The 72,089-nt window shown below is 40.6% G+C and overlaps 2 protein-coding genes across 4 annotated transcripts; one reads left to right on the forward strand and one right to left on the reverse strand.

Annotated features, from left to right (window-relative positions):
• The first annotated feature begins 4,820 nt into the window (after positions 1-4,820).
• On the forward strand, positions 4,821-16,247 carry LOC129855874 (mucin-2-like). 2 transcript variants are annotated; one of them, XM_055923970.1, is made up of 8 exons: positions 4,821-7,948; positions 8,754-8,902; positions 9,536-9,740; positions 9,910-10,069; positions 11,937-13,572; positions 13,992-14,062; positions 14,365-14,396; positions 16,159-16,247. In XM_055923970.1, exons 3-5 carry the CDS (start codon positions 9,660-9,662, stop codon positions 13,151-13,153), a joined length of 1,458 nt encoding a protein of 485 aa, XP_055779945.1. In that variant the 5' UTR covers positions 4,821-7,948; positions 8,754-8,902; positions 9,536-9,659; the 3' UTR covers positions 13,154-13,572; positions 13,992-14,062; positions 14,365-14,396; positions 16,159-16,247. The 2 variants fall into 2 exon arrangements, with proteins under 2 accessions (XP_055779945.1, XP_055779946.1); XM_055923971.1 differs by lacking the exon at positions 4,821-7,948 and having other exon boundaries at positions 7,956-8,902.
• Positions 16,248-38,578: 22,331 nt separating this feature from the next.
• On the reverse strand, positions 38,579-43,006 carry LOC129855875 (uncharacterized). 2 transcript variants are annotated; one of them, XM_055923973.1, is made up of 6 exons: positions 42,879-43,006; positions 42,103-42,423; positions 41,514-41,816; positions 40,782-40,883; positions 40,620-40,670; positions 38,579-39,570 (listed from the first exon to the last, which is right to left on the reverse strand). In XM_055923973.1, exons 1-5 carry the CDS (start codon positions 42,919-42,921, stop codon positions 40,645-40,647), a joined length of 795 nt encoding a protein of 264 aa, XP_055779948.1. In that variant the 5' UTR covers positions 42,922-43,006; the 3' UTR covers positions 38,579-39,570; positions 40,620-40,644. The 2 variants fall into 2 exon arrangements, with proteins under 2 accessions (XP_055779948.1, XP_055779947.1); XM_055923972.1 differs by having other exon boundaries at positions 38,579-39,574.
• Between the last annotated feature and the right edge of the window lie 29,083 nt (positions 43,007-72,089).

Here is a 72,089-nt window from a genome sequence, read left to right on the forward strand (position 1 = left end):
GTGAATGGGGATCCAAGTAAACTAATTAACCAGTCCAATAACAAAGAAAATGTTGCACATTACCATTAATGACATACCTACAAACTGAAGGCAGAGCGTTTCAATGTTGAATTTTGTTGTCTGGTTGCTGACTGGGTTGGCAGCCACACAGCTGTAGATATCTTTGTCCTGTAGCTTTATCTCCACAGGGAGAGACAGGTTGGCGGAGGAGAGGTCGGGGAAGCTAGCCTTGGTCAGTCTCTCCTCTCCTCTGTACCAGGACAGGGTCATGTCTCTCCGGTTCTCCACAGAACACACCACTGAACAGCTCCCCTTCTCTGATGAACTGTCCAGAAAATCCCCTTGAGGGATTTTTTTGGAATTGAGGAAGTGGTACTGGAGCTGGGATATAAAAATACAATGATTCAACACAGATTCATGTCTTTAATATTGGTCCTCTGGGTAGGAGGACAACTCTCACTAGTAACAAAAGTGTGGTGAGCACATTCAGTTTTTTTTATCACTTTTGGGAAATTTTCACAAGTATGTGGTAAATTTTCACAACTCTAAGCACCAAAATCTAAACAGATCAAAACTGATCATTTCATAACTAAGCACATTTTCAATTGACTGAGTGCAACAGACAAAGTCAGTTGTTCACTGCACCAAATCACTCTTTCAATTTAAATTCATATTCAAAGTATTTGCTCGTCACAATGCAATGCTCGGTGTGACGTTGACACAGTGGTAGGATTTTACAGTGAGGAGGCAACAATGCGGATCTAGTTTTTCTTGCCAGAGTGAGACTTTTAATTTAGAAAGTGAAGAACTATGCTGATTGTCCATTATTGTCCATTTCCTGGTCCGAGTTTTGACTGTCAATCAGTGGGTGCATTCGAGTTAATTGTTTATTTAGTGTGTCCTACGGTTATAAATGGAAGTAGTATATACAAGAGGAGTGTCACGTTCCTGACCTATTTCTGTTAGTTTGTTGTATGTGTTAGTTGGTCAGGACGTGAGTTTGGGTTGGCATTCTATGTTTTCTGTTTCTATGTTGGTTTATGGGTTGCCTGGTATGGCTCTTAATTAGAGGCAGGTGTTTGGCGTTCCTCTAATGAAGAGTCATATTTAGGTAGGTGTTTTCACAGTGTTCGTTGTGGGTGATTGTCTCCTGTGTCTGTGTATGTCGTTGCGCCACATGGGACTGTTTTCGGTTTGGTTGTTTTTCGGTTTATGTAGTCTGTTCCTGTTTCATGCGTTCTTCGTTATATGTAAGTTCTTATGTTCAGGTGTGTCTACGTCGTTTGTTGTTTTGTTAGTGTATAGTCGAGTTCGTGTTTTCTTTAATAAATAATGTCTTCAAACTCCGCTGCATATTGGTTCAATCCCTGCTCCTCCTCTTCTGATAAAGAGGAAGAGGAAAGCCGTTACAAGGAGGCTGGTGTGAGGAGCTATTGGAGGACGGGCTCATTGTAATGGTTGGAACTGTATCAAACACGTTAAACATATGGAAACCACATTTAACTGTGTTCCATTAATTTAATTACAGCCATTACTATGAGCTCATGTGATCAAATGTCATGAAGTTTTGACTGCAGTCGACTGCAAGTTTCTGCATTTGCTCTTTACAAACTTCATCCTGCATTGTAGGTGGCTCTATTGTCACCCAATCATTAGGGTGCTTTTATTTGACCCATGCGAAACTTTAAATATACACAAATAAATGTGATTTGAGTCTCCCTCACTAAGTGATTGTACAATGTAGCCTACGCACATTATGATTTTAGTTTGTGGGTGTGTGATATGGGGGTTTAAATGCATGTTTATTTGTACATTTTAAATAACCTTTTATAAACAATACCAACACTGTGATGTTGATCTGAGCCTTGCTGTTTGAAAACTACTTTAATGTCCGGCTGTCGCAGATGCACCTCCCCACTTTTTTTCTATCTATTTAAGTTTACATTTTTATTTATTAACACCAGATACAAACATACACATATGAACAACTTACAGACACACACAAACAATGACTACATTTCATCTGCCCAGACCCGCATGCTCACACCCCCATCCCTAGTGCCTGCATTATTGTTTGCCACATGGCCTGAAAGTGTACAAAAAAAAATCTCAGTCGTCCATGCGCCAATTCTGTTCATGATGGCGGACAGGTTGATTTCCAAGTTTTAGAATAGGTTTTTTCAAGATGGGGGATGAGATAATTATCCAACCCATCGGGTATCTCACTACACCCAAATATGCCAGGTCTAGAAATAGTCAGACAGACGGATTAAAAGTAAGTTTACATTGTAATAGGCTACTTCTGACAGCCAACGTTCTAGCTCCGCCCATAATTTTTAGACTTTATAGCATTCCCAAGAAACATGGATTATTGAGTCACTGTTAGTTTTACACTTAGGATATGTTTCTACCATTGTGCTGTAGAATTAGTGAATTTTGTCTCTTGTATAATAAATTATATACATTGATTTATACTGTAAGCGTAGCCTACATTTTCGTTAACTCATTTTGTTAGTTATGCGCCGACATTCCCTCAATCATGTACCAACATCAGTTATTTTTAAGTCTTGTTTCCAATAGTTTATATTTTTTTAATAAGATTTTCAGTTGGATATGCTCTCTGCAAGGTTTTGTTTATTTTACTTATCGTAATAATATCCCTTTCAGACATAAATATGAATCCCTCAAGTTTACTCTGATTTTCACAAGATTTCAAATTTAAATTTCATGATATGTACCTTTTTAAGTTACATGTATTTGAAAACATCTACATTGGTCAGTCCAAAATGGCTTTTTAATTCTGTCATGGAAATAAATGTATTTTCTGTTAACAAGTCATTTACGGTTTCTATGCCTTAAAAGCTATTTAAGGATTGTTCTATAGGGATGTGTTTTTAAGAAGTTTTATTGGTAGAATACGTTACTGATAGAATACATCCCTAATAGACTTGTAAAATGTAATTAAATAGGCCTAAGCCTCTTGTGTAGGCTAAATAGTGTGTAGGCTAAAATGCACCTAATTTATGAAAGTTGCCAATCGCAATATAAAGTCCAGAGATGAAAAAGCCTGGAATGAGGAGAGATGACTAGAAACTATTCAGTTGACCGTTTTATGTGTGGATTAACTGTCGGAGTAGAGGACCTCGTGGATTTCAGGTAAACAATGTTTATATCCCAGGACAAATTAACTAGCAACAGCAAGCTAGCTAAATAGGACCATTTAGTTAGCAAGTGCAAGCAAACTAGCTAAATTGCCTTAAATGTTTAATGTTTTTTGACCTGTCCCCAAATTATTGTAATTGGTTCAGAGTTTGTTTTGATATTTTAACCTGCGTGTTGTGGACGCGTTTGGTGTGGCGACAAAATAAATGTATGCACGATCGCCTTCGCGCGCAGCCGGTTTGGGCTCCGTGTTAGGTCAAGTTCTCTCAGAAAACGTCTGCGCGTGTCCTCATCAGTTATGCCAAGCACTATCTTATCTCTGATCAGTTCATCTCTTAAAGAACCATAGTCACATGTAGCTAGCTGCCTTTTCCCTTAGCCTAGTGACAAAGTCGAAAAGCCTAGTGACAACCGAAAACATTGCTCTAATTTGCGGAAATCATGGTTAGTTATCCGACTCTGACACCATGTTTGAATGTTAAAATGACAATACACGGGACGTATGTGGCAGGGTCTACAGACAATAACGGATTACAAAGGGAAAACCAGCCACGTCGCGGACACCTACGTATCGCAGGGCTCTCCAGAGGGTGGTACGGTCTGCACACTCCCTGCCCTCCGGGACACCTACAGCACCCGATGTCACAGGAAGGCTAAAAAGATCATCAAAGACATCAACCACCCGCTGTTACCCCGCTGTCATCCAAAAGGCTAGGTCAGTACAGGTTCATCAAAGCTGGGCCCGAGAGACTGAAAAACGGCTTCTTTCTCGAGAGACTGAAAAACAGCTTCTTTCTCAAGGCCATCAGACTGTTAAATTGTCATCACTAGCAGGGTACCACCTGGCTACTCAACCCTGCACTATAGAGGCTGCTACCCCATATATTATAGACAGGGAATCACTGGCCACTTCAAATAATGGAACACTAGTCACTTTAATAATGTTTACATACTGCTTTACTCATCTAATATGTATATACTGTATTTTATTCTACTGTATTTAGTCAATGCCACTGACATTGCTCATCCTAATATTTATATATTTCTTAATTCCATTATTTTACTTTTGGATTTGTGTATTGTTATGAATTGTTAGATACTACTGCGCTGTCAGAGCTAGGAACACCAGCATTTCGCTACACCCGCAATAACATCTGCTAAATACTTGTATGTGACCAATAAAATGTGATTTTGATTTTAATTAAAGGTATACATTAATAATCATAGGTATAAACATTATGATAATACCTGCCTGTATATTACAGCAGTAACAAACACCAATACGAAGTACACCTTCTATAGGAATAGCCTACTTACCGATGATGAAAAGTACTGATATTCCCAAATATTGAAGCGTTGTCATTTTCCAGTTCTCTACTGCTCAGACTTTAAATGTCTCTTCACTTGCTTTACATTTGCGTCTGTCTCAAATTGTCTCAACTAAGTGAAATGAGACGGTCAGCCAATGGGAATGCGAGACAGTCTCAGCTAACCATCCAACCACCAATATGATTGGTTCCAATTATATTCGCCCTCGCCCCAAATCGAATTTACAGAAAACAAACCGAGGACGTGCGAGAACGAAGGTGGGGGATTGAAGGAGGAAATGGCGGAAACTGAGCTTTCGTTTGAAAGCGCTAGGAGTCTAATTGTGACCCCTTTCACAGGAAGTGAGAATGAGTTGGTTACACAAGGGCGAAGAAAAAGGGAAAAGAGAACTCAACTTGTGTTGTAAAATAGGAAACCAGTAGACTCGTTTATCCTGTCCAGTCACGAGATTGGTCCTATTTAGATTTAATCAACAACAAAAAAAATAAAACAAACCTTGTTTTATGTGTCTGCGGAGCAGAAGAAGCGTGTTTTAAAGACTCAAAAAGATCGGAGTGGAATGTTTTCTGCATGGATTTTCGTAGCAGGGCGCCTATCAAGGGGGTTACTTCTGGGTTCGCGTCAGAAATAAAGCCACACGATATAACTGAAGACATCGATGGAGTGGTTGGTGCACGTCGATTGATCTGTATGGTGACGGAGAAAAGTTCATTTCATCCATGCTAGTCTTTGATGAAGAGTCTCTCCCTTCTAATATAACGTTTGGATTCATGAGATACCCTGTAAGAGCTTTTGTGCACAAGCCTCTTCAGTGTCATACTTGTGTCAAGTGTGTGCAGGAAGGAAGAAAATCGACCGAGGTAAAGACAGTTTCAAGTTAGATATTCGACGGATATTCGCACTTTTAAAACTAAACTTTTAAACATCAATAGCTTTCAAACCACTTGAGCCACAGACTCCAAATAAGTGTCATTATGTTGGAAAAAATGCGTACAACACTGCACAGGTCTTATTTTCACGATTTGGACTTTCCAGAGCTTTCCAGAGCTAATAAACATGTGGAAATGTGAGCAGCATGTTTGTATTCCTAGTTGAATTAGTTAGGGAGCGTAAACAAAGTACCAGCGTTTTTTACATTCGAATTTCAATAGCTCATTGGTCATGTGACCTACTTGACTCAAACAAATTATTATATAGCTCCTGCCTCCTCTGGCATAAGCTATTCCCATTATACCCGTAGGCTACACTGAATAAACTATGAGCTCGAACGCACCCACTGTTTGACAGTCAAAACTCGTACCAGGAAATGGACAATAAACAAGGTAATCGTTTAATATTCGTTTTGATATACCTTCACGTTTTAATTGGTTATATGATCACGTTGTAGTTGTAAGTTTCGATAAGTAGGCCTAGGCTAAATACATGATCAGACAGCGCATTTTAGGCTACCGAGCAACGAGCAACAAGAGGTTTTGCGCGCACAATCCAATTGTCTGCGTTCGACCACAAACTCAAAACATGGTTCATTTGATTTGACAGGTGATCAAAAAACAAGACATCGGATAACATGACTAACCCCACATTATTGTAAGAACCTACATGTGATTCGCATAAACGGTTTCCATTCTCAATGTCTGGTTAGGCCTATTCATAATACGGCTTTAGATTAAGTGACTGAGGACATAATAACAATCGTTACAATGGTGTTGTAAATATCAGAATTTAATTGATACACTTTAAGCTGATGATTTATGCTGATGATCCTGTAGCAGTTACAGTAACACGTCACAGAAAAGCTGATATTGGCTGCAACACAGTCTCACATTCAATTCGCGCATATATGTACAAAATGTATTTCAGCAGATGTCGTGCGTTTTTGTGCATTTTTGGGGTGGTTAAATTCGTTTGAAAATACACGAATGTCTGTGCTACTTAATTCGTGCGAAAAGACACGAATTTAACCAGTAGGCGATACAAGCCTTTGCAACAACCATATTGACGCGATAATTTATATTTCATTTTTGTTCTTCTTAATGGCTAATTCAACGTCATGAATATACAGAAATGTTGTCTTTGTTTAACCATGTTTTAAAATGTGTCGTTGTATGCCTATATGTACTGTTTTAGACTTGCTGAACAGAATTTGAGAAAAGACGCACATTTACGTGCGACTTAATTCGTGGGAAATATTGTTTTATTAATGCCAATGCTGTTTTCTGTGCTTGATTTCACTTAAGACTTTGGATACTGGTGCACTTGTAATCAGAACGCCTTTTTTTTCATGTAGGCAACCATACACGATTTTATTCATAACCCATTTCATATTTCGTGGAGCATAAATTACACCATTTTCTTCATAATGCATGTATTACATGTTAAACAGGTTAATGTAAAATAATGAATTATGTTGGCTTACACTTATGGCCTTTCCAATGCCTTTCCATTATGATTATTACGGTCATGTCACTCATGTTATATACTTATGCTACTTTAACGCGATCAACCAGTTAGCATGTCAGAAATGTCAGTTTCCTAGTACCGACTAGCACTTGAATGCAGTATTATGCTGGCTTCACATTCTCCTGGGATACTGGACAATGGGAAGTCGTAACTCCGACATTATTGTTTTCAAGTTCTTTTCAAGTCGGAACAATTCTTAAACCAATAAGATTGGCCACATCATTTTCTAATTTCCCTCTTGTAATTCCTATTTGGAGGGTCATTCAAGTGAAACTTCCCAGTCGGAACTAGGAATCCCCGAGAACTCCGATAGTACCTGAACGAGGCATTAGTATGTGTAATAGCAGCTACATGCATAGCCTACATCTGTCTTCAGATTTATTTTATGGGTGATTTTTCCATTGACAGAAATGTATTTAGTCTTCCACTCCACTCTTCCGATACATTTATTTGCTGCAGACAAGATGATATTCAACAGGTAGGCATTTTGAAACCGTTCAGAGATTACTCCAAGTAATGGCACTCTTTGGGATCTTTGCCAGGGAACATTTAAATACATTATCAATGGCAAATACTGTTTTCTATGCTTGATTTCACTTAATATTTTTGGGTGTTGCGCTCATTGCAGTCAGAAAACATGTTGGCCGATCAAAACCCTTGCGGGTTTCTCTCCCCGAGTCGTACGAGAAAATAACGGAAAACTGACCCAAGATCAGTACTGTACATATGCAACTTCAACCCCATGTAATGCGGAGCGCGTTCCAGCTCGTCAACACAATCGGCTGCAGGGGAGGTTACTTTCTGTGTTGTTCAGTTTATATAATAATATCAAATTAAATGAATCTTAGAAACGCTTTTCCAGGCAGTTTGAATGTATATTCTTATTCTGTGCAGAATCTGTGTAATTTGACCTACAACACAAATGCGCACCATGACTTCAACAAAGAAGACAACTTGGAACCTACCCGATCCTCCCAAGCGATCATTCTCTTTCCCGGTAAGTGAAGTATGCAAATAAACCATGTGGTTGTAATCGATAGTATGTAATGTTATGGAGATTGATTTTTACGACATTTTTCAAACCACTATGCATTTTCACTGATCTGTCAAGGTTTTCAATCAAAATCTTAGCTATAGGCCTACTCAACAGTTCAGCTAGCTAGCTGGCTTTAGCTAGCTAGCGAGCTAGGCTACAGTCTATGGAGTTCAATGGTGGGCGCAGGGTTTTGTTCTGGGCAACATCTACACACCTGATTAAACTAGTTTGAGTGGTTAATTACTTTAATCCACATGTGTCAAACTCCTACCATGGGAGGTCTGAGTGTCTGCAGGTTTTTGCTCCACCCTTGATTGATAAATGAAGGTCACAAATGACTAAGGAACTCCCCTCACCTGGTTAGGTTGTCCAGGTGTTCATTGACATGAAAAACCAAAAACCAGCAGACACTCGGCCCTCTGTGGAATGAGTTTGACACCCCTGCCTATTAGAGCTAGTTCAACTTGTCTTTGCAAAGTCTTTATAAATTAGACAGTTTTAGATCTTGTGGAGAAAACAATTCCAAACAATGGATGAATTGGGACCACCAGACAGCAATGCTCCCATATACAGTGAATGGTCATCTTGTTATCCATCATTCACATTCTTTACATTTTTGTACACCACCTGTATTTTTTGTGATATAATCCACTTACTAATTAAGTACATTTTAATGCTGAGTTACATTTTTTTATTAAAATAAGTATCCTACATATACAGCTGTGAAATACAATTCTAAACTTGTTCTATTCTGTTTACTTTGCAGCTCCAAATAAAGACCCTTCACACCTACCACCCTTCTATTCAGACAACTCAGACCTACGGCTGACACCTTTAGTCTCTCTATCTCTCTCTTTCTTTCTATACATCCTCTTTGTACAGATCTCTTGATCTATCCATCTGGCTGCATTTTAAGTAAGTGGAAACTTTTTCTCTTTTAATTCAGCTTTCTTCCCATTTCTTGTGTTTTCAAAAACAAACCAGGTTGTAGTTTTAAAATGCCAACCAACTGGAGGAGATTATTCAAAAATTGTATCTTAAAATAAGCAACCAAATCCCACTGGCCCAAGTATTGTTTAATCTGTCAACTAACAACACTCATTGCACTGTGCACCTGAGGCTATGGCAGGTAGCCTACATCTAGGTTACAATAGTAGTCAACAGTTAGTATGACACATTACGTTACAGTGTGGCATGTTAAAGCCTCAGGCTTAGTTTTATTACTTGGCGAGGTCCATTATCAGATCTGACCCATATGATTGAGTCATTGAAACCCATGTCACCTTCAAACACACACACAGCACTTCTTTAGTGGGTTTGAGAAGGGTCAGGGCTTGATGTTTAATGTGAACTCAACGTCAGCTCCTTAGTTGGCCAAACTCTCTTTATTAATTGCTATTGTTAGTATAGTTTTTATCTCACAATCTGTAGTTATCCTTGTCAATTCAAGCCCATTGCCAGAGTGGACCTCCCTGGTGCATTCCATCAGTCAAAGTGATGTGTATAGGGCTATTCTTTCTGACACTTTCATATCCACCTTTCATGCAGAATGGCTCCTGGCTCCAGCCGTAAGCTGTGTCCTAGCTGTAAAACATCAATATGAGTAGCCTCAAAGAAGTGCAAGTTCTGTGGCGCAATAATACAGCTGAAGGTGAAGTTAGAGGCCCAGAAAATGAAGGCTACTGATGAATGGGCAACTAAGACTATTAAATATGGAAGATTTGCAACCTTGATTAATGCAGCAAACAAGCTGGTAAGCTTTATTATGTTTTCCTCTAAAAATATTTATGCATTTCTTGCTTAGGGAAATGATAGGCCCTATGCACTTATTTGTTGTTGTCATTTGACTGTAAATCTAAATGTCATTATTTGACTGATATTTGTTGTGTTTCTGGAAGTTATTTTGTTATCAATGATCCCAGGTACATAGGTTCCACAAGTTAGGAGTGTACCCCCTGCTACTCCTCAGCAAGAGGAAGAAGGGTAACATTTTGTCGTCAACTGCACTGTGTCCTCACAGTGGTATGATGAACCAGACCTCAATGGCAGCAATCCAAAGGTTGTATGAGGCAATTGTGAAAGGTATTTGGACAGAAATATGTATGTTTGTCTACTTTAAGACCCTATCCCTCAACCACCACATCCGTCAGACTGTAAAAAACTAATTATTCCACTTAGGCGAATTCGCCATAGTCAGCCCCTCCCTCTCCTGTTCTGCCGACCGAAACTCTCATCCATGCTTTCTTCTTCTCCTGAATAGACTATTGCAACTCACTACTCCCCGGCACTAACACAGACTCCCTCAATAAGCTCCAAATGGTTCAAAACTCAGCAGCCCGTCTTCAAACCCACTAAATCATCCTGGCAGCCTTTCTTCTAACCCACTAAATCATCCTGGCAGCCCATCTTCTAACCCACTAAATCATCCTGGCAACCCATCTTCTAACCCACTAAATTATCCTGGCAGCCCATCTTCTAACCCACTAAATCATCCTGGCAGCATATCACCCCCATCCTCTGTGAACTCCGCTGGCTCCCTGTCTCCCACCGCATTAATTACAAGATCCTCCTGACCTAAAAACATCTCCCCCCACCTTGCTACCCCCATCCTCTCTGACCTTCTTCTCTCCTATCAGCCCTCATGCTCTCTCCCCTCAACCACAGTTGGCCACCTTGTCATCCCCAGGTCCAAGCTCCAGAGTTTCAGTGACAGGGTCTTCTCCAGGGTTGCTCCTAGGCTCTGGAGCTCTGGAAGTCCATCATCATCTTTCAGTCCCGCCTAAAAACCCACCTCTTCACCATGGCCTACCCTTACCTCCCCCTCCACCATTTCCACACACCTCTTCACCATGGCCTACCCTTACCTCCCCCTCCACCATTCCCACACACACTTCTTCTGTTTCACACACTCATACATATGCGCAACACCTGCTCACTCCCTCACCTGCTATCTCACTCACATACTCACACATCACACCCTTTCCTTGAGCCCTTCTTACCTCTATCTAGCCCCGTTTACACCTGGTTCTAACATGCATTATATGTCCTGATCTTGTCCACAGTCTGATTGTTCCCACATTTTCAGACAGGTGTAGACGATTAAAAGAAGCATTGTGATCAGATCTTCCTGACCACGTCTGGAGTTGACAGTAAAACCATTTAAATCATCCTGCCTTCTAAAATCATTGACAGGTGGCACCATTGACTTATGGAATATATATGTGTCTTAAAATAAATAAAACAGTATTATTTTGAAAGAATATTTGTCAAAGAATTAGCATACAAGGCGGGACCAGTATATTTGTTCACAATGCGGACACAGTGGACTGATAAGACCACGTGTAGACGCATTTCTAAAAATGTGGGCACAATCAGAATGTGGACAAGATCAGGACAAAGAATGCATGTTTGCGCCAAAGTATTTTGTTTAATGTTTTTCTTCCTGTTGTTTAGTTAGATTATTGATTGTTTGTTAGTTTCTACAATTGTAAAGCTATGTATGTTTCATGTATAATTATTGTTATTATTAAAGTAGAGGAGTTAGTTCAGGCAAGCAACATTTCAACACATTCTTTTCACATATCCTGTGTAGAAGTTTATTTATAAACTGGGTGGTTCCAGCCCTGAATGCTGATTGTCTGAAAGCCTTGGTATATCAGACCGTATGACAAAAGATTTATTTTTACTGCTCTAATTACATTGGTAACCAGTTTATAATAGCAATAAGGCACCTTGGGGGGTTGTGGTATATGGCCAATATACCACGGTTAAGGGCTGTATCCAGGCACTTTGCATTGCGTCATGCATAAGAACAGCCCTTAGCCGTGGTATATTGCTATATACCACACCTCCTCGGGCCTTATTGCTTAAATATACATGCTCACCTCTGCCAATTGGAAACTGTTGTCCACTTGTCTGTCCCATCTCCTTAATATGTTCTATTTCGCAGTGGCAATCAACACCCATGCCCCCACACTACAACCCTCCAACCCTCCCCCTGTTGCTGCCCAAGAACTGTCTGATACAGTTGCCCCCCAGGAGACCAGCTACACCCTCATCCTCAACCAGGTTGAACCCCTGATATCCCCCACCGCCCAGGAGACCAGCTACACCCCCATCCTCAACCAGGTTGAACCCCTGATATCCCCCACCGCCCAGGAGACCAGCTACACCCTCATCCTCAACCAGGTTGAACCCCTGATATCCCCCACCACCCAGGAGACCAGCTACACCCCCATCCTCAACCAGGTTGAACCCCTGATATCCCCCACCGCCCAGGAGACCAGCTACACCCTCATCCTCAACCAGGTTGAACCCCTGATATCCCCCACCGCCCAGGAGACCAGCTACACCCCCATCCTCAACCAGGTTGAACCCCTGATATCCCCCACCGCCCAGGAGACCAGCTACACCCTCATCCTCAACCAGGTTGAACCCCTGATATCCCCCACCACCCAGGAGACGAGCTACACCCCCATCCTCAACCAGGTTGAACCCCTGATATCTCCCACCGCCCAGGAGACCAGCTACACCCCCATCCTCAACCAGGTTGAACCCCTGATATCCCCCACCGCCCAGGAGACCAGCTACACCCTCATCCTCAACCAGGTTGAACCCCTGATATCCCCCACCGCCCAGGAGACCAGCTACACCCTCATCCTCAACCAGGTTGAACCCCTGATATCCCCCACCACCCAGGAGACCAGCTACACCCCCATCCTCAACCAGGTTGAACCCCTGATATCCCCCACCGCCCAGGAGACCAGCTACACCCTCATCCTCAACCAGGTGGAACCCCTGATATCCCCCACCACCCAGGAGTCCAGCTACACCCCCATCCTCAACCAGGTTGAACCCCTGATATCCCCCACCACCCAGGAGACCAACTCCAACTCGCTGAGCATGACACAGTCAAACCCATCCAATCCCATCCTACCCCATCCAAACCCATCCTACCCCATCCTACCCCATCCAACCGTGTCCTACCCCATCCTACCCCATCCAACCGTATCCTACCTCATCCAACCGTATCCTACCCCATCCAACCCCATCCTACCTCATCCAACCGTGTCCTACCCCATCCAACCCCATCCTACCCCATCCAACCGTGTCCTACCCCATCCAACCCCATCCTACCTCATCCAACCGTGTCCTACCCCATCCTAACCCATCCTTCCCCATCCTACCCCATCCAACCCCATCCAACCGTGTCCTACCCCATCCTACCCCATCCAACCGTATCCTACCCCATCCAACCCCATCCTACCTCATCCAACCGTGTCCTACCCCACACAACACCATCCTACCCCATCCTACCCCATCCAACCCCATCCTACCCCATCCAACCGTGTCCTACCCCATCCTACCCCACACAACCCCATCCTACCCCACCCAACCCCATCCTACCCCATCCAACCGTATCCTACCCCATCCAACCCCATCCTACCTCATCCAACCGTGTCCTACCCCATCCTACCCCACACAACCCCATCCTACCCCATCCAACCGTATCCTACCCCATCCAACTCCATCCTACCCCATCCAACTCCGACCAAGGAAGAGGAAATATGACTACATGCAAAAAGGTAAATTAGTATCTAACTTATATTGTTTATTCATAAATGTTAATGATGTCAATAACTTAAATTATGCTTTTAATAAATGTATAAAACAATTCCAGTTATTGATGGCCTCCTACTTTTCAGGAGGCAGGCATACTGTACACTCTTAGAAAGAAGGGTTACAAAAGGGTTCTTCGGCTGTCCCTAAAGGAGAACCCTTTTTGGTTCTAGGTAGAACTCTATTGGGTTTTACATGGAACCAAAAGGGTTCTACCTGTAACCAAAAAGGGTTCTCCTATGGTGACAGCCAAATAACCATTTGTAAGAGTGCAGTCTAAGGCTAGGCATAGATGTACAATGAATAATGCAATTGACTGTCCTGCTAACTGTATTAATGTTCTGGTGAGTGGTGACTAAATATATTAATGCATTTATTGTTTCAGAGTGTCCAGTGCATCCGGGGCAAACGATTTTCCCTATTCTCAAGATTCTTGCCAATAGAACTTCAAATGAGGTAAATCTGCAGAACATTGGCATTCCTGTGACTGTATTTACAGGCTAATCCTAGTGCAACACCAATTGTAGTTAACTTGCAGCGCATAGACCTGGTAGTTAAAGTGGCAATATGTAACTTTCTGGGTGGACCGACCAAATTCACATAGAAATGTTAGTTACAGATCATCATTCTACTTGAAAGCAAGTCTAAGAAGCGGTAGATCTGTTCTACAGTGTGCGTTATAACTATGCTTTCCCGTTCTTAAGTTTTGTTATTGAGTCTTTTACTTTGGTTTTGTTTCTATTTGTTTCATAATAAAGGGTCAGGAGCAGAAAGTGAGGTGGAAGCCATGGTATGTTTACTTAAACTAATCTCCTAGAATGAATTGAGGATATACTGTACACTCAACACCATATGTATTGAGGATATACTGTACACTCAACATCATATGTATTGAGGATATACTGTACACTCAACACCATATATATTTGGACAGTGAAGTTAAAATGTACAATTTGACTCTAAACTCCAGCATTTTGGATTTGAAATCAAATGTTTCATATGAGGCGGTAGTACAGGTCACCTTTTCACAATTTAGAAAGGATATCACTTTATGTATATAGTCCCCCAATTTGAGGAAGCCATAAGTATTTGGCCAAATTCACTTAAAGTGTATTGAAGTTATAGTAAATGAAACCTTTTATTTACAATACTAAATTCTGGAGTATAGATCCAAATTTCACATTTTACCTTCACTCTCCAAATACATATGGTTTTGGCTGTACCTTGGGATTGGATGTTACAGTGCCTTGCAAAAGTAGTCAGACCCCTTGGAAACGCCTTTGACAGTGATTACAGCTGTGAGTCTTCTGGGTAAGTCTTTTAGAGCTTAACCCACCAGGATTGGGCAAAATTATCACATTATTCTTTATAAGTCTTGAACTCTGTCAATATGTTGGGGATCATGTCTAGACAACAATTTAAAAGTCTTGCAATAGATTTCCAATCAGATTTAAGTCCAAACTTGAACTTGGCAACTCAGGAACATTCACTGTTTTCTTGGTAAGCAACTCCAGTGTTGATTTGTCATTGTGTTGTAGGTTATTGTCCTGCTGAAAGGTGGATTCCTCTCCCAGTGTCTGGTGGAAAACAGGCTTTGCATTTAGGACATGAAGTATATTCCTTTGCAGTGTTTTTCAGTACTAACTCCAGTGCCTTGTTGCTACAAGATGCATGAATAGATGTTTTTTCTCTTCTGTATATTTGTATTCTTCTTTTCCCTGTAGTTTAAGTCATTATTGTGGCGTTACTACAATGATGTTGATCCATCCTCATTGTTTCTACCATGACAGCCTGTAACTGTAAAATCACCAATGGCCTCATGGTAACATCCCTGAGCAGTTGCATTCATGTCCTGCAGCTCAGTTCAGAAGAACGACTATCTTTGATGTGTCTGGGTGGTTTAATACATAATCCACACCATAATTATTAACTTGACCATGCTTAAAGAGATATGCAATGTCTGATTTGTTATTGTGACCCATCTACCAATCAGTGCCCTTTATTAGGCTTTCGAAAAGCTCCCTGGTCTTTGTTGCTTGAAATTCAATACCTGACTAAGGGACCTTCCAGATGTTTTATGTATGGGGTACAGATGTATGGGTAGTTATTCAAAAATAATGTTAACCCCTATTGAGTCCATATAACATTTATGTGATTTGTTAAGCCAAATTTAACTTGTGAACTAATTTAGGCATGTCTTTATAAACAATCTAAATTTTCTTCCACTTTGACATTAGAGTACACCATTTTAAGGTGCTTGTTGACAAAAAATATAAATTAACTCAATTTCAATCCAACATTGTAACACAATAAAATGTGGCGAAATCCAAGGGGTATGAATACTTTTGCAAGGTACTTTATGTAGTTGAAATATTATATTTGAGAGGAGAAGAAGGCACTTGACCAACATCAGATTAGGTTTAACCAAAAATCATAAAACCCTTTTCAAAGGAATAGGTGCAACCCTTGCTCACAATTACATATTGAATGATTTATTATCTATTTCTGCTTAAAAACATGACATTCCTTATGTTTTCTTTCTTGTCTTACAGTGGCAAGAAATGGGACGATGACTGGATCAAGGCCGAGGACCAGGTTTCTCCAGTTTAACCATACTTTATGCACATATGTATTACAAACGTATTGCAACAGTGACACTTTTTTTGTTGGTTTTGGATCTGTACTCCTGAACTGTATTTGAAAGTATACAAACACTGAGGTTAGTGCAGACGATCAGCTTTTATTTGAGTGTATTTTCATCCATATCTGGTGAACCGTTTAGAAATTACAGCACATTTTGTACATAGCCCCCCCATTTTGGGGGAACAAAAGTATTGCGATAAATTCACTTGTGTATTAAAGTAGTCAAGTATTTTTGTCTTTTATGTTTGTATTGATTCATTTCACTATGTTATTAAATATTTATGTTTAATTTCACTCTCATTTTTGACCTTTAGTCTGCCTATTTCTATAACACAATGCACATAGCTGATTATCTTATGGAGTAGATACAATGATATTTACTAAAGACAGTTAATTTGCAAGTTTAATAGTCTTTTTTTCTCCAGATCAAACGTGTTGGTCTTTCAGCCAAAGCACCCCATACAGAAGCAATCAGTTGATATAATAAAGAACAAACACAAAAAAATCAGGCTATATGAATAAGACAGTAGTAGGTCAGATGGTTGAAAATCACAGTCATAATGTGATTTGAAATGCCAATGTTTACAGTAGGCAAAAATCATTTTGTGGTCTTCGTTTTTGTTGTTAGTGACACTCTCCAGTCTCCACTGCCGTGCTTCTGAACTCGCCAGGGTATACCCTGCATTTCTGCCGCACTAGCTAACAGTAGCTGTCCGTAGTCCTGAAATAAAACACAGGCGCACTATTAGAAAAGGAGAAAAAGGTTAACATACACAGTTCTTCATTTTACCTGGGACTTTTCCAATATAGTAAAGCTACAACATTCTGTTTGGAACAAATTAATGCAAATCTGAGATTTAAAGGTCACTTGTTTCCTTCTGTATTTCTACTGGAGGAATGTTAGGTCAATGGATAAAGGTACTGGATCATTTCTTTCCAAATGCCACCCTATTCCCTTGAAAGTGCACTACTTTTGACCAGAGGCCTAGGCACATAGTACAATGTTAGGCCTAGGCACATAGTACAATGTTAGGCCTAGGCACAAAGTACAATGTTGATACATTTGATATGAGCAGTGGATTAGGCTGACTAACTTTAGTACTTAGTGAATGTCTCAGTAATGAGGAAAGAATCATCCAAAGTGATGAGAATGTTGCATTTTGGGACAGCATTTTGGCCGACTGACGATGAACTTCGCAATTCATATCCAAGTTTATTATAGGCCCATAGGCTAGGCGCAGCTAGGCTATGTATTATAATACATAGGCCTACGTGTAAATCAACAGATTACATATATAAAGATCATATATACAGTATATATAATGCTATTACATATATTACTTTACCTGCATTAAATATGTTGGATATAGGCCTACCCCTGAGTGATATTGGCATGCAAAATTTTTAGCCCATAGAGGCAGACCGTCTATCTGCTCGGTCTCTAGGCTAGTTGTCCACGGAAAGTATTTAGTGAAGGTGAAAGCCAACTAATTTCATAACTGCTTTTTTTGAATAGGCAGTGAGAATTAATTTTCAGCATTGTTGCATATCAGGAATATGATGTGTCGAGGACCATGGCAATAGAGGTGCGGTTATGCGGCCATGTGGGTCATGGGTATAGGGGTTGAAAGGCCACATATAGACTGCTGAATGTCTATTTTTGAATTTCTAGAAGCGTCAATATCGATGTTTATATAAGCATTTCTATACATCCACTTTTTCTGCCATGAACCTTTATACCCCCCTAGGAAACCTTTGGAAGAGTTGAACTCTCATCATAGAGTCCCCCACCCCCCAAAAAATATATTTTTTTGTATCTTAGATTTATGGCTTGGCACAAATAATCCTATGCATGAATTAAACATAATTATGCAATCCCATACCCCTGGTGGCCATGGAGTACGTCCACTCAAAGAAGCTTTTTTGAAAAGTGTCCCCACAGATCATTCCGTTCTGGTAAGGGAAAAATACATATAGAAAATATATTAAATAACTTACAACAATAGTATAAACAAAACATACTATAATTCACTATGGCTGACTGGATTTGAGTTAAAGTAGGGCCAGTACATAGTGTTGACAGCAAAGCAGGTGAAAGTCAATGCAAAAGTAAGACGAGTATTTATGTTGTAAAGAGCAGAAATATTGGATGCAAGAGGGGCACAGATAAGGGGCATGGCAGGACAGTAGTGCAGGAGGCTAACACACACTGTAGCAAGAGTGGCACAGATAAGGGGCATGGCAGGACAGTGGTGCAGGAGGCTAACACATACTGTAGCAAGAGACCTGAAGTTTTAACATAGTAGTACTGGAAATAAAGTTATGTTATACAAAGTGTTGTAACAAAATGTAACATAGTTAACCTGAAGTCATACATTGGTAAAGCTGAGTATAATTGATTGTTACCCTGCCAAAGTAGTCAGTTCGCTGCTCCAAAATCCGCATAAACGCCAGACGGGACATTCCTGGGGCTGACACTTTCAGCTCCTCAAAAGAGCTGAACAGATCTACCTGGTATATGGTGTCACAGTTGACAGTGGCAGGTCAGTACCCATTCTTTATCAGATCTGCCAGGTTTGCTGTCCAGGTGCTAAGACAAGTTGTGCAGGTAAGCACAGGCACTGTGACATTGTAGCGACCTTGAGGGAAAAAATGTAGTCTGAATTAATGTTTTTTTACATTGCTACATCACTGTTTGGTTCTTGTAGATATTGCACATACCATTTATTCCTACGAGGATGATATGTTTCCCAGGGCCAACATGGATGGTGCTTGTCAGGCAACCACATATCACCTCTGGTACATCCAATGGTAAGAAACAATCTGGGGACAATATTTATATACAACAATAAACAACAATACATTTGAACTTTGATTTAATACAATCAGCCGCAATTTCTTTTTAAACACACCCTGTTCATGAAGTGCATATTTCCCATCACTGTGGAGGGATATGGCTGTAGTTGGAGGAAGGGGCGTGTAGAACCCCTCGATCATGGACTCTCTGTTGTGCAGGGGGAACTTTGCATGTGTAGAGACATCGCAGTCTTCGCAGTAAAGCTGTTTCGGCAGACAGTCTCTACATCGCAGAATAGCCCTTTTCACATTGCATGACTGACAGATCTTCTGAGAAGCATGCTCTGCAGCCAGCAGAGAATCTACAATCTCAGGCCTGGACTCCCTCCACCTATCCCGTGAGAGTTCCTTCCTCACACTCCAACTGTGTGATGCACCAGGCACAGCAGGATTTGAACACTCAGGGTCTTCTAAGTCAGCTAGGAGGATGTTAATTTCTCTATGAAGTATTGCTTTTTTGAAAACACAAAAATGGGAAAATGATTCAATTAAGAATATGATATAATTAATATATTAAAATGCACATACGGCTGTAAGTGGGTGACAGCAAATATATCTCTGCACAATCTATGGTGTGACAAGCCAAAAACCTCAGCTTTGATTCTACAGTAAATTCAATTACAGGGCAGACCAAAATGTTGAGTAAAATCTAAATTGGAATATCAAACAATAGAACTTGATCCTATCGTCAAATAGAAATTCTGAATGTTCTTAAAACAGCAACAACACACTGAGTACAAAACATTCTCTTTGCCTGACAGACTGACCAGGTGAAAGCTATGATCCCTTATTGATGTCACCTATTAAATCCACTTCAGTGTAGATAAAGGGGAGGAGACAGATTAAAGGAGGATGTTTAAGCCTTGAGACAATTGAGACATGGATTGTGTATGTGTGCCATTCAGAGGGTGACTGGGCAAGACAAAATATTTAAGTGCCTTTGAAAGGGGTATGGTAGTAGGTGCCAGGTCCAACGGTTTGTGTCAAGAACTGCAACGCTGCTGGGTTTTTCACGATCCACATTTACCCGTGTGTATAAAGAATGGTCAACCACCCAAAGGACATCCAGCCAAATTGACACAACTGTGGGAAACATTTGAGTCAACATGGGCCAGCATCCCTGTGGAACGCTTTCGACACCTTGTAGAGTCCATGCCCTGACGAATTGAGGCTGTTCTGAGGGCAAAAGGGAGTGCAACTCAATATTAGGAATACTTTGTACACTCAGTGTATTTTGACTACAGAGTAAACTCTCCTCAAAGGCAAATGCTTCCAGCTTCCACAATTACAGACAGTGGTTACAAAAGGAACGACACTGTGTAAACATTCCAATAGTGGATTTGAATGAATTCAACTAAGAATAATTCCATAATGTGGAATGGCAGATTGCTTCATATTAAAGGAAATGTGGAGGAAAAAGCTCTGCCAGGATGTTGTTATAGCACTCCCCTACAGAAGTATTTGGACAGTGATGCTAAAATGTTGAATTTGTCTCTACACTCCAGCATTTTCATTTGCTTTGTCGAGAAGCTACCTGCAAGTAAGCATTTCGTTGGATTGTGTTACCATCAGTATCCTGTACATACGACCAATAAAACTTGCAACTAGACATATAAAGTGCCTTCATTTCGATACGGAAAATCAGAAAAGTCTAAAAATACCCTGAAATAAAAGGTGACATTCTGTACTGTAACCTCATATCAAACATTTGATCTCAAATCCAAAATTCTGGAGACACATTTAAAAATGTTGCATCACTGTCAAAATAAAGATGTAGTGCAGTATAATTCAGTAACACCAAGATGACCCCAATTTTGAAAGTAAAACAATTTAAACATACATATTTCTTCATCAATGTTTAAAACTGGAGTGGATTCCAATCCACTGGTACTCGTCTCTAAAATAAGATATGCAAAAAAGGAAAGGGTTAGAATTAAAAACATTCAGAAGTTGATAAAGCCATTTTTGGATTTATATTAATGCTATATGGTTAAAACTATTATTTTAATAACATTGATGGTAACTTATTGCAATAATAGCTCTCTCAATAAATTCAAGTGGTTACATTTCGCCAACCCCATCACTCAGCTTTTAACCAAAACAGGGGATGGGGAGTGTGCTTTGTTATTGTTTCAACTACCAATTACAGATTTAATAAAAATACAATAAATTAATTACAAGGCCACTGAATAACAAGGAATTGTATAGATTAATATATTCAATCGCTCATCAATACCTGATTCTTCCTCAGTGACTGGCCCTAAATGTTGCACTAGTCTGGCTCTTGATGTACTGGCCCTTGGAGCTGAAATAATTGGTAATAAAAAGGTTTCAATTCTAAAGATTTGCTGGAATTCTGACTCTCCTTTCGTTAAATATGTATTTTCATCAGAGACAACAGTTAGGGAAAGGGAAAGGTGGGATCAGACCTGCATGTAATATATTATGTGCTGTGGGTAGATGGTATTAGACCGGCCTATGGCACAGCAACAAAAGTTTGATATACTATGATACAGTATGTTTGAAAGGAAAAAGTCAGATCAGGGATCAATAAAATTAAACACCTAGACGGGATGAAACTTACCAAAAGAAGTGGATGTAGTTGCCTTCCTGGTTTGAGAAACAATCTGTCCTCTCTCATCCCTTTGTCTCCATCTGAACCTAATCCCTGGAGGCTTGTTTGTCTTTTTCTTCTTATTTTCCTAAAAAGTGCATTTCAATTATCATGGATGGCCCACTAATAAAATTCTCCCACAAGCATGGCTCGCTTGTGCACATATGGAGCACAAGCAATCATTTTATTTCCACATAAGGTGAAGTGATTTGTCAGCTGAGGAAAGGCACCTGCAGTAGACCCATGTTCTGGCTCACTCACACTGCTAACATGTGTAGAAGTTCACAAGGATGCTAATTAGTGCACCCTTGTGCCTCATGCTCAATGGGCAACATCATTGATGCTCGTGTTCAGATCATATCACGGAGTCTACGTTTAAATTCCCATTTGTGCCATGTGGGTTCTACTTTGACAAACAAAAAGCAATGATAAATCATAACGCTGTGGTGCTGGGGTTGTGTTGGGAATATTTATGCACGTATGGGAGCTGTAGGGGTTACATTACCGGTAATGTAAGACTTGTTACATTACCCGTTCTGGGTTGAGCTCCTCAGGCAGTCTTTTTGCCTCGTTAATGGCCTCGTCCAGTTGGGCTTGTGGGTCCTTCCCTGGGTTGAGCTCCTCAGCCAGTCTTTTTGCCTCGTTAATGGCCTCGTCCAGTTGGGCTTGTGGGTCCTTCTCTGGGTTGAGCTCCTCAGCAAGGCGTTATGCCATTTTAATAGCCTCATCCAGTTGGTCTTGGGGGTCCTCAGAGGCCATACCATCTCAAAAGAAACATAAAGAGAAAACTTCCAATCCTAACACATTCCTTCACATAGTAACCTCCCCCGTCTATGACAAAAGCTGCATGTCATTGATAGCGTGTGTGTTTTACTATGTCCTGCACGTCACTAAAGGTCTTCATCCTTCTCCACACAGACTGACTGATCTACAAATCACTTTGCATAACAAATACATATTTATTATTACTTGCAGATCAGTCAGTCTGTCACCATTTACCAACATTGCACTATTAGTCTGTCACTTCCTTGTTCATGTTGTTCTATGGCATGTGTGCAACTCCAGTCCTTAAAGGCTACAGTGTCTACAAGTTTTGATAAATTTAGATCATTGACTAGTTAGGACCTCTCACCTGATTGTCTGTCTTAACAGGATTTCATCAACTCCTTTACGTACCTCCTAGGGTCCCTCTCTCCTTCTTCGAAGGAAAAGTGACAAGATGAATACAGATTAAGTGGCAATGTGTATTTCTTTGAAGATGCAAAGAGGAAAAAGGGGAATATATAGCCTAATGTATAGGTGGCTAAAATAATAAGTGAGAATGATATCCAAATATACGCAAGTAATGCACCAAAAATATCCACACATTCTATGTTGTGTATGCAACTTTATTCACCTTAGTTACGTAACCTTCCTTACTGGTTTAGCACGTTTTTTAAACCAAACACTTTAACAAACACTAAACAAATGTGTATGCATGCTGTATTTCTGACAACAAGGGACGAGCTGGCGACCTACCTGTTATCTGTCCAGGGTCCAGACATCTGGTGTGGGAGAAAAATCTATAAACAACAAGTGTGACATGACCGGATGAGGTAACTATTCTTGTTCTTCTTGTAACTTTCCGGTAGGCTAGAAGCTTTCCGGTGTTTTGCTGCTCGACACAGGTCGACGCAGGTATTGCACTTGATTTATCGTTATCGTAACAGTAGGTGCAGCCAAGTGGAAATACGAAAGGTTTCTAGCTATTTCGCACTGACGGTAATTTGAACACAAGAACGTTTCTAGCGAAAAGGTGTTTACACTCAGAGCCATGTATTTACATTCAGCCACCCTAGCCTTGTTACGGGTTAACGTTTTGGTAATTTTGGTTGGCCAACAAAATGTAAGACAATGACTGCATACGTTTCCCCAAATGTTATACGAAAAAAAAACGTTTTGTTATTGATGGACAGGGGCAAAGCTGCCATTGTATTTTCAGTTACATTCTGGTCAATAAAAATGGTTTACACGTTTGTTTTTTAAGAAATACATGGAACTACAACCGAATAAAACACCATTAGCCATCATGCATTGCATGATTCATTCTATACTGAAGTCTGTTCAGAAAAATCGAAAACAGTACATATAGGCATAAAACCACAATGTTTTAATAGGGATTAAATAAAGACAATATATATATAACCTCTTATGGTTATATGGTTAAAAAAAAGACAAAATATCTATATATTCATAACGTAAAATAAATAAATACAGGCGATCGCGTCTATGGTTGTTGCAACGGCTTGTGTGTCGCCTACTGGTTAAATTCGTGTCTTTTCGCACGAATTAAGTAGCACAGAAATTCGTGTATTTTCGCACGAATTAAGTAGCACAGAAATTCGTGTATTTTCAAACGAATTGAACCACCCCAAAAGTGCACAAAAACGCACGAAATCTGCTGAAATACATTTTGTACATATATGCGCGAATTGAATGTGAGGCTGGGCTGAACATTGACAGTATCTTCATCATGATACCAATAAAATAAAATGAATCTATATTTTCAATAGCATTTGAGTATCGTGTAAATATTTCACAACCTCCATAGGCTTTTGGAGTTGCCTAAAGCGACCGACTAAAAATAATAGTCCTACTGTTAATTTAGGCTAGATTAGCCTATTGCATGCTAAATGTTTCTGATCAGTGATAGATTAGCAAACGAATTGATGAGCTATATCCTACTTATTTGCCCAGCCAGAGAATTAACCAAATATAGGCTACAGACAGAGATTCAGTGAAACAAAATCATATTGATTGATTAAGACAAGTCACAGATTTTTGATAGGGAGTAGACCTAAACTGCTATGCGACTGCGAGTGAAGAGCAAAATAATGAACTTGTTAATTAAGGTACATAACATGCTGGCAAAATATTCTTAGTCAACTAGACAAGATGATCATGAGCAGCACTCACCTCAACTTAGCTAACGTTAACATTTCCACAGCCTAATTGTAGCCTAACCAATAGGCCTATCCAAACAGAGATTCAGTGAAAAGAAAAATCTGACATTGATTGATTTATCACGCTTTTCTCAGAGCGGCACGAAACGCTGTTGAAATAGTTGACAACACGCAGAAATAAGCTATTGCATCAATCAAATGTAGGCTATTAGCATAATAGCCTAACAATTTGATGACTTTGGGAGTTTCAGTAAACAACAATTTGATGCCAAGATTTGCATTAGCCTACTTTATTCCAATATTTTCATCTTCATGTGATATTTATTACCACATTCATTTTTTTCATGGATCGATCCAGTTGTGGTAAAGAAAACCGTGTATGTGGTGGGCTATGCGAAGAGATGAGTGAAGTGACATGCCTCGCAAAGTTTAGAACAGCCAGGCTAATAGTAACGGCCGCTGCCTAGCAACCATCAATAGTTAATGAGTGCCAATGCCGCATCAGCATGAAAGGCACTACATGGTCAACCCGACGTCTACATTGGCCGTGCATTTACAGTGATATGGCCTCTGCGGAAGTCAGGGCATTCATACTTCTTGTGCTTTGCCAAGCAGAACAGAGGCTCCGGATGTTCCGCTAGGCTCCGGAGGTTCCGCTATAAAATTTGCCCACGAAGGACAGCCGCGCCACCTTCCTGTTCAAGTGAGCACATCACAACAAGGTGAGTCCAAAGGTGTCTTATATGCTGCTGCATAAATTATGTAATATGCCAGGGAGATATGTATACTGTAACTAAGAAAGTACTACTGAATGTGTGTTGTGTAGTAAGATGTTAGTAGCCCTAATAATGTATTGTGTAGTAAGATGCGCCTCACCCTAATAATTTGGTCTATTTTTCACCTCTTAATTTCACCTACTGTTCTGACTTGGTGGTGCAGCCTACAGTATAACCTGTTTTTGAGAAATGGAATCGTCAAATATTGTAAGCGCTTTCATTGTGTGCTTGTATGCCCTCTTAATTTACCCTACGGTTCTGATTTAGTGTACAGGGAAAACACTGTAAGAATGGCCCATGTTCTGAATTCTGCCGCCGTACATTTTAAAAGTGCTGAACAAATAGTTATATTGACTACGTCCGTCCTAGCTTGCTCATTAATGTCTTAATCAAAATTACGGATTGCCTCTTATCCGCTTGTCGTCCCCTTATGCCATAGTTTGTAAATCGCAATTGTCAGTAGAAACCACATTTGTTTAAGAAAGTCAGCCATATCAGCTATGTTTTTTTAAAAGGCAGTAAATGAGGCTGAATGAACTGTTTCGTTGCCAGACAAGGCTCCGCTGATAGTCAGGTGTAGCAGTGGTAAGGTGTTGGGATAGCTTTACGTAGGCCCTAACAGTTTGTGGCCCCCGTTTGTCACCATTATAGTGCAATTAATGTATTGTTTAGTGTTGTGTATTGGCTTTGCTGGCATGCATCCCACAATTTTTTAGTTGCCCCACCAAGAATGACATGCTAAAATCGCCACTGCTCTGACCACATATTCGGATCAAACACACAATTGGCTCTTATTTCATTCTAAGCCGTAGACAGAACTTTACTGCAATCATGACTACGTCAGTTGGCGGAAATAAAAGTATAGGTTTTGTCGCCAGCAATACCTTTCATATAAAAGTCTTGGTTTGAAAGTTTTAGTGTAGACTATTATAGTACCAAGCTCTCGAATTGTCACTTATGCAGGTACTCACACAGGTGCGCACATTAAAATGAGGAAGCACATTGAACAGAAAATATCAGCTGAAACAGAAAAGCGGGAATAGGAACTCTCACAGATATGTGTCATTTCACTTAGTCTTCTGCTTATTTTTGGGGAGGTTTGCATGAAAACACAACTTCTTAGGGCTAGTTGTCGAAAAGCTTGGCCAAAATCTGTCAAAGTTTGTAGTTGGACATCCCACCTCATTATAGGACATCACATGAATCTATAACCAAGACCTTAAAGCTATCAAGCTGCCAAGACCACCTTGCCATGCAAACCGTTGTACCAGCACAAAAGATAAATCGACATAGAGAAAAAGGTCAAGGGCGACTTTTCTTTTAGGCCTATATGTGAAAGGTATTGCAGAAGAACTGCCTGTATGTTATTTCCAGCAATGGCCTAGACCTAGTCATGATTGAGGTAGGCCCAATGTATTTAAAAGTACCTTACATCTTACCAGGGGTGCAACTTTTACTGGGGACTGGGGGGACATGACCCCCCCATATTCTGAAATTGCATTTTTGTTCCCCCGCCCCATTTTATCATTGCACTGTGATACAAAACACGGCCCCAGTGCGCTTTAGGACCATACAGACACCTCTGAGCAGTCGGGTAGGCTGTTTTCCAGTTTCAGCAGGCTTGATTTAGGACTGCGGACAGGCTGTGTGAAGGCAAAGCTTCTGAAAGGCTGGCGTATAGGATAGGACTAGCACGGGGAAGATGAACAGAGGCAGCTGCTGTCTGTGTTGAGCTTTTTCTCCAAGTTGTAAAAGCAAGCAGAGCAGAAACTGGCTACTCTTTAGTTGACTGATCTAGCTGGCAAGGTAACTGTTGTTTGACAGAAAAAAAGTATTTATTCCCAGTGAATTAACTATTAGCAGCTAGTAGCTACCACAGCCAGTTCAGCTCTAGCTATCCTCTAGCTATCTGTCAGGTAGCAGTATCTAACAGCTGTTTTGTGTATGGAATTTTTTTAGCCTTTGTTTTGTCCTGTATCCACAGAAGTACATTTTGTAATGTACCATTGTACCATTAGCTAGAGCTAGCCAAAAGTTGACTAATGTTAACTAGCTAGCTCACTAACTTTATCAATTATTTTTGCCTCAATTACACTAGACCTAAATCAAACAATGAAACCAGCGGCCAAATGATTGAAGACCGATATATTCTGACATTTCTTCATTATAATGTGAGATTTATTAGTCAGTATAGCAATGTAACGTTATTGATCTGTCAGTTTCCCTAGCTAACTCACTACTTTTCACACTGACACGGTATAAACAGCTCTACAGGCTTCACTGTCATGGTACACAGTCTGCACACAACACTATGCTCATCATGTCTTAGGAGAATCAGGACATATTTGCATATGTTATGTTCTTGTAAAGGCTGTCTGAATTCTGTCAAAGAGTATGTTCTTTTATCTGTCTACAGGTTCCCCCTGTTTTTATTTGCTTGACTAACTTTTCAAATCACCTAGCAGTGCTATTTGTAGAGTTAGCTCCAGGAAAATGTCGCAATTCTTCAGCCAAAAACAAGCAACAAGTTGTAAACGATACAGTTGCTGCTTCCTGTTGTCATGTATTTTTTAATTATAGCCGAGTGTCAAAACACCAGTTTTAAATGTCCAAATTCATTGTCAATATGCTGAACTAAGTTGTGATATGTTGAATGACCAAGATATAAAAATAAAGTGCACCTCCTTGCACTAAGGCGGAGGTACCGGTCCTGTTGCTGGGTTGTTGCCCTCCTACGGCCTCCTCCACGTCTCCTGATGTACTGGCCTGTCTCCTGGTAGCGCCTGCATGCTCTGGACACTACGCTGACAGACACAGCAAACCTTTTTGCCACAGTTCGCATTGATGTGCCATCCTGGATTAACTGCACTACCTGAGCCACTTGTGTGGGTTGTAGACTCCGTCTCATGCTACCACTAGAGTGAGAGCACCGCCAGCATTCAAAAGTGACCAAAACATCAGCCAGGAAGCATAGGAACTGAGAAGTGGTCTGTGGTCACCACCTGCAGAATCACTCCTGTTTTGGGGGGTGTCTTGCTAATTGCCTATAATTTCCACCTTTTGTCTATTCCATTTGCACAACAGCATGTGAAATTTATTGTCAATCAGTGTTGCTTCCTAAGTGGGCAGTTTGATTTCACAGAAGTGTGATTGACTTGGAGTTACATTGTGTTGTTTAAGTGTTCCCTTTATTTTTTTGAGCAGTGTACATAATCAGATGCAACTTATCTCCATGAGAATTTTTTCCCAAGTGATCAATATTCATTTTGGGAGATATACTGTACAAAACACATAGACCCCCCCATGATATTCTCCATAAACCCCATCATCATCTACTTTATCTACAGCTCTGACATAGTGAAGTTTCTTGTCACACTGTCCCGGTGCAGACCATGTTTAAATCTCTCCTCCAGATCTGTTTTGCTTTGTCCCAAGAGCACCTATGCAATAGTACCATGTTTACCAGAAAGTAATCTGCCAGACTTCAACACCCTCTCTGGAAAAGAGAAGGACTGTCTCATGATGGATTTTACCTGCTGAATGTCAGATTGGTCTGTTTGCTAGAAATCCCAAAGTACTGTGGAGAGAAGGAGAGACTCGAGATCAACTCACGGTCTTAAATATCACAGTTGTTCTCTGATCACATAGCAATGTAGCAAATGAAAGTCCTGATGTGAAGGTTAGGAAACAAGTGATAGGACTGGTAGCGCTATGAATATGTCTGTATACACACTGAAATTAAGTTCATGTGGTAATAAAGATTATCTGAGCATATTATTATTCCTCTGTTAATTGCACTTTCAATGATAGGGCATTATTGGCAAAAAGCACAATCCTTTAAAGGGACAATCTGCAGTTCAAACAATAACAAAGTGGGTACACCACAACTAGTTTGGTAAACAGGTGAGGCATGGGGCTGGAGAAATGAAACCACTGTCAAATTAGACATTAACATATCAGATAACCACATCATATGACATAGCAATTGATTCTCCTTGCCACGCCACTATCAATTTATTGCAATACTGCCCTAACAAAATGCCCCTTTCAGGTCAAGGGGAATTTAGAGAATAAGGATGATGAGGTCACCTGCATCAGCAGATGTTAACAAGTCGTTTACATCTTAGAGCTCTACAGTAGATGGCGCTAAACTGCCATAAAAGTGTTGGTACAGTCCTGCAGAATCAAAGAAGCTAATGATTCAAAGAATCAAATATGCTGAAAAGCCTCTATATATTTATGACAGTGCTGTGAACAAACCTACCTCCAATGTAGGCCCCATCCTTTTCATTCTACAGAGGAAATATAGAATATCTGTTGTTTGTGTCCCAGTGGGCACTAGTACACATTAAAGTGAACATAGAGAAGACTTGTAGATGAGATAATGTAATTCCGCCTTCCTCTTATACCATACATGCACTATACACTGAGAAGACACAGAATTATTCAGCTTTTGCACCAGTTTTTTTTGTGGGGGAAATTAAAAAGGCCTAGAAGGTAAAGTTACGTTTGAGATAAAGAATATACAGAGGAAATTGAAGACAGTTTCATGTTTGAGCATTTGTTATGTTTTATTTATGTCTTCATGTGAATTAACCAGGTATAACGCCTAATAAATCTGGCTCTGGTAGTCTTGTCATTTTTTGGGACACATCTCTCAGCATCAGAGATCTCACCATTGTCAAGGCTTTGGGTAACTGGTGCAAAGGAGTCAGGTGCAGGAGAGCTGAGATGCATGGACAAGGTTTTTAATACACGGAAAAAACACCAGTATAGAAACAATACAACGGTGCGTTGATACAGCTATCAACATAGAACAAACACGCACAACTACATGTGGGAAACAGAGGGTTAAATAATGAACATGTAATGGGGGGGATTGAAACCAGGTGTGAAAAACCCACAGACTAAACAAATGGAAAACGAAAAGTGGATCGGCGATGGCTAGAAGACCGGTGACGTCGACCGCCGAGCGCCGCCCGAACAAGGAGAGGGACCGTCCTCGGCGGAAGTCGTGACAACCATCAACACCTCTGGATTTTATTGGTTGTATATCTGATTTGCATATAGATCAGTCTTTGCCCACGTTTTCCATTTAGATGTATATGGTGAGTGTGTTATTATTTAAATAGTATATACAACAAAACATCAATTGTGTAGGTTTTAGTACTACACACAACCTTGATGGTCATCCTATTCTGTGGTAGTTTGGTTATTTTTGTATATCTGCTTGTTTCTCCTCTTGTTTTGCAGTTGGAGTCCCAGCTCCCTACATTAGGAGCCCCAGGTCAGCTGTTAGTCCATCAGTTACTGAAAGCTGTTCAGTGGTGTGTTCTGTGGAGAACTGAAAAGACGTTACCCTAGCCTGGTACAGAGGAGAGGGAAGACTGGATAACACAAATAGTCACACACACACCAACTGGTTTCTCCCTCTGGAGAAAAAGGAAGAGGATAATGATACCTACAGTTGTGTGGCTGCTAAACCTGTCAGTAACCAGACAATCAAACTCAGCATTGAGGAGCACTGTCTGCAATGTGCAGGTATAACAATAATCTATTGAATTAACATACTTGATGTGCTTTGAATACCCACAATTTGATTTCTGTACATGTATGCTCTCCATCTTCCTTACTCCCTCTCTACTTCTCTCTTTCCACTGCCATATGTCTCTCTGATTCCCGTGAATCAGCCTGAGTTGGTGGTGCAATGAGTCATCTCTTCTCTGGTGGGTGTGGCCACAATTGTTCTGTTGGTGTCATGCCTGCTCCCGCTCATCCCCGCTGGCGCCCGAGGGCACCAGGCTCCCCAGGGCGCCAGGCTCCCCAGGATTGCGCACTCCTGCCACCATCATTACGCACACCTGCCCCACCTCTCACCTCTGTCATTACCTTCCCTATATCTTTCTGGTTCCCCGCTCTGTTCCCTGCTTCAGCATTGATTGTCATATGTCCTTGTTTATCCGTGTGCTGACGCTGTTCCTGTCTTGTTCTATGTCTGTTCCCAATTAAACGTTTGACTCCCCATACCTGCTTCTCATCTCCGGCGTCATGACTTTTACACAGAAGAGGACCTCAGACCTGACTTTCTGGGACATCACTTTTTTTTGCGTTCTCGTTAGAATTGTATGTTCCCCAAAAAATGACAGTAACAAACTTTATATCTAAGGCTTTAGCAGTCTTCTACATGTCTTCTGTGACACCTCTTCTTCTATGTGCTTTGGTAGTCTGTCCTCTTCAACTGTCTCAGACACTAGAGGGAGCCATTGTATAACACGAGCAACTCTTTAGCAACTCTGAAAGATCTTATGGAGAGACTAGTATTCAATGAATCATGAGTCTGAATTCATTATTAATTATTATTATGCACCACTGTGACATACTAAGCCTAGTCCATGACTACAATGCACGGTCAACGGAGAATCTCCATCGAAATAGCTTTTTACTCCAGGACTAGACGTAATCTGTGTCCAGGAAAACGGCCTTGAATGTCTCCTATCCCGCTTCTTTGCTTTGTATACTTGCATTTGTGCAAATAAATGGCAACAGAATTGTTAACAATTTTTTATTGTTCTTAGTGATGTGTGATGGTTATGGTCAATCCATTTGAAATTAAATAACATTTCAGGCCTGTAGGGGGACCAACTACAACCAACCTGCTGCTGTATTTCACTTGTTATTCACTCAGCCCCCACCATAACTCATCCCTGTCATGTCGCATGACTTGGGACATATTATCCCTCCTCATCTGCTGTTATCTGACAAAGACTTCCTTTGATCTCTCAACAATTTTCCAAAGTGGACAAAGGTTTACCGGTACATTCTTACTTGCCAAACACACATCCTCACACGTAATGTCAACAGAGTGATATGTGTTAGTATTCTGCATCTGGCTGGTATAAGGCTAATCAATGTAATTGCAAAAACAGCCATTATATTAGTCTAATTTCTATATATAATATCCAGTATGTGGTACAAAATAGAAACACTACAGTATGAACAAAGTTTTTGGTAGCCAGTTATCAGAGTCAGTAAGATTTTCAGAGGAATGAGGCAGCAATACTACAAGTCCATACATGCTCATAAGATGAACAGGTTCAGCCAGTCAGTTAAAGTTGATGGCAGCTTTCTTTAAAAAGTAAATAAGCGATCTTGCTTTAGGGTGTGTATGTGTACATATTGTACATGTATAGTAGCTGCGAAATATCCCAAGGTTTAAAGTTCTGTTCCTGAGAAACCTGATTACAAGACAAATTACAAGGCATATGCAAAAAAAAATCAAATATTGGTACACTTAATTGCAGTATGTGCATAATGGGCGGTATTCGGACTTCAGAGCAAAACCTTTTGGTGTTTTGTAACATGTCTCTAACCATTCATCAAATGGCCGCTGCAGAGTTTGGATTGATTGGCTGATTTTATTTGTCATAAAAAATGTTTAAAAACCCTACATGACCAGAAGTATGTGGACAACTGCTTGTCGAACATCTCATTCCAAAATCATGGGCATTAATATGGAGTTGGTCCCCCCTTTGCTGCTATAACAGCCTCCACTCTTATGGGAAGGCTTTCCACGAGATGTTGGAACATTGCTACGGGGATTAGCTTCCATTCAGCCACAACAGCATTGTGTTGGGCGATTAGGCCTGGCTGGCAGTCGACATTCCAATTCATCCCAAAGGTGTTCGATGGGGTTGAGGTCAGGGCTCTGTGCAGGCCAGTCAAGTTCTTCCACACCAATCTTGACAAAACATTTCTATATGGACCTCGCTTGCGTTGCTTACGGGGGCAATGTCATGCTGAAACAGGAAAGGGCCTTCCCTGAACTGTTATCACAAAGTTGGAAGCACAGAATCATCTAGAATGTTATTGTATGCTGTAGCGTTCCCTTCACTGGAACTAAGGGGCCTAGCCCAAACCATGAACAGCTCCAGACCATTATTCCTCCTCCACCAAACTTTACAGTTGGCACTATGCATTCGAGCAGGTAGCGCTCTCCTGGCATCCGCCAAACCCAGGTTCATCCATCGGACTGCCAGATGTTGAAGCGTGATTCATCACTCCAGAGAACACATTTCCACTGCTCTAAAGTTCAATGGGTGGCGAGCTTCACAACACCACAGCCAACACTTGGCATTATTCATGGTGATCTTAGGCTTGTGTGCGGCTGCTCGGCCATGGAAACCCATTTCATGAAGCTCCCAACGAACAGTTCTTATGCTGACATTGTTACCAGAGGCAGTTTGGAACTTGGTACCGAGTGTTGCTACCGAGGACAGGTGATTTTTACGCTTTAACATTTCAGCACTCGGCTGTCCCGTTCTGTGAGCTTTTGTGGCCTACCACTCTCCGGCTGAGCCGTTGTTGCTCCTAGAATTTCCACTTTACAATAAAGCACTTACAGTTGGCCAGGGGCAGCTCTAACAGGGCAGAAATATGAATAACTGACTTGTTGGAAAGGTGGCATCCTATGGCGGTGCCACATTGAAAGTCACCGAGTAAGGTCATTCTACTGCCAATGTTTGTTATGGAGATTGCATGGTAATGTGTTCAATTTTATATACCTGTCAGCAAACGGGTGAGGCTGAAATAGCCAAATACACAATTTTGAAGGTGTGTCCACATACTTTTGTATATATAGTGTACGTAGTGCACTTAAAAATACATTTTGTGGTTAAATTACCATGTACCAAATAAAAAATGGAAGTTAAATGCGTCGCATTTTCAATTCTGGGACTACTTATGGTTTTGTGATGACTTTATTCCCCAAATATTCAACATTTTGTTGGTGGAAAGAATTCTCTATAATAATTTTAGGTGAAAAGCACGAAGTCTTGAATCTTGCGTCGTTTTATATATCAACTCATACACCCGGTACCATGGAATCGGTACATCAAAAATCTCTTACCAACTTTTTTTGCAATCTGTATGGCACAGTTGTCAACATCCTGGTCCTCAAATTAAACTGGTATACTTTCCTAATTATGCTATTTTTATTCCTCTGCCAGATTTGACCCTTTATATTGGACAGACAGACCAGTTCTATACCTCCTCACGCTGGTTCTTGGGGACCTTCAATGCTGCAGAAATAAGTTGGTACCCTTCCCCAGATATGTGCCTCAACACAATCCTGTCTCGGAGCACTATGGAGAATTTCTTCAACCTCATGGCTTGTTTTTTGCTCTGACATACACGGTCAACTCTGGGACCTTATATACAAGTTTGAACAGGTTTGTTCCTTTTCAAATAATGTCTAGTCAATTGAATTTACCACATCTGGACTCCAATCAAATTGTAGAAACGTCTCAAGGATGATCAATGGAAACTGGATGTAACAGAGCAACATTTAGAGTCTCATAGGAAAGGGTCTGAATACTTATGTAAATAAGGTATTTGTTTTTTTATTTTAATAAATTTGCAATCATTTATAAAAACCTGTTTTTGCTTTGTTATTATGGGGTATTGTATGCAGGAAAATGAGGAATGATGAAAAAATGTAATTTAATCTAATTTAGAATAAGGCTGTAACGTAAAAAAATGTGGAAAAAGTTAAGGGGTCTGAATACTTTCCGAAGGCACTATAGGCTTAGCCTCGTATATCCATCCTAATCTCATGAGCTTTAGAATGTGTTTTGCAATTTGTTTAGCGAAACACATTGTAAGATCAGGAGGGTTATAGGAGGCTAGTATAGGCCTGCTTCTTCACATTATGAAATCTAATGTCTGGTATTAACTTACAAGTGGTTTGTTTAAGAACTCCAGTGGTTATGTTGGCAAAGCATGCTTACTGGAGTGAAATTCTGGGTAACACAGTTTACACATATGTATTCTTGCAAATGACAGAAGATAAATGTGTTTGACATCTCGGAATATAGAGTTGATTATAGAACCCATGGGTAGAAGATCACCAAAGGTGGCCAATCCATGCTCTTGCAAGGCTGAAGTTCATGCATGTTTTTGTTCCAGCTCAACCTGAATGAATGAATCATGGTTCTTTTGACTGAAGACCATAATAAGTTAATTAGTTTAAATCAGTTTGTTGTTTTATTAGTGCTTCACTGGAACAAAATCCTGCTGACTTCAGTCTCTGGACTAAGTTTGGCCACCCCTATTACAACCAGTTCATGTTTAATGCTGACATGTCATAACATGATGCAGCCACCCCCATGCTTGAAAATATGAAGTGTTAATCAGTGATGTGTTGTGTTGGATTTGCCCCAAACTTAACACTTTGTATTCAGGACATAGAGTTCATTTCTTTGCCATGTGTTTTGCAATTTGTCTGTAGTGCCATATTTTCAAACAGGATGTATGTTTTGGAATATTTTTATTCTGTACAGGCTTCCTTCTTTTCACTGTGTCATTTAAGTTAGTATTGTGGAGTATCTATAATGTTGTTGATCCATCCTCAGTTTTTCTATTATCACAGCCATTAAGCTCTGTAACTGTTTTAAAGTCACTATTGGCCTCGTGGTTGAAATCCCTGAGTGGTGTCCTTCCTCTCCGGCAACTGAGTTAGGAAGGTTGCATGTATCTTTATAGTAACTGTGTCTATTGATAAATCATCCAAAGTGCAATTAATAATTTCACCGTGCTCAAAGGAATATTTCTAAAAACATAATTACACTTTGACATTATGGGGTATTGTGTGTAGGCCAGTGACACAAAATCCCAATTAAATACATTTTAAATTCAGGCTGTAACACAACAAAATGGGGAAAAAGTAAAAATGTGTGAATACTTTCTCCATGCACTGTAGATCTCAAGTCAGAATACCTACCACCCATTATGCACATACTGGTATTTGAATGTACCATTAAAAAAATGTTTTGCATGTGCCTTGTAATTTACAGTATGTACACTAAAAGGTAATCCACTCTCCCTAAAGCAAACGTTGCTCATTTACTTTCAAAAGACAGCATCCATCAACTGACTGCCTGATCCTGTTCATCTTATGAACAGGTATGGACTTGTTGATTTGTTTCCCCAGTCCTCTGAAAGTCTTACTGAGCCAGTCTGGTAACTGGCTACGAAACGCTTGAGAGAAAGCTTTGTTAATACAGCAGTGTTTCTATTTTGTACCACATACTGGACTGGACAGGATTTCATTATACTTACAAATTAAACTGAGTGGTGTAATGGCTGCATGCTATTAAATAAATTAGCCTTACACCAGGCAGATACAGAATACTAACCAACGAGCTCACAGTCACACGTCAGAATTAGACGTTCATGCATGTTTCTCAAACGTCAAATTTCCAAATGTTTAAGGTTAAGTTTAGGCATTTAACTCTGAATTTCTAAGGTTAGGGTGACGTTTAGGCATTACCTCTGAACTCTTACGTTTAGGCATTAAATCAGAATGCTTAAGGTTAGGGTTGAGGTTTGGGATAGGCTTAAAACAAAAATAACTTTCTATCTCTGGCAGCAACCAAAGCAGCAACCTTTGGAACCAGAGGCAGATGAACCTACTTGAAGTAAACGGTTCTCTCTTTTGTCCCTAGTGGCCGGTTTTTACATAATCTCCCGACATCCTCAAACATGGATGGATTTATGTACAGTACCAGTCAAAAGTTTGGACACACCTACTCATTCCAGGGTTTTTCTTTATTTTTTCTATTTTCTACATTGTTGAATAATATTGAAGACTTCAACATTATGAAATAACATATAAGGAATCATGTAGTAACCCAAAACGTTTTTCTTCAATGTAGCCACCCTTTGTCTTGCTGACAGCTTTGCACACTCTTGGCATTCTCTCAACCAGCTTCATGAGGTAGTCACCTGGAATGCATTTCAATTAACAGGTGTGCCTTGGATAGAAGTTAATACACTTGAGCCAATCTGTTGTGTTGTGATAAGGTAAGGGTGGTATACAGAAGATAGCCCTATTTGGTAAAAGACCATGATGCAACTGGCTCTCATGAGGACCACCACAGGAAAGGAAGACCCAGCCCAAATAAATGCTTCACAGAGTTCAAATAACAGACACATCTCAACAACTGTTCTGAGGAGACTGTGTGAATCAGGCCTTCATGGTCAAATTGCTACAAAGAAACCACTACTAAATGACACCAATAAGATGAATAGACTTGATTGGGCCAAGAAACCACTACTAAATGACACCAATAAGATGAATAGACTTGATTGGGCCAAGAAATAAAAGCAATGGATATTAGACTGGTGGAAATCTAATGAGTCGAAATTTGAGATGTTCAGTTCCAACCGCCGTGTCTTTGTGAGATGCAGAGTAGGTGAACGGATGATCTCCGCATGTGTGGTTCCCACCGTGAAGCACGGAGGAGAAGGTGTGATGGTGTGGGGGTGCTTTGCTGGTGACACTGTCATTGATTTATTTAGAATTCAAAGCACACTTAACCAGCATGGCTACCACAGCATTCTGCAGCAATATGCCATCCCATCTGGTTTGCACTTAGTGGGACTGTCATTTGTTATTCAACAGGACAATGACCCAACACACCTCCAGGTTGTGTAAGGGCTATTTGACCAAGAAGGAGAGTGATGGAGTGCTGCATCAGATGACCTGGCCTCCACAATAACCTAACCTCAATGCAATTGAGGTGGTTTGGGATGAGCTGGACCGCAGAGTGAAGAAAAAGCAGCCAACTAGTGCTCATCGTATATATCGGAACTCCTTCAAGACTGTAGGAAAAGCATTCCAGGTGAAGCTGGTTGAGAGAATGCCAAGAGTGTGCAAAGCTGTCATCAAGGCAAAGGGTGGCTACTTTGAAGAATCTAAAATATATTTTGATTTGTTTAACACTTTGGTTGCTACATGATTCCATGTTATTTCATAGTGTTGATGTCTTTAATATTATTTTACGATGTAGAAAATAGTAAAAATAAAGAAAAACCTTTGAATGAGTAGGTGTCCAAACTTTGGACTGGTACTGTATTTATGCCAACCTATGCCTTTTCCCCTGTCTTATCTTACCTGTTATGTGTACTTTTCCATTGTCTTATCACTACTCGTATCTGCTCATTCCCAAAGAGTTTTCTCTGTACTGCATGGAAATGTACATTCCTCACTGCCAAATCCACATCTTAACCCTGCATTACTTACAGTATGCTGGTAGTAGTATGCTGTATCTGGTTGATATACAATAATGTTAAATACATAAGCTAACTTATTCACTTTTTATTAAGTTAATGACTATGACACTTATGTCCAATGTGGTTAAGAACACGACAGAAACCTTCCTATCAGGCTTTAATGTAGTTTGGTAAATAGTGGAGAACATAACAGAGACTCTCTAGAGTGGAGATAAAGGCAGGACAAACCTACATGAAAACATTCCTCCACAAGTTTAAACATGCCCATGAGATCAGCAGGTTTGGGCAGTCGGTTACAAGCATTTTGAAAATAAATGGTATAAGTGTTTCAGGGAGTGGATGTGGTGCCATGATTTAACTAATTTGCTTGTTGAAATGCTACTAATCCTGGTTTTCAGACAAATGTTATGACCTAAATAACAATATTGTATTTTTATCAAGCACATTTCTAGCAAAGTAACGTACAACACAATGAAAAAGTAAACATCTAAAATTACAGTAAAGACACACACAGCATGCAGCAGACAAATAAATAGCGGTGCTATTTGTATGTGAAATGACATACTCAATAATACAACACAATGAAAGTGGCAATGAAAGGTAGAGATGTGAGATCGGTATAAAATCTTTATGTTTTTTTTTGTGTTTTTGGGGGGGAAATGTAATTTGCTGAGCTGGAACACAAGGACCAGGTCAACCTTGTGGTTGACAAATGTTAAGACTTAAACAACAACAATTCAATTGCATTTTTATCAAGCACATTTCTTGCAAAGTAATGCACAACACCATGAAAAATACACATTTAAAATTACAGTAAAGACACACACAGCATGTAACATTGTCAGAGTGGTATGGTTGCCGACCTATAGCACCATGCCAACGTGAAACACGTAGGACCAATGCTGTCGTTGGTCTGGCCCCTCACCGGAGACCAATCCAGAATGGCTAAACCTACCAGGGGCCAAAGCCCCCTCCGGTGTTGCTCTCAGGGTCATTGAGACACACAAGCCTCTAAACCACGCCAAGGTCACAGCTTTGAGAGAGGAGTGATTGAATCCAGTCCTGTCTGAACAGAAGGTGAGATTCTGACATATGCGTACAAAACAGACTCCTCTGGTAAACAGACTCCTCTGGTGCCAGATACCAGTATATCCCCAACTTGTAAAGTCAGCACTTAAACAAATGGAAACAGAAACCTGTATTCAATAAAATCCAACTATACTGAACAAAAATATCAATGCAACTTGCAACAATTTCAAAGATTTTACTGAGTTACAGTTCATATAAGGAAATCAGTCAGTTGAAATAAATTAATTAGGCCCTAATATATGGATTTCACATGACTGGGCAGGGGCGCAGCCATGGGTGGGGCTGGGAGGGCATAGGCCCACCCACTGGGGAAATTCGCCTCAGTTTCATCAGCTGTCCGGGTGGGTGAAGATGAAGAAGCTGGGTGTGGAGGTCCTGGGCTGGCATGGTTACACGTGGTTTACGGTTGTGAGGCAGGTTGGACGTACTGCCAAATTCTCTAAAACAACGTTTTAGGTGGCTTATGGTAGAGAAGGGAGCATTCAATTCTCTGGCAACAGCTCTGGTGGACATTCCGGCAGTCAGCATCCCAATTGCAATCTCCCTCAACTTGAGACATCTGTGGCATTGTGTTGTGTGAAAAAACTGCACATTTTAGAGTGGCCTTTTATTGTGAACCTGTGTAATGATCATGCTGTTTAATCAGCTTCGAGATATGCGCACCTGTCAGGTGGATAGATTTTTTTTGGCAAAGGAGAAATGCTCACTAGCAGGTATATAAACAAATTTGTGCCAAAAAAATTGGAGAAATAAGCTATTTCTGCGTATTGAAAAATTCTGGGATATTTCAGCTCATGAAACATGGGGCCAACACTTTACGTGTTGCGTTTATATTTTTGTTCAGTATATTTGCATACTATGCTTGTTCTTGTGTATTCTGTATTTTCACATTGGCTGGTATGTTATACAAGCCAACAACAAGTGACCACTTCCTTCCTAAATGTGTGTGTTCACAGATACAGAAGTTGCATTGAAAACCAAGTAGCATAATATGCATGCACATCCATACACATTGACCTTACCGATCTCTGACAGTTCACATCAGCATCATTCTTCTTCTCTTTGCTTGCAGGCTGCATTGAAATAAAGGGAAAAGGCATAATATTACACGATTACCTATGTTCTGTGTTTGTTACCTTCAGGGTACTCTGTATGATGTGAAATGTAACACAGATTGTACTTACCGCCACATGTTCTTATTTTAACTGCCCAGAATATACCACCACTTATTATCCCAACTGCTAACAATGTGACCAGTGTGATTGCGACAGGATTGGGAGCAGATTCTGTCAGGAGTAAAATGGAGGGTGGGGGGAGGGAACTGTTCAGTCACTCATTTGGCATTGCTTGTCATATCTTTTTCATTCACTTTTTCTCATCTACCATATTTGTTAATCAACTGTATGTTGTATGTGGCCTTGCCCTGTATTCACCTGCAGCCTCTATTCTTCCTGTCTAAGTGAAATTCAGCTGTTCAAACCCATGTCATGTGCTTTAGTCAATACTGATGAATGACATTGATGAAGGTATTATAAAGTAGGCTACACGGCTCATAGACAAATGAATACAGAAATCAGCTTGCTGTAATACATAAGTTAAAATAATGACAATATGATAATACGCATGTTGTGGGATTTTGTAAAAACTGCCCACAGGTTTTAATGTTAAAAATACAATTTGTTATTTTTCCCCTTACTATCCTACAAAATAAGTTGTTAGTGAGCTTCAGCTGGTATCCATCGCCCCCTAGAATTATAGGAAACGAAGAGCAGACAATCTGTCTGGGCGTTGGCTCTGTCCAATGAGATCTCTGGTGAGCTCATTATAAACAAAGCTTGCTATTTAGGGGTTTGTCATTATGGTCCCTCACTGATCCACAAAGTGGAAAAACAATACTATATGCAGTGGTGAGATACCTTTGATGGCAGAGCGTGAGGACAATTGAGGGCAGAGCGTTTGAATGTTGAGTGGAGTTTGTTTTGAGTCAGCAGGGTTGGAAGCCTCACAGCTGTAGGTGTCAGCGTTTATTTTGTTTAACTCCAGAGGGAGAGAGAGATTGGCGAGAAGATCAGGGCTGCTGGTCTGGTTGAATATCTCCTCTCCTCTGTACCAGGACAAGATCACCTCTCTCCCGTTCTTCACTGTGCACGCCAATGAACAGCTCACTTTTTCAAATGGACTGTCCACTGAGCGACTGATGTGAGGAGCAGACACTGAGGCTGGGAAAAAAGAATGATTAGGCAGTGACTCAATGACAAACAGAGATTAAAAATGTGTTACAGTAAAAACTAACATGTCATAAATGAGACCTAAACATATATGAAGAAGTGGGCTACTTCTTTTGCAAACATGTGGCAGACTCAGATCAGCCATGGTAAATGTTAGTTTAAAAACAAGTAACTAAATACAAAGGTATTTTTTGATCTTCATTGAAAACAACTCTGGGTAACAGACTAAATGGGAGAATGGAAAAAAGGGAAGTAAAAAAAGAAGCCAGACACGCACCATAGACAGTTAAATTTGCAATCTTAGATGAACTCTGTGTATCGATGATAAGTATTTTATAAAGTCCAGAGTCGTTGATGGTGAGGTTTCTGATGGTGAGAGATCCAGTCTGAGTATCCAGCTTCAGTCTGTCTTTGAACTTCCTACTGTAGTCCGTTGTAATCACACCAGCATTCAGCAGAGCTATGTTATCAAATGAATCTGAACGACTCAATGGGAAAGACCATGCTATAATAATGCCGCTAGGTAGTTCAGTAAGTCCAGTCTGTAAAGTTACTTTCATTCCCTCTTTTCCCGACACATTTACAGAATCAATCAGATCTGAAAGGAAGAAATAAAACATTGGCTAAGGGCAGTAGCTACATCAATACAAGACATTAACAGGACGAAATCCTGTAGGTGATCCCGGATGCAAGCCAAGCACATGATAGACTACGATTAATTTATTTCTACTTTTACAGTACGCAGTGACCTACTTACTTTTGTTTGTATTATTTATTTAAAAAATGTGTTCCATAGAGTCGTAGTTATGGCTCCTAGGTGTAGCCTAGTTCACATTTCTAACTCATGAACACTAAATAAGATTTTTTTTTATTTAACCAGTAAGTCATTGAGAACACATTTTCTCTTTTACAATAACGACATGACCAAAAAGCAAAATTATAACAGCATTTCTTTCTGCACTTTTGTAATAGCCTATTTACATAATTTACACACTAGTTATGTAACATGATAGTTGCCTACTTTTGTAGTCTAGTTTGGCAAGACAGACTTACCACTTTCGAGCAAGAGTAATATCCAGAGAACGGAGTTGATCATGTTCCATTTCAATAGGGTACTCAGATTAAGTGTAATTCAAAGATACATTTTCATCAACACGCAACGGGCTGTATGTGTCTTTCTGTTTATGGGTGGGTTTAATTTGTGGAACGGGATGGAACGGGATGGATATCAGTGGTGGAAGTTCTCTCTGTTTTAATCCTGTTTCCCAAATATATCAGGTAACTTGTGTCTGTGTCGATGTTGTTGAGTTCAACTTGCCTAGTTAAATAAAGATTAAATGAATTAGAAAATTAAAAATATATTCAGGCAACCTCAAGATGCTTGACTCAATACAGCTGCTTTTGAAGAACTTTCCAGTCGTTTGTGCTTTACATTCCGACTTTACATTCCGACTTTTGAATGTCTGTTTATTGGACATATATATTAGTGTCTAATAAAAAAGAGCAATGTATGTAAAGCATCCCATCTGTTTTAAGGTTATAGTGTGTGTGTGGTGTAGTCCCTCTTAATGTCCACTAGGTGTCAGCACAGTTTCATTGTCACACCAGGTTCACAACATGTTTTCATGTGGAACAAATCAATTTGTATGTCAGATGCGCCGAATACTACATGCGTAGACCTTACAGTGAAATGCTGACTTACAAGCCCTTAACCAACAATTTATTTTTAAGAAAAATATGTGTTAAGTAAAAATAAGAAATTAAAGTAACAAATAATTAAAAGAGCAGCAGTAAAATAACAATAGCGAGGCTATATACACGTGGAACAGTCAATGTGCGGGGAACTGGTTAGTCGAGGTAATTAAGGTGTTCCTTTCAAGTCCAGTGGTGTAAATTACTTAACAAAAATGTATTTAAAGTACTCCACTACTTTAAATACAATATACTACATGTATATTTATATATATATACATTCAGATGGGTCATGTACATTCAAGGATATTTTTACATGGCTAGAGGGAAATGCTTCTCAACTACTGGCCTTGGGACTCCACTACATTCCTAAAGAAAATGTACTTTTTACTCCATACAGTTTCCATGATGTAAAAATACTTGAAAGTACTACTTAAAGTCCGTTTTTTTCTGTGTCTGTACTTTTACTCTTTCTATTTCTTTACAACTTTTTATTTTACTTCACTCTATTTCTAAAGAAAATAATGTATTTTTTTACTCCATACAGTTTCCCTGACACCCAAAAGTACTTGCCGGACAGGAAAATGCCGGACAGGAAAATGGTCCAATTCACACACTTATCAAGAGAACATCCCTGGTCATCCCTACTGCCTCTGATCTAGCGGACTCACTAAACACATGCTTCATTTGCAAATTATGTCTGAGTGTTGGAGTGTCCCCATGGCTATTTCTTCAATAAAAAAACTAGAGAATCGTGCTGTCTGGTTTGCTTAATATAAGGAAGATCAAATAATTTATACTTTACCACTGATACTTAAGTATATTTTACCAATGGAGTTTACTCTGTATTTTACTGGGTGACTTTCCCTTTTACTTGAGTCATTTTCTATTAACATATCTTTACTTTCACTCAAGTTTGACAATTGGGTACTTTTTCAACCACTGTTCAAGACATTTAGCACCCAAGATCCACCATTCACTTGGTGGCTTGAAGTAGGAGTGTTGAACTAGGATCTGTTTAGCATTTCTGAGTAGAATGAATAACATTACTTTGACGGGGGGGGACTGATTCCAGTTCAGCATTCTTAGCCTGAGACATTTCATAAATGCGTACAGAGGAGTACTGTTCTACGATCAGCTTTGCCTAGATCATACTGAACCAGTTGTCTCTGGAACAAGATTACATGGACAGGGGTGGGTTTGATTGTAGCTCAGCACTCCTACTCAACACCAGTTGCTATAACCTAACATTTTATAATCCAATTTCTCTTGCTGTTTAATGTCCTTCAGGAACCCACCTCAACATTGTTCTGTCAAGGCAACAAAAGCAAGTTGGCTCTTGCAAGGATTTTAACTCACAACCTCTCCTTTGGGAATTCACCACCATAACCACTACAACTATTTCTAAGCTATCTTAACATGTGGGTTTCTTTAGGGGGACCAAAATTAGGAACACCTTGAATGGTCCACAAAGCATGCCCCCAGGTAAAAGCAGGCTTTTCCAGAGAAGGGTTGTATTGTTACTCCACGACATAATATGTTATCACAACTCTATTAAAAGGACAAATTCTATACTGGGTGTCACTTCATTCATGCTATTTGATGGCAACTAGCCCCTGTCCCCCTACACACCTCAAGTTTGCTCTTTCAGGCCCACAAAGACAACAAGAAAAACGTTGCTCTATTAATTGCTCCTCTGGGATTTGAACTCTCAAAAAGTCATTTGAGGATCATCCACCATAACTCTGTCTGACTGGGAGAGTAGTGGTTAACACAGAGCATTTGGATGTATTGAGACTCCTTCCCTTTTTTTCTTACATGCTATTACTTTACAGCCTTATTCTAAAATTGATTACATTTACATTTTCCCTCAATCTACATACAATACCCTATAATGACAAAGCGAAAATCGGGTTTATACATTTTAGCAAATTCATTACATATAAACAGAAATACCTTATTTACATAATGATTCATCCCCTTTGCGATGAGACTCAAATTGAGCTCAGGTGCATCCTGTTTCCATTGATCATCCTAGAGCTGTTTGATTGGAGTACACCTGTGGTAAATTCAATTGATTTGACATGATTTGGAAAGGCACACACCTGTCTATATAAGGTTCTACAGTTGACAGTGCATGCCAGAGCAAAAACCAAGCCAAATCAAATTGTATTTGTCACATGTACTGAATACAACAGCTGTGGACCTAAAGTAAACTAAAGTAAAAAAATCTAATAAAATCCATGAGTAACACAAGAAAATTACATAACAATAACGAGGCTATATACATGGGGTAGCAGTACCGAGTCAATGTGCGGGGGTACAGATAAGTTAATTTGTAAAGTGACTTTGCATGGATAATAAACAGCGAGAAGCAGCAGTGTAAAAACACTGGGGGGGGGTCTTTGAGAATTTTTTGGCCCTTCCTCTGACACCGCCCTGTATATAGGTCCTTGATGTCAGGAAGCTTTGCCCCAGTAATTTACTGAGCCGTACGCACTACCAACTGTAGCGCCTTATGGTCAGATGCCCAGCAGTTGCCACACCAGGTTGTTATACAACCTTTCAGGATGCTCTCGATGGTGCAGCTGTAGAACTATTTGAGGATCTGGGCACCCATGCTAAATATTGTCAGTCTCCTGAGGGGGAAAGGTTTTGTCGTGCCCTCTTCACAACTGTGTTGGTGTGTTTCGACCATGATAGTTCGTTGGTGATGTGGACACCAAGGAACTTGAAACTCTCGACTTGCTCCACTTCAGCCCAGTCGATGTTAATGGGGGGGGCCTGTTGGGCCTTACTTTTCCTATAGTCCACGATCAGCCCCTTTGTCTTGCTCACATTGAGGAAGAGGTTGTTGTCATCAGGCTAGGTAGTCCTGAGGCATGGTTCCAGGGCTCAGGTCCTCTGGGAGGGGAGTGAGAGGGAGAGAGAGAATTAGAGGGTGCATGAGAAAGGAGAAATACTCCAGATATAACAGATTGACCCTAGCCCTCTGACACAAACCACTGCAGCATAAATACTGGAGGCTAAGATACGAGGGGATCGGAGACACTGTGTCCACGTCCAATGATACCCCCGAACAGGGCCTATGATGTAGTAGACCCTATCAGAAAACATTTAGTTACTTTATGCATTTATTATGCTTTAAGTCTTACATATACACAAACACATCCCATTTATGAATTTTGGTGAAAGTTGGCCATTAGCTAACCACAACTTTCCTGTCAAAGACGAATGAATTCAACAACTATAACTTCACGATCTGACAGTGTGTGGTAGAGAAATTCCAACTAACGGGTGAAAAATTAACCAGGTTTTTTCTGTGTATATGCAGAACTGTATACAAATACACTAATAATGCACCCAGTCTCTGGTTATTGGTGATAGTTTCCATTCTGCCCTATTGTGACCTTTGACCCCTTGCAAAGGGCCTTAAATTTCCACATTCTGGATGACATCCTGCCAAACTTTGTTCGCATTTCATTGTTTGATCTAGCGTGTGACTATTTTTTCCCCCAGCACTTGTCCCATGTTGGCTGACCTACCATGCAGTTAAATGGAAAGGTGCTACTTGATGTAGACATGACATGTGATATGGGATGAGGGGAAATGTCAATCTATGACAATTGCAAATTTATTCTGCACATCGCTATATTTGTTCATGTAGACATACTTTGAATATGTTTAATATGTGGGTGAAGCATTTCATTTGTAGTCTTCCTTAATTTGTCATTTTGAAATATATTTAACATAATTTGGTGGTCTGTAAGAAATTACTTATGATGATCATTATTTCAATTTAGTGTAATGACATCAAACACTCACTTCTCCTGAAGGGGGCACATAATATGATTCACTATTCTCCATAAATGTAAAAGCATTAGATTGGCGTATGCATGGCCCAAAAGGACTTTCCACCATATTTCCTGTTCATGCAGAGAATGAAAGGGGGCACTTTGGGAGAACGGAGATGTTTGGTACAAATTACTGCGCAACTTCTTCCTCCCTCTGATGGCGGTTCACTTGGGGTCATGATAGGGGCTGCACCAAATGATTGATGTATTATAATTGATTATGCTTATGTTGTATTAATAGAAGGGGAAGGGCTATAAAACCCCTCCCCCACTGCATTTATAGGGTCCTGGACCACAGATTAGCAATATATGGATTATAAGGTTTAATACTGTTCTACAGTTCTTTTCTAGTCTCTGCCTCTAATAAGAAATGGTCTGAGCAGATGTGTGAGCCATTGCAGTCAAAGCAGGGTGTCTGTGAGAAAGTGTCTCAAGGCTAAAAGAGATACATAGAAACAGACCCCTGCATGAGAGTAAATAGATAAGAGACAAGTCAAGCCACACGTGAATGGAAAATTACTGCTGAGCCCTTAGAAAATACTGGACTATTGTTTTCTCCTGCAAGTTTGTATAACTGTATATGCATGGGCTTGGTCTCATGAGTAGAAGGTGTTGATGTAGGCAGTTACATCACTAGCGGTTGACTGCAAGTATATTAAAGCAACTTTGACCTTTTTTATTTTGCAGAACTTACTCTGAAACATACGTGCTGTGTTTCCGTTGTCAACTTCTGTCTGCAATTGCATTAATAAAGGTTTGATTGATTTTCTTAAAGAAGATATTGTCTGATTGCTGATTTCACCAATAAGCCAATGATTGGCAAGGAACAAGGAACCTACCCCAACACCTCCTTGAAGTAATCACTGCTTAGACAGGAATGGGCAGGTGAAACCAAGGCATCCACTACATGGCTTTAACCTGTCTAGTCTATTTCTAATCAGTGATTACTTCTAGGGAGGAAGAACGGAGGGATGTATGTAAATTATTGAGCAAGCCCCTATTGTCAGCTGCACAACCCAATCCTGTTATTTGCATATAATATACTTTTGACCTCTGACCTGTATACTGTCTGTAACCATTCCACATATATCTTGTACAGTGGAAACACTTGAGCCTCTGCCTCACCCACGTCAGCAATAACTCATCACTCCTACTCCAGGTAAATTCATTAGCATGAAGTTTGATACCCATATGACCCCACTCAACCCCAGGGGCCAAGTGTCAACATTCAATCTAACTTGGGGCCTTACGTATCAAGTGTCTCAGAGTAGGAGTGTTCCTCTCGGATCAGTTTTGCAGTTTACAACAAGAATAAGATTATAGACACATCCAAGATTATAGACACATCCTAGATTATAGACAGATCCTAGATCATCACTGACTGTGAGATGATTTCTGGATGAAGTCCCAAGTCCCCTTCTGTCCATGTAATGTTGTTCATTTGGATCTTAAAATGCCTTTTGGGGGCCCTAACCGATATTTGGTTTGGGGGCTCCCCACATTGCTGGCAAAATATTGTAGTGCCCCCCCCTCCCCCCATCTTGACGGCAGAGAGAAATTGAAATTGTTGAATTATTTACATTTACAATTGTGGCCATTTTGCCATTGTGTGGGGAAAGGTTGAGCTTTTTTTTTTTAGATACATTTCATGCAACTAGACTCATTTTGCCATGGAGCTGAGAAAAGGTGCAGTATTACAGTGAATTTGCTGCAATTCTACACATGTTGCCAAGACTTATGCAATGTTAACCATATCTGAGTGAGAGTGACTAACAAAATCATTGGGGGCCTCCTGGAGGTCAGGGCCCTTGGGCACACGCGCTGCGTGCCCAGTCGGTATCGGGCCATTATTACAAGAAGTTTAGATAACTGTCTAGACTAACTTACCACTCTACTTTTTGTAGCTGACATGGCTAGTTGTTACTCTGTGACTGACATTACTTTTTTCTGATATTTACTATATACATTTTTAGGATTGTGTGTTTTGTACTGTTAGGTATTGCTGCATTGTTTGGGCTAGAAACCAACATTTTGCTGCCCCTGCGATAACAACATATGTGTATGTGACAAACTTTATTTGCTAACCAACTGCTGATGCACAACCAAATCTAAACATTTAACCTTGTGTATTTTACTATTGTAACACAACAGTAAATGACCGTTGTTAAAAATAAATAATAATGATAATAATGGTCGGTGGCCCCCTAGATACTGCTTATGTGGATTATGCCTGCAGCTCACTGTGGTTATATGTCATAGCGCAATTCCATCCTCATTGGAAGTAATCATTGCTTAGACATGATTGGGCAAGTCATGTATTTAGAAATGATCATTGATTACAGGGGGGGATATGGTACCATTTTTTTAACTAATGTAATTCACTTTCAATCCATGTTCTTTACATTCAATGTCAAATTCTGTATACTGATTATTTCCATTCAAAAAGAGGTAACTGATGTAGAATGTAACAGGCCTCAATTTAATTCTGAATGGACCCCAATCTGGCTTGGTAAACTATTTGAAGCATTAGGGGACATTTTTCCATATAACATTCCATATAGGTAGCCTGTAACTGTCTGGAAAACTTGTCCTATGTGTCATCTCCATACTTATCAGAATGCCAAAAAGAAAGAGGGCCCCAACTTTTGATGACATTGCCTCAGTTGTTAAAAGGCTAGGCCTCTCACCAGACGGAGTTACAGCAGTGTGCTACCATCAGTAAAATGTATTATCTTCTGTGCTGGTCATTGAACTGGAAAGGTCGAACACCCTCAGCTATCGTCGTCAACTCTATGACTGTCACGACTTCCGCCGAAGTCAGTCCCTCTCCTAGTTCGGGCAGCGTTCGGGGTCACCGGCCTTCTATCCACCGCCGATCCACTTTTCATTTTCCATTTGTTTTGTCTAGTTCTTACACACCTGGTTTCACTCATCCAATTACCTGTTTATTGTTTAACCCTCTGTTCCCCATGTTTGGTTGTGAGTGATTATTTGTTGTATTGTGGTCCGTATTGTGGGCTTGGTAATTCTCTTGTATTTTGATGACTTTGAGTAAAGTTACTTTTATTTACTCATCTCTGCTGTCCTGCGCCTAACTCCTCTGCACCAGCTACACATAGATCCTTACAATGATGTGTGGAGTAAGGGAAGGATAGCCAATGCGCAACCCCCCTCTGTCTCCCAGATTGCCCATCTCTACCCCAGGTCCCCCAATCAATTGCCCAGCAAGTATACACCACACGCCTGCTGCCTTTAACACCAGCACAATCAGCTGAAATGTTTGAAACGGTTGATCCCACCTTCCACCACTACACCCCAAGCCTGGAGATATTTTTATATTTGAAGATAGTTCCTCATCATGTGATGACTGGAAGGCAGACCAAAAGCGTAGGATGCAGAAGGGATCCCACAGCCATACTCACCGTTCACCAAAACTAAGGGTGCGGTAGTATGCAGGGAAGGAAGCACCAGGGCTCCAAAAAAAAGGAGTATGAGTTGCTGTATCAGCCTCATACTGTGCCAATTCACTACTTTGGTGAGGAGGCACACTCCGCTGTCCCCCACCCCGGGCTTCTGATGTTAACATGCATGAAATCAAGGTTTTTACAGTTACAGAAGTCAACAAATGAGAGCGCCTGGGGAATAGGTGTGGTACTGGGGGCTACAGGGGCTGGGTTAACCTCTACATCACCAGTGGAACAGAGGAGGAGTAGGATAAGGGTACGGCTAAAGGCTATAAGAACTGGTCGTCTAGTCTGTTGGGAACAGAGAATAAAAGGAGCATATTTCTGGGCGTGGTAGAATAAACTCAGAGCAGAATGTACAGACAAGAGTATGGTAGGATTTGAGTACAGTGGAGGTAAACCTAGGCATTGAGTGATGATGAGAGTCGTTTCGTCTCTGTAGTCACCAGTTATGCCAGGTGAGATCTCCGTATGTGTGGGGGGTGGGACAAAAGAGCTATCTAAGGCATGTTGAGCGGGACTGAGGGCTCTACAGTGAAATAAAACACTTTTAGTTAAATATATAACCGTTTACTATTAATATCAAACAAATCAGGTTAGTATGTACGTAATTTTCCCCTGACACTGCTCAGAGAGCTTCAATGCTGTCCTCAAGGCAAAGGTTGGATGGAAAAAGGTCAGAGTAGATAAGTTGGTCTATCTACTCTACCACCTCTAAACCAATGCCTTGAGGGAAGTGCTGCGGGGCTACTGTAACCTAGGGAATCTCCACCTGACCTCTGAGTGCCATGAGCAATTTTCCAGGCGAATGCCCACCACCAGTTTCCCTTGCACATGTCGGAGGATGACATGGTGTCCTTTGCTGAAGGCATGCAGGCCTGTGTTGCACAGGAAGAGGTTGACATGGCAGAAACTGGAGTGGAGGCCTTGGCCAGCATGATTGAGGAAAAAGGATGAATTTCTTCAACAGATGATCAGGTCTATATAATTATCAAACATATTAGTAATGGAAAGGAAACACAGACTCTCCTTTAGTAATACAATTGTAGGCCGAAGTTGGTACAGAGTACAGTATATGATAGCGCTCCCCAGGTTCTGCAAAGTGTCTAAGATATCCTTTCAACTTATATAGCCTCCCCAGTCCCCCTTGCGTGACTTTCCTTGGCAACAACATTTCAATAAATCTAACCTCCCCTTGACAGCAGCAACCATCTTATCAGCAATTAAAAGCTCAGAAGTGGGTTTGATCGAAACTTGACCTTTCATCACAAGTATAGAGTCATAACAAGGTGAACGAGTCCAAGCATCTTCTGACAGGTCTGTTTTCATCAGGCCTGCGGCAGCCTTGTGTTCTCAGAAAACCAGTCGTATTCTCAGAACCTCAGATAGCCACTGGTGGGGCCCAGACAGGAGGAGTATGAGCTTAGGCGGTTTCCGCCTTCTGATAGTGTCTAAAGGGCACAACCCTCAAAACAGGTGTTAACACACACAAAGAGGTCTCCTAGAAGAGGAGTTTATAATAACACAATTTATTACCCTTTAAAAAGGTGAGGCCTTGGTTTAAAACCCCTTCAGTGCCGAGCACCCAATCATTCCTCTACCACGGCTTCTCAGACAAGCAGCACGTCGTTACTCTGTTGCCAACGGAGACGTGCTCCTACTCTGCATCGGACAGTGCCCAGAGGTGTGTCCACCAACTGGCAGCTGTGCTAGCCATTGGCGGAAGTGTGGAAGGCATCTGATCGCAAAACGTTCTGGCCATAAGTGTGCCACCAAGGAGCATGTCCAGACGACCGCCAAACGCCAGGAAGAACAATCTACCGTTGATATACAGATTTGTTTCTTATTTGGGTATGTCCCAAAAATGTTGACCATTTTACTAAGCCATGTGGTCCTCATGGGTTTTATGTATATCCGTGAACACAAAATGCAGGCCTGTCCCAAACTGAACTGTCACCATTATTCAATAGGGTGACCAATTCCAACAGTCTCTGTCTGAGAAACACCCCAGCAGGGATGACGAATTGGAGAACAGAGTAAGTGGAATGTGACTGTTTTGGTTACATTCTGCATGTTTTCCTTACTGCATGTTGATCACATCTGTACAGTCAGGCAGTTTGGACACCATTTCTATGACCATAATCTGTTTGTATAGGTGAAGAAACTGTGGGCAATGTCGTCGGAGAGCGTGGACAGGGCAACCGCAAGGATTTTGTTGGAGGGATCCGTTGCCATCCTGCACCTCCATGAATTCCTTACGTTGAAGCAACATGAGTGGCTTAGTGGGGAGGTATGGTCAGGTCGCCTACATGTTATGGTTGAATTGTTTAACATGTCCATGGGTGCAGTTGGTATAAAGTACATTTAGACGGTATTGCCTGGGATTCATGTCAACTTTGACCAACCATATGCCATTCTGCTTAAGGTAATTGACTTCTACCTCCAACTGAAGAGGATTGACCTTCAAGTGGAGAGGGATGTTTTTATTGTGGATCACCTTCTGGCAGGGAATATCCTGCATGGGGCTAAGGTGGTGATGCGCAAGAACACCTTGTCAAAGGTAAACGCCGCAGCCCGTCTGGTGTTCAACTTTCCCAAGTTCTCTCACGTCACCCCGCTCCTCCGCTCTCTCCACTGGCTTCCAGTTGAAGCTCGCATCCGCTACAAGACCATGGTGCTTGCCTACGGAGCTGTGAGGGGAACGGCACCTCCGTACCTTCAGGCTCTGATCAGGCCCTACACCCAAACAAGGGCACTGCGTTCATCCACCTCTGGCCTGCTCGCCTCCCTACCTCTGAGGAAGTACAGTTCCCGCTCAGCCCAGTCAAAACTGTTCGCTGCTCTGGCACCCCAATGGTGGAACAAACTCCCTCACGACGCCAGGTCAGCGGAGTCAATCACCACCTTCCGGAGACACCTGAAACCCCACCTCTTTAAGGAATACCTAGGATAGGATAAAGTAATCCTTCTAACCCCCCCCCCCCTTAAAAGAGTTAGATGCACTATTGTAAAGTGGTTGTTCCACTGGATATCATAAGATGAATGCACCAATTTGTAAGTCGCTCTGGATAAGAGCGTCTGCTAAATGACTTAAATGTAAATGTAAATGTAAATGCATGTCTGCAGAGTTGTTTATGTGTCATGTTCTAAATAAGAGGCTAGAGGGGTCAATGTGTGGAGAGCTGCCACCTTCCTGACAAAAGATGGCCTGCAACACCATATAAATGTATCTTCATTCCTCTTCCTGTAGACCAGTCTGGAGCAGCACTGTTGCTTGATTGGAGCTTGCAACCTGGCAAACTACTACTGGATACTCTTGGTAAGCTGCACAAGATGGACAATTTAGTGAGAGATTGGACAGTACTATACTTGAATATGTTATGATTGAGGCCAATTTGATAGACTGACTTGGTATTACCGCTTGCGTTTAGTATGTCAATCACAGGACCCACTATGCCATTGTTCTGGACCCTACTGGTTCCCCTAACGTGGAGCGCCATATGAGCGAGAACCTGGTCAAGCACATCAGGTATGGTAAATCCAGTTGTGAAAAAATATTTAAATATTTTGGGTGGGTATTTGCACTTGACTTTAATATTTATATTTTTTGACAACTTTTACTTTACTACATTCCCGAAGAAAATAATGTATCTTTTACTCCATACATTTTCCCTGACACCCAAAAGTAGTGGTTACATTTTGAATGCTTAGCAGGACAGGAAAATGTTAGCATTCATGCACTTATCAAGAGAACATCCCTGGTCCTCCCTACTGCCTCTGATCTGGGGGACTCACTACACACAAATGCTTTGTTTAAAAATACATCTGAGTGTTTGAATGTGCTTCTGGCTATCTGTAAATTCAAAAAACAAGAATATCTTTCCTTCTGGTTTGCTTAATCTAAGGAATTTGAATAGATTTATCCTTAAACTTAAGTTTGTTACTGAAGTATATTTTACCTATTACATTTGCTACTTAAGTATATTTAAAACCAAACACTTTTAGACTTTTACTCAAGTATTATTTTACTGGGTGACTTTCACTTCTACTTCAGTAATTTTCTATTAACATATCTTACTTGTACTCAAGTATGACAATTGGGTACTTTTTCAACCACTGGGTACATCTATTGTATGGTCTGGCAAAACGATTTAACCATTTCTCCAATGTCCGGCATACTATTCATAATGGCAAGCTAAGTTGACCTGTCAATGTTGAGACTATTGTTACATTTATAGTCCAGTTGCATATTCATGACATAATTAGCATATGTATTCATGTTATAAATGAAGAGATAATTATGAAGCATTATTGATTCCGTTCAAGCATGCCGTCTCAATCCTGAGCAGCCATTCATGTGTTATGCGACGCTATGCAGGCGTATGAATGTTGTTGGAACGATAACAGTGAGGAGAGAATGTCATAGCTTATGTATAAACCATTCATGGTTTCCTCCCTAAACAGATACTGGTTTGAGGAATGAACCCACAGAACTGGCACACAATCTGTGTTCAGCAATGTTCCCTGGCAGGCGACAACAATACCACACACCAAGCAAAGAGACAGCTACAATTGTGGCGTTTATGTGCTGCTGGTGAGTTCATATGCGTAGTAGTTCCAAGGATAATTCAGTAGGCTATGGCAAATGTGTTATGCTAGAAATCTGTGGGAAACTTTAAGGGTAGGCCACCCAAAAGTGGGTCAAAATCAAATGCACCCAATGTTCAATGCATAGATCTTTCTGAGGGTTTAGCCAAAGTCATTCCATTGACAGGATTAGATTATCATAACAAATTAGTCTAAATTTCACACCTGTCATCTGCACCCCGAAGAAAATGGTCTGAAACGGGAAGGGACCCATGTGCACGTGTTCAAGGAGAAAAATAAATCTGTTGGTAACCGATGTGCTATGGTGTGCACTAATGAATATGACCCAGGTCAATGGAGAACCTGGTTGCTATGTGACAAACTCTATATGAAGTTTCAATATCACCAGTGTGCTGGCATGTATTCATGATTACAGTCAAGCCAAAAAGTTTTTCCAAACTATCACAATGAATCAGCTGATTACTATTGTTAAGATGACAAGGCAGTTGGAGGCCTGGTTTCACATTACTTTATATTTCCCAATGGCTCTATAGATGGTAGACATGATTTATCCCATCGTCTGTTTATGTACTACCTAGATGGGCAGAGTTCATGCAGAGGGAGAAGGCACTAAGTGACCCAACTGTCCCAATGCAGGACAGTTAGCACTTTGTAATAATGACGTTCCCAAATTAAACTGCCTCGTACTCAATTCTTGCTCGTACAATATGCATATTATTATTACTATTGGATAGAAAACACTCTCTAGTTTCTAAAACCGTTTGAATTATATCTGTGAGTGAAACAGAACTGGACTTAGACCAATTTTGTAACAGTCCTGACCTATTTATGTTAGTTTTTATGTGTTTTTGGTCAGGGCATGTGTTTTGGGTGGGCAGTCTATGTTATTCGTTTCTATGTTGGTTTTGGTTTGCCTGGTATGGCTCTTGATTAGAGGCAGGTGGTTTGCATTTTCCTCTAATCAAGAGTCATATTTAGGTAGGGCATTCACACTGTTTGTTTGTGGGTGGTTGTCTCCTGTGTCCGTGTCAATGTTTGCACCATACGGGACTGTATACGGTTTGTTCATTTCATGTAGTCTGTTCCTGTTCATTTCGTTCTTCACGTTGTATGTAAGTTCGTCGTTCAGGTCTGTCTACTTTCGTTTTGTTATTTTGTATCATTTTCAAGTATAGTTCGTTTTCTGTCTACGTCGTGTTTGTTATTTTGTCGTGTCTTCAATAAATCATTATGTCTTCACAATCCGCTGCGCCTTGGTTCCCTCAATACTCCTCCTTCTCCGAAAATGGAGAGGAGGAGGAACATCGTTACAAATTTTCCTATGTGTATGTGAGAATGCCAAATTTTCCAAGCTGCTCTGAGACCTGTGTATAACTCTGCCTGTCTTCTATTGGTTGAGATGCACTGCATACACCTTCCCCTGGTTGTTCGCGAATAGGGAGACTTGAAATAGAGTCTCTACGTAGATCTCAAAGGTTATAAATGACTTGGCAAAGACGTGTATCATTCTTTTCCCCCTTCGCTCTGACGCACTGAGGACCTTTGCATATTGTACTAGAACCATCGGTTATAGATCTTAGACATTTCCGGCTGTGTTTTTATTCGATATAGGCTTTGAAGACATCATAATCTTGTTATTTAAAACCGAATTATATCAGTTTGTCAGTATATTGCGATTTTCGGGTATTTCATTTTCTGGCATTCTAGGGGGTTGGGTATCTCTCTCTCTCATGCTATTGTTTACTGCTAATTGCAACGTTGAAGAGGACGTTCTCCAACCTAGCAACGATTCTTTTGGAAAAAGGACACCTTTCCCAAGATTCTGATGAGAGTTCATCAAAAAGTAAGAACTATTTATGCTGATAATTCGTTGTTCTGTTGACAAATGTCAAATAATAATTCCGCCATGAATTTCGGTGCGTCTCGCTTTAGCGCACGCTGTATGCCTGGGATTCTTGTCCCAGGCATACAGCGTGAATACATGCCATGCACATTTGTGGCCTGCTGGAGGTCATTTTGCAGGGCTCTGGCAGTGCACCTCCTTGCACAAAGGCGGAGGTAGCGGTCCTGCTGCTGGGTTGTTGCCCTCCTACGGCCTCCTCCACGTCTCCTGATGTACTGGCCTGTCTCCTGGTAGCGCCTCCATGCTCTGGACACTACGCTGACAGACACAGCAAACCTTCCACAACTCGCATTGATGTGCCATCCTGGATGAACTGCACTACCTGAGCCACTTGTGTGGGTTGTAGACTCCGTCTCATGCTACCACTAGAGTGAGAGCACCGCCAGCATTCAAAAGTGACCAAAACATCAGCCAGGAAGCATAGGAACTGAGAAGTGGTCTGTGGTCACCACCTGCAGAATCACTCTTTTTTTGGGGGTGTCTTGCTAATTGCGTATAATTTCCACCTTTTGTCTATTCCATTTGCACAACAGCATGTGAAATTTATTGTCAATCAGTGTTGCTTCCTAAGTGGACAGTTTGATTTCATAGAAGTGTGATTGACTTGGAGTTACATTGTGTTGTTTAAGTGTTCCCTTTATTTTTTTGAGCAGTGTATATTTTGGTGGTTTATACGTTATCGCTATTTTTGCCTTGAATCAATGCTGTTGTGATGTTTGCTATTGTGGTAAGCTAATATAACGCTATATTGTGTTTTCGCTGTAAAACACTTAGAAAATCTGAAATATTGTCTGGATTCACAAGATCTGTGTCTTTCATCTGCTGTACGCTGTGTATTTTTAAGAAATGTTTTATGATGAGTATTTAGCTAATACACGATGGTCTCTGTAGTTATTCTAGTCGCTTTGGTGAGAGTTGTGATAGTGGCTGCAATGGAAAACTATGATTTATACCTGAAATATGCAAATTTTTCTAACATATGCTATACAATAAATATGTTATCAGACTGTCATCTGATGAGGTTGTTTCTTGGTTAGTGGCTATTTATATCTTTATTTGGTCGAATTTGTGATAGCTACTGATGGAGTAAAATAATGGTGGAGTAAAGAAGTGGTGTCTTTTGCTAACGTGGTTAGCTAATAGATTTACATATTGTGTCTTCCCTGTAAAACATTTTAAAAATCAGAAATGAAGGCTGGATTCACAAGATGTGTATCTTTCATTTGGTGTCTTGGACTTGTGATTTCATGAACATTTTATTATATGATATCCCTGTGGCTTTAGGCTAGGCTATGCTAGTCAGCTTTTTTGATGGGGTGCTCCCGGATCCGGGTTTGTGAGGCGTTAGAGGTTAACATAAGTGTGTCCAGAAGGGAGGTGGCGAAAGAGATCCTATCCTGGACAAAGGTGATATTGTCTATCACTTTAAAAAAATCTGACTATGTAAAGTTGAAGGATTGTAGCCTAGTCTTCATCATACACTGTTCCTTGTATCATTACCATGTGATGGGATATAAGGTGCTACAGCCAAGCCAAGTCACTGCTGACTTACATCATTTACTGTTTCTACATTGTCCTGGCCCCACTTTAATAGACTATTAATAGTGTTCGATAGCACTATTGTTTTAACTGCCATGTTTGAGGTTGGCAACGTTTTGTAGTTCTAGCCTACATGGAGGTAAAAGTAGCTGACAGACCACATTATAAATCCTGAGTAGGTTATAACCTAACATAACTTCCCCCATGTTTGATTGTAGGGAGGTTGTTATTTTGTTAGAATTATTCATCTGGTTGTTGGTAAACATAGGTAGACCACACTGCTGAAAGAGATGCAAAGCCCGACTGAAGTTCTTAAACCCACCTAAAAAAAAAAATTCATCTTCTATTAGAAGAAATGGGGAATAATTCAAGAAAATTGTAAGGGTGAACAAATATTTGTCCAGAACTGCATGTAGTATATCATCCTAAGGCATTAGGTGATATAGCTGACATATTTCCTTTTTTCTTTCAGAACTTGACAGGAAACTCTACTGCAGTTTCTGTGCAACAGATGAAGGGGGAGACTGGGTGAGTATTATTTTACACATTGACGTAAGCTAGGCAAAAGCAAGGCTGTCAGTTAGCATGCCAACCTCTTGTCACACAGTTGACATGACAATTCCAAAAGAAATTTGACCTTTCAATGTTTGAACAGGGCCCAAACATGTCCGTTGCTCTCTGAACAATGGCCGGAGTGCAGCAATTGCTGCGGCCTGTCTATTACTGTAGTCTGAGCGTTTTGTAGTAATTATATGTTCATAACCTTAAAGGAATGGCTCAGTAATTTCACTCGTTCATTTATTTTCTGACATTTAAAGCAGGTACAGTGGCTTGCGAAAGTATTCACCACCCTTGTCATTTTTTCTATTTTGTTGCCTTACAACCTGGAATTAAAATAGATTTTTGGGGTGTGTGTATCATTTGATTTACACAACATGCCTACCACTTTGAAGATGCAAAATATATATTTTTTGTGAAACAAACAAGAAATAAGACAAAAAAACTGAAAACTTGAGCTTGCATAACTATTCACCCCCCCAAAGTCAATACTTTGTAGAGCCACCTTTTGCAGCAATTACAGCTGCAAGTCTCTTGGTGTATGTCTCTATAAGCTTGACACATCTAGCCACTGGGATTTTTGCCCATTCTTCAAGGCAAACTGCTCCAGCGCCTTCAAGTTGGATGGGTTCCGCTGGTGTACAGCAATCTTTAAGTCATACCACATATTCTCAATTGGATTGAGGTCTGGGCTTTGACTAGGCCATTCGAGTGTTGCTTTAGCAGTATGCTTAGGGTCATTGTCCTGGTGGAAGGTTAACCTCCATCCCAGTCTCAAATCTCTGGAAGACTGAAACAGCTTTCCCTCAAGAATTTCCCTGTATTTAGCGCCATCCATCATTCCTTCAATTCTGACCAGTTTCCCAGTCCCTGCCGATGAAAAACATCCCCACAGCATGTTGCTGCCATCACCATGCTTCACTGTGGGGATGGTGTTCTCAGGGTGATGAGAGGTGTTGGGTTTGCACAAGACATAGCGTTTTCCTTAAAGGCCAAAAAGTTAAATTTTAGTCTCATCTGACCAGAGTACCTTCTTCCATATGTTTGGGGAGTCTCCCACATGCCTTTTGGCAAACACTAAACACTGTTTGCTTATTTTTTTCTTAAACCTCTTGAAGCTAGGGGGCAGAATTTTTATGTTTGGAAAAATAACGTTCCCATTGTAAGCTGCCTATTTCTCAGGTCCGGATGCTAGAATATGCATATAATTGACAGAGTAGGATAGAAAACACTTGAAAGTTTCCAAAACTGTCAAAATATTTTCTGTGACTATAACGGAACTGATTTTGCAGGTGAAAACCTGAGGAAATCCAACCCGGAAGTGCCTTTTATTTGGAAAAATCCCTGTTTCATTGCCTGCCTATCCTCCACTTAAAGGGGTATCAACCAGATTCCTTTTCCAATGGCTTTCACAGGCTGTGAACATGCTTTAGACATAGTTTCAAGCTTTTATTTTGAAAAATTTGCGAGATTTATCAAAACGTGTCAGGTGTCCTTTGATTGGTTCATGCGCGCGAGAGTTGTAGCTCGACATTTTCTTTCTCTGTAGTATTTAACAGTTTACCGTCCAGTTGAAATATTATCGATTATGTATGTTAAAAACAACCTGAGGATCGATTATAAAAAAACGTTTGACATGTTTCTACAAACATTACGGATACTTTTTGGAATTTGTCTGCCCTTCAGGACCGGCACGAGCCTGTGGATTACTGAACATTACGCGCAAACCAAATGGAGGTTTTTGGTTATAAAAATAATCTTTATTGAACAAAAAGAACATTTGTGTAACTTGGAGTCTCGTGAGTGCAAACATCCGAAGATCATCAAAGGTAAGCAATTAATTTGTAAAGCGCAGCTCTGTGGAGTGTACGGCTTAAAGTGGTCCTATGGACAGATACTCCAATCTCCGCTGTGGAGCTTTGCAGCTCCTTCAGAGCTCTTTGGTCTCTTTGTTGCCTCTCTGATTAATGCCCTCCTTGCCTGGTCTGTGAGTTTTGGTAGGCGGCCCTCTCTTGGCATGTTTGTTGTGATGCCATATTCTTTCCATTTTTTTTATAATGGATTTAATGGTGCTCCGTGGGATGTTCAAAGTCTCGGATACATTTTTATAACCGAACCTTGATTTGTACTTCTCCACAACTTTGCCCCTGACCTGTTTGGAGAGCTCCTTGGTCTTCATGGTGCCGCTTGCTTGGTGGTGCCCTTTGCTTAGTGGTGTTGCAGACTCTGGGGCCTTTCAGGACAGGTGTATTTATACTGAGATCATGTGACAGATCATGTGACGCTTAGATTGCACACAGGTGGACTTTATTTAACTAAGTATGTGACTTCTGAAGGTAATTGGTTGCACCAGATCTTATTTAGGGGCTTCATTGCAAAGGGGGTGAATACATATGTACGCACCACTTTCCCATTTTGAATTTGTTGACATTTTTTTAAACTTAAAATAAAATTTAAAAAAAATCACTTAACCAATTTGAACTATTTTGTGTATGTCAATTACATGAAATCCAAATTAAAATCTATTTAAATTACAGGTTGTAATGCAACAAAATAGGAAAAACGCCAAAGGGGATGAATACTATTGCAAGGTGACTTCAATCTTCAGGTTTTTTAACTAGCCACTGCCAATAAATGCTAATTGTAATTTCTTCACCAAACTGTCAATCTCCCCTCTTTGCCACATTCATGACCAAATCATATCTTGCGTGGATTGTTGGTCAATAATTTCACCTAGAATGTAATGGAAATGGCTCGTTAAACAAAACTCAATCGTGGATTGTTGAGCTATCCTTTTAACTGTGAAATTTAATGGAATCAATGGCCCAATTGACATTTACTTTCACAGATGGAGTGCTTCACATGCTCCAGTTGGTACCACACCTCCTGTGCTGGGGTATCCATCACCATTTACCATCAACACAGAGATAATCCTGCTTTACAATGGATGTTCCCACCCTGCCTCCATTGGAAACCTGCACACCAAGGTTACTATTGCATTGATACTGTGTCGAATCGATATAATGTCCAAAAGTGTAAACTAATTACAACTAGATTTTATGTTGGCCCTGTCCGGGGGGATCGTTGGATAGGGCCACAGTGTCTCCCGACCCCTCGTATCTCATCCTCCAGTATTTATGCTGCAACAGTCTGTGTCGGAGGGCTAGGGTCAGTCTGTTGTATCTGTAGTATTTCTCCTGTCTTATCCGGTGTCCTGTGTGAATTTAAGTATGCTCCCTCTAATTCTGTCTCCCTCTCCCTCCCCTCCCGGAGGACCTGAGCCCTAGGACCATGCCTCAGAACTCAGGTCAGCCAACATGGGACAAGTGCTGGGGGAAAAAATAGTCACACGCTAGATCAAACAATGAAATGCGAACAAAGTTTGGCAGGATGTCATCCAGAATGTGGAAATTTAAGGCCCTTTGCAAGAGGTCAATGGTCACAATAGGCCAGAATGGAAAGTATCACCAATAACCAGAGACCGGATGCATTATTAGTGTATTTGTATACAGTTCTGCATATACACAGAAAAAAACAGGTTAATTTTTCACCCGTTAGTTGGAATTTCTCTACCCCACACTGTCAGATCGTGAAGTTATAGTTGTTATTCATGAACGTCTTTGACAGGAAAGTTGTGGTTAGCTAATGGCCAACTTTCACCAAAATTGAGAAATGGGTTGTTTTTGTGTATATGTAAGACTTAAAGCATAATAAATGAAAAAAAGTAACTAAATGTTTTCTGATAGGGTCTACTACATCATATGCCCTGTTCGGGGGTATCATTGGACAGGGCCACAGTGTCTCCCTACCTCTCGTATCTCAGCCTTCAGTGTTTATGCTGCAATAGTTTGTGTCAGAGGGCTATGGGCAATCTGTTATATCTGGAGTATTTCTCCTTTCTCATGCACCCTCAATTCTCTCTCTCTCTGCCTCCCCTCCCAGAGGACCTGAGCCCTGGAACCATGCCTCAGGACTACTTAGCCTGATGACAACAACCTCTTCCTCAATGTGAGCAAGACAAAGGGGCTGATCGTGGACTATAGGAAAAGGAGGGCCGAACAGGCCCCAATTAACATTGACGGGGCTGAAGTGGAGAGTTTCAAGTTCCTTGGTGTCCACATCACCAATGAACTATCATGGTCGAAACACACCAACACAGTTGTGAAGAGGGCCAGACAAAACCTTTCCCCCTCAGGAGACTGACAATATTTAGCATGGGTCCCCAGATCCTCAAAAAGTTATACAGCTGCACCATTGAGAGCATCCTGAGAGGTTGTATAACCACCTGGTATGGCAACTGCTGGGCATCTGACCATAAGGCACTACAGCGGGTAGTGTGTACGGCTCAGTAAATTACTGGGGCAAAGCTTCCTTCCATCAAGGACCTGTATACTAGGCGGTGTCAGAGGAAGGGCCAAAGAATTGTCGAAGACCCCCCCCCTGTTTATTATCTGTGCAAACAGATATTGACTCGGTACTGCTACCCCATGTATATAGCCCCGTTATTGTTATGTAATTTTCTTGTGTTACTCATGGATTTTTTTTTGTTGACTTTAGTTTACTTAGGAAATATTTTCTTAACTTTATTTCTTGAACTGCATTGTTGGTAAAGGACTTGTAATTAAGCACTTCACGGTAAGGTCCACAGCTATTGTATTCGGCGCATGTGACAAATAAATTTGATTTGGCTTGGTTTTTGCTCTGGCATGCACTGTCAACTGTGGAACCTTATATAGACAGGTGTGTGCCTTTCCAAATCATGTCAAATCAATTGAATTTTCCACAGGTGTACTCCAATCAAGTTGTAGAAACAGCTCTAGGATGATCAATGGAAACAGGATGCACCTGAGCTCAATTTGAGTCTATTCGCAAAGGGGATGAATCATTATGTAAAAAGGTATTTCTGTTTTTTATATGTAATGAATTTCTTAAAATGTATAAACCCGATTTTCGCTTTGTCATTATAGGGTATTGTATGTAAATTGAGGGAAATTTAAATGTAATCGATTTTAAATAAGGTTGTAAGGTAATAGCACGTGAGAAAGGGGAAGGAGTTTCAAAACATTCACATGCTCTGTTGTAACTCTGTCTGAACGTTAGAGTTGTGGTTATGGTGGTTGATTCTCAAACGAAGGTTTGAGAGTTCAATTCCCAGAGGGGCAATTAATAGAGTTGTGATAACATATTATGTCGTGGAGTAACAATTACAACCCTTCTCTGCAAAAGCCTACTTTTACCTGGGGGCATGCTTTGTAGACCATTCAAAGGTGTTCCTAATTTTGGTCCCCCTAAAGAAACCCGCATGTTAAGATAGTTTAGAAATATTTGTAGCAGTGGTTATGGTGGTGAATTCCCAAAGGAGAAGTTGTGAGTTAAAATCCTTGCAAGAGCATGCCAACTTGCTTTTGTTGCCTTGACAAAACAATGTTGAGGTGGGTTCCGGAAGGACATTAAACAGCAAGGGAAATTGGATTATATAATGTTAGGTTATAGCAACTGGTGTTGAGTAGGTGTGCTGAGCTACGAACAAACCCACCCCTGTCCATATAATCTTGTTCCAGAGACAACTGGTTCAGTATGATCTAGGCAAAGCTGATCATAGAACAGTACTCCTCTGTACGCATTTATGAAATGTCTCAGGCTAAGAATGCCTGCTACGTTAATAGAAAATGACTCAAGTAAAAGGGAAAGTCACCCAGTAAAATACAGAGTAAACTCCATTGCTAAAATATACTTAAGTATCAGTGGTAAAAGTATAAATTATTTGACCTTCCTTATATTAAGCAAACCAGACAGCACGATTCTCTAGTTTTTTATTGAAGAAATAGCCATGGGAACACTCCAACACTCAGACATAATTTACAAACGAAGCATGTGTTTAGTGAGGCCGTATATAAATATATATACATAAAATAACCTAGCTATTCTTATTTTACTGCTGCTCTTTAATTATTCGTTACTTATGTTTTACTTAACCAACAATTTAGCTGTAAGAAAAATGTGTGTTAAGGGCTTGTAAGTCAGCATTTCACTGTAAGGTCTACACATGTAGTATTTGGCGCATGTGACAAATACAATTTGATTTGTTACACACGAAAACATGTGTGACATACAATTTGATTTGTTACACACACAATTTGATTTGTTACACATGAAAACATATTGTGAACCTGGTGTGACATTGAAACTGTGCTGACACCTAGTGGACATTAAGAGGACTTTACACCCCCTCCCCCACACCACACCCACACTATAACCTTAAAACAGATGGGATGCTTTACATATGTTACTCTTTTTTATTAGACACTAATATATATGTCCAATAAACAGACATTCAAAAGTCGGAATGTAAAGCACAAACGACTGGAAAGTTCCTCAAAAGCAGCTGTATTGAGTCAAGCATCTTGAGGTTACCTGAAATAGGTCAAAGCATATATTTTAAATTTTCTAATTGATTTAATCTTTATTTAACTAGGCAAGTTGAACTCAACAACATTGACACAGACACAAGTTACCTGCTATATTTGGGAAACATGATTAACACAGAGAGAACTTGGCAAAAGACAATGTAAGTGTCTGTAGTATGAGTAGGCTGGTATATACAGTATTATCGGTAACAATTGAGTACAAGCCACCTAGCTAATAAAATACTGGGGCTAGCGGTCATTAGTTACATTTCAACCATAGCGATAGCCTAATTGAGGCGCAAGAGTTCACCGGCGAATGCCTGAACACCAGAAATAATAACTAAACCAAGGAATGAGAAATGGTGGAGCCTACCAGAACGAAGACAGACATTTTTTCGAATAAACGTGGTGAGTGAAAAACTTAATTATATAGCTCACTCCCTACCCGGTATCTCATTCCACCGCTATAGGACTTTGTATGCGTTGTTTTTTGGCAACCTTGATTTTTACGAAGTTTTTGAAACGGATTCCTGTTGGGACGTTCCACAAATTATACCTACCCGTTTTCATGTTATCCATAGCGTTGGTGACTGTAACAGGCTGACTACACCGCGAGCGTTGCAAAATAAATGTAGAAATCTATATAATTCAATTATTGCACCCACACTGCTTGTGCACGCCAACAAGCGTCTGCGCTGCCAAGGGCTAAAATAGAAATCAGTTCTATTTCTGACGCAGATCACGCTGCAAGTCCTGCCTCTCCCATCTCCTCATTGGTTTATAGAAGCAGGTACCCACGTGCCATCTCCTCATTGGTTATAACCACGTGGGTGACTGAAAGACGAACGAGGTCAGTGGCGGTAATGCACCTAATTTATGAAAGTTGCCAATCGCAATATAAAGTCAAGAGAAGAAAAAGCCTGGAAGGAAGAGAGATGACTAGAAACTATTCGGTTGACCGTTTTATGTGTGGATTAATTGTCAGAGTAGAGGACCTTGTGCATTTCAGGTAAAATAACTTGACTTTGTATTCAGACCCCTCTAGCGACACATTTTCAAAAGAATCGACCAGCTACAAATCACGAGACTTTTTCTGGTGTTATTGGAGACTTTTGGAGACTGACGTGAAAGCACGTTTCGTTCTTACTCTTCTCAACGAGCAGCGGGTGCTGCCGTGGGCCCCACCCCCATCCCCATCCCAAAGCACTCACAGACGGCCCAGTCCTCGCGCAGCAGTCCCTCCCAGCTGCAGTCAGAGCAAGAGATGTTCACCCCTCTGTGTTCAGACTGCAAATGAATTGCGAATGCGGGAAGCCGACGCTGGCTGATCCCGCCCTGGCTAACATTCAGGGCGGGATGTAAATGTAAAATGTTCTTTGTCTAAAATAAATCACTGCACAAAAATAAATCACTGCATCACTTACTCACCTTGTCCACTGTGTGTGTGCCTCTCTGTGACATAAGCTAAACATCAAGCTGGCTAGCTCATCATGTCTCAGTCTAAACTCTACACTCAAAAATACAGAAAGGAGTGGGAATCAAACCCTGAATTCAAAGGCTGGTTGAAGCCGCTTATTGGAGATGATACACGGGCATACTGCCTGTATTGTAAGGCTGATTTCTACGCCAAACTTAGTGATGTAAAAAACACATGACAACTCAAAAACATATTCAAAAGGCAAAAAGTCTTAACAGTTCCACCCAAAACAAGCTGGCATTTATGGTTAAAAAATTTGACTCTGCAAAAAAGGCTGAGGCCACCATAGCATTAGCTATCGCTGAACACTGTTCCATGCTGACATGTGATCACATTGGAGAAGCATGTAGAGCTGCTTTCTCAGACTCCACTGCTGCTACCCACTTCAAAATGCACAGGACAAAGTGCACAGAAATTATTAATGGTGTTCTAGCACCATACTTTCTGAAAAAGTTGGTCGCAGAAGTGGGTGACCAGTGTTTCAGCCTCCTCCTTGATGAGTCCACGGATGTAAGTGTTTCTAAGTACCTGGGGGTTGTGATAAGGTACTTTAGTGACACCAAGCAGACAATTGTATCAACATTTCTGGGGCTTGTTGAGTTGGAGGGAGGAGATGCCAAATCTATAGCCCGTGCTGTTGTGGCTTTCCTCGAGAAGTGTTGTCTTAAAAAAGAGAAACTCCTGGGGATAGGGCCTGACAATGCTTCTGTTGTGACGGGGATTAACAATTGGGGCCATAAAGTGCTGAAGGAGGAGTATGGCCTCAAATATCTGGTTCTTATTCGCTGTGTGTGCCACTCTCTGCAGCTTGCTCATTTGTAGTTCTAAACATATTTAGGGTGTTTTTTACTCACTTTTTGTCTCTCCCACGACGTTATTCCTCTCTCCTACATCGTCCATCACAATTACATGCACATGGCCAATTATGCAAATTAGGTGATGACAACATTTAGCGACTTCTATCGACTTTTAGAACAGCCAATAGCTACTTTCCTTACTGAGGAGTTTGCAACACTGCTGTCGAGCCGTGTTTCATTGGGACAGCCACAGGTGCATTGACTACTGTAGTGGTTTCCATTCACACGCTGGACCTCAGTTCACTTGCCAGTAAAGCCTGGAACATATTCTTGGACACAGGACGGTGAGTTTATTTGGGACAGAGTATTTTTCTTGTTTATTTTATTGTGTTGAAGGTGATCCACATTCAAAGAATATATGAGCCCTCTGTGGTGTTAAAACCTTGGTACCAGATCAGAACTAATTAGTGTGTATATATCTGCGATTCAAAGGGACTGATAATAATTTTGGGGTATAACATGTTTTTGTCACGCCCTGACCAGAGTTTGCTTTGTATGTTTTATGTTTTGGTTAGTCAGGGTGTGATCTGTGTGGGCATTCTATGTTGTTTGTCTATTTCTGTGTTTGGCCTGATATGGTGCTCAATCAGAGACAGGTGTTTTGCGTTGTCTCTGATTGGGAACCATATTTAGGTAGCCTGTTTTGTATTGTGGGTTGTGGGTTATTGTCTATGTGTAGTGTTTTAGTGTCAGCACTATTTGTTATATAGCTTCACGTTCGTTTGTTTAAGTATGTATTCTAACCACGCTGCATTTTGGTCCGATCCTTACTCCTCCTCAGACGAGGAGGATTACGATGAACGTGACAGTTTTCAACTTGAGTTGTTTATTGAAACTGAGTTGCAGGGATGCAAACTAGTCACCTTTAGACGAAATTCGCCGTTTTGAATCCAAAATAAGTAACCTACGTGATTCGTGTAGATCCGACGAGAAAAGTTTTGCGGGGCTTTGGATCACTACTGACCGTAAACGAACGAGTGATACGTGTTTGGAGCAATACTGGCTGTATCCAAGGCTCAGCCAATCGTTAACATAACAACAGAATATGGGGGGTGATAAGGGACATATATAAGCCTAGGCAACCGTACCACCTGACATGACATGATACCAATGCCTTACTAACGTCTGCGTGACGCCTGCATCGCGTGTTAATGAAAGTCATAATGTGCATAGTTTATATTAATTAAATCTCAACCATAAATGTTAGAAACGTACAGTTTTTCCCATGCAAGCAGCATACCACTACTGGCTTGCTTCTGAAGCTAAGCAGGGTTGGTCCTGGTCAGGCCCTGGATGGGAGACCAGATGCTGCTGGAAGTGGTGTTGGAGGGCCAGTAGGAGGCACTCTTTCCTCTGGTCTAAAAAATATCCCAATGCCCCAGGGCAGTGATTGGGGACACTGCCCTGTGTAGGGTGCCGTCTTTCGGATGGGACGTTAAACGGGTGTCCTGACTCTCTGAGGTCATTAAAGATCCCATGGCACTTATCGTAAGAGTAGGGGTGTTAACCCGGTGTCCTGGCTAAATTCCCAATCTGGCCCTCAAACCATCATGGTCACCTAATAATCCCCACTTTACAATTGGCTCATTCATCCCCCTCCTCTCCCCTGTAACTATTCCCCAGGTCGTTGCTGCAAATGAGAACGTGTTCTCAGTCAACTTACCTGGTAAAATAACGGTAAAATAAATAAATAAAAAAGCAGACATTCCGACGCCACCTTGAGCTATAGTGTAGCCTACGGCTTGTGTATTTCCTGTTATTGCTAATGGGCTAGAAAAGGTTATGCCCAATCTTTAGATAATCTGTTTTTCCCTCAACACCTCATGACATGGTATGTTATCTAGCTGTATACAGATCTAAATTATGTTAGCCAATCACAGACTGTGTTCCACATCAGACAACCAATAAGAGTTGTGTTAATGGCTTTCAGATGAGTTCATAGTTTCTATTTGGAATCCTTGGGATGTTCCTTCAGTCGAATAGAGCAGTTCATCGACCATCCCAGAGGGTCCCTGCTATTCGGGATCCTTGGGATGTCCACAAAGCTATCAAGTATAAATGTATAAAATGGTTAAGTTTAGTGTTAGTTTAGGGTAAGGACGTCCCAAGGAATCCGGGTTGCAGTGACTGTTCATAGAGTTAGAGACTGGCATAGTATTTGAGAGCTCCGCGGCGTCACAGACGTTCATTAAAAAATATATATTTTAAACTTGTGGCAGAAGCGATTTTCTAGTGTCTGCCCCAGATAGTTTCCTATTTCGAGACGATGAAAATAGTTACCAAGATGTCCTTCATCCAATTGAGGAGTAAGTAGGCTATATTTACGTTGTTTAAGTTGTGATATCGAAGACCTAAAATCATGCCTGACAAAATCACAACGGTCTCCTAATATAGTGTGGATACGGTAGTAGCCTATTCTACAGCAATGTAACTGTATGTGCTGGTATTATTTATCTAATTGATCAATTAAATTGTAAATGTGGATGGGTATGCTATTTCATTCAATGATTTCGTTATTGTACAAGGTAGATACAGGAGTAGTCTATAGTCTACAATAATAATGTAATTGAATGTGCTATTGTATCATTTATTTCATTGATTAATACAGTTGTAAGTGGGGATGGGTAGGCTACGTCATTCAGTGAATACTGAATGTATTGCTATCTCTGGGAGGATGTTAATGATGGCTTTTCAGCTGTTGAACTATGGCAATGTCAAACTAATTTCTAAATCTCTTTCTTTTCGTAAAGATGTGATGAGCCAGAGCACCCAATCAGCTTCAAAGGTGGTGGTGCTATGTTGCATGCTATCTTGAGTACCAGGCAGATGTTTGAGTACAGAATCAAATGGTGTAAACTTAACAGGCTAAACTTGTTGAGTACACTCTTTGAGAAAGGAGTTCCAACAGGGTTCTTTGGCTGTCACCAAAAGATAACTTGTTGGTTCCATGTAGAACCCTCTGTGGAATGGAGCCCAAAAGGGTTCTACCTAGACACAGAAGGGGTTCTACCTGGAACCAAAAAGGGTTCTCCTATGGGGACATCCTTGTAGATAGCACCTTTTTATCTGAGTGTATGCCTATATTTCAGTCGTGGTTCCGTGGATATCTGTGAAAAATAACATTCATTGGTAGTGAGTTAATCAGAAATACTATGAAACTTCCCCACTTAGCACACATTTACAAGCAGGCAAAGTCGCCTATGTCTGCTGAGGCATGTGTGATCACTCAACATTGACAGGACCAACGAAAAATACATGCTTGGGACTCCTGAGTTGCGCAGCGGTCTAAGTGCTAGAGGCATCACTACAGGCCCTGGTTTCTTTCCAGGCTGTATCACAACCGGCCGGGATTGGGTGTCCCATAGGGCGGCGCACAATTGGTGTAACGGTTTTCTTCTGTGTAAGGAGAGGACCAAAGCGCAGCGTGATTAGTGTTCATCATGTTTAATAAAAGACAAAAAACTGAACATTTCCAAAATACAAAAAACAACAAACGTGAAAACCGAAACAGTTCTATCTGGTGCAGACACACAAAGACTGAAGACAACCACCCACAAAATGTTTTTTTTTTTTTTTATTAACAGTAACAAACATAACAGCCAGAGGTATTCCACAAAGAAATGTGAAAAAAAAATAAAAAAATAAAACTAAATACACATTATATAAATTAAAATACAAACATGTAGTGAATACATTTTTTTTAAACCATTTTTGTAAAAGTTTTTGTATAATCGTTTTAATGATTTTCCAAATCAGATATATAAAATTTAGAAAAGGGGATTTTTCTTCATAAATTTTCCTGATAAAATAAAGAGATTTATGACATAGTCACGTTCAATTGTGGAATCAGTGTAGTAAAATAATATGTCAAACTTAAAAATTTCAATGGTTGTATGCATTTTGAG

Source organism: Salvelinus fontinalis, chromosome 5 (assembly GCF_029448725.1).
Source record: "Salvelinus fontinalis isolate EN_2023a chromosome 5, ASM2944872v1, whole genome shotgun sequence".
NCBI classification, from domain to species: domain Eukaryota; kingdom Metazoa; phylum Chordata; class Actinopteri; order Salmoniformes; family Salmonidae; genus Salvelinus; species Salvelinus fontinalis.

Bases quoted from the DNA above. Each gene is read 5' to 3' on its own strand.
- LOC129855875 (XM_055923973.1), bottom strand. From the start codon at position 42,921: ATGATCAACTCCGTTCTCTGGATATTACTCTTGCTCGAAAGTG. The intron at 42,424-42,878 runs GTAAGTCTGTCT...TCTTCCTTTCAG, and splicing joins ATTACTCTTGCTCGAAAGTG to ATCTGATTGATTCTGTAAAT. The intron at 40,671-40,781 runs GTAAGTACAATC...ATTTCAATGCAG, and splicing joins TAAAATAAGAACATGTGGCG to CCTGCAAGCAAAGAGAAGAA.
- LOC129855874 (XM_055923970.1), top strand. From the start codon at position 9,660: ATGAAGGCTACTGATGAATGGGCAACTAAGACTATTAAATATGGAAGA. The intron at 9,741-9,909 runs GTAAGCTTTATT...CAATGATCCCAG, and splicing joins TTAATGCAGCAAACAAGCTG to GTACATAGGTTCCACAAGTT. The intron at 10,070-11,936 runs GTATTTGGACAG...TCTATTTCGCAG, and splicing joins GTATGAGGCAATTGTGAAAG to TGGCAATCAACACCCATGCC.